This window comes from Microtus oregoni, unplaced genomic scaffold (assembly GCF_018167655.1).
Source record: "Microtus oregoni isolate MIOR12 unplaced genomic scaffold, Mior012 000031F_ref0000149, whole genome shotgun sequence".
NCBI lineage: Eukaryota > Metazoa > Chordata > Mammalia > Rodentia > Cricetidae > Microtus > Microtus oregoni.
Window position 1 is genome coordinate 11,734,990 of NW_024543090.1, and position 72,089 is coordinate 11,807,078.

Sequence of the window (72,089 nt, forward strand, 5' to 3'; positions counted from 1 at the left end):
ACTATATAGGTATGAACAAGGGGAATAGTCACAATGTAAGTTAAAAAATGAAGTCTGCCTTTTGTATTATGGATATTTTAATATGTGCAAGTGAATGTATGTTAAATAATAAACAAGAATAAAATTAAAACACAACCAAAGGTAAGAAAAGATTATACATTATGTTGCAATTCTGAATTTTAGCATGGGTTATGAAAAAAGTCATTGTAGTCCTTAAATCTTTCGAACTTATATCTAGTTGATATGTAATACTTAATGAATTACACTTAATTAACTATAAGCACCAAGGAGACACTCAGAGGTTTTTGAGAAAAATACATTTAAATTACATTGAAAGTATACTTTGATTACTAAGTAACCTGAATAATCTATTATTGAATAAGTGGTAGTTAACATATTTTGAAGGGGAATAAGTAATACATTTTGAAATGTCTTCCAGAAATGGAATTTCTTTCTCTCTATTTTATGATACTATCTCTTTTAATTCATTCATTTATCTCATGTATTCAAAGTATTCTGAAAAAATGAAAGAATATTAGTATCAATATTAATTAGTTCATGTAGAACATCTGTATGTTGAATACATCTTATGTTTATATATTAACATGAATTGTGAGTTTTATAATATATACAAAAGATGAATCAACAATCTCTGGAATAATTTGTCTGAACCATGGTATTATTTAGTTTTTTCTGAATTTTGTTTTTTTCTTAATTTTGTTTTGAGAGCCTTTTTTGTTTCTACTGTGCTGTTTGTTCTCTAAGGAGAAGCAGACCTACAACATACTGTCATAATTTTTTTAAAAAGTTGAACAAATGCTTTCTACTATAGCAGGTCTACCATGTGAGGTTTAAAATTTCTACGCATGAGCTGAACTCTCCAGGAAGTAATTCTCATCTATGCATCTTATTTTATAGCAAACACTTAGGTAGAATATGAAATTTGACACTGAACTGTCATTTTCTATACTGAAGGGCATCACTGTAATCCAAATAATCCACATAGTACAGAGCACTGCATGACTGCCACCAGCATCACTGTATGGTCTCTGTTTCAAAACTCTATGGGCAGAATAGGTAAATTTTCCATAACGGGTTTTATATAGGCACATTTAACAGAATTGTATACTGAATATTTCGGTATAAAACATTTGTTTGCATATGTGGTATATGAAGTTATTATATATTTGTTATTATTATATATTTATATATTAGGCTAAAATGCATCAAATTACATTTCATGTCATATAATACATATATTACATAATAATACATAGTACATATTTTAAGTTATATATATGTAAAACATATATCTTACACTAACTAAAATGTTTACCTTACATACTTGTCTTTGTGAGAACATTGATAATTGGCTATCAGCAATTTTCAAGAGTGCCACACACAATTATCATTGTCTGTAATCACCATGCTTCTTTGGATCTCTAGGAAGTAAATATTATGTCGATGGAACTTTTGTATTTTTAACATCATCATTATCTTGCTCCCACTTCTGACCCTTTTTTTTGCCTGGTCCACCATCATATTCTTTGCTTCTATGAGTATGACTTTCTTCAGATTTTATATGTACATAAGATATTTCAGCATTTATCTTCTTGTGGCTGTAGTTTCACTCATGAAAATGGCATCCAGTTTCATTAACGTTAATATGAAACCCAAATTTTCCTTATTTTTAAGGGCTATGGAATAGTCCACTATATCCGTACTATGTATATATGTGAGTGTGTGTGTGTCTGCATTTATGTTTTTTTCCCACTCATCTGTAATGGAGCATATGGGATGTCTATATTGGTTACTATAAATAATGTTTCAATGATCATGGACCATTTCCTCTGGATGATTAATTCCAAAATTCATAAAGGTTAATAATTCTCTTTCAGTTTTCTGTCTGTCTCTGTCCCTATCTTTTCTGTCTTTCTCTCTCCCAGTCCATTTATACTGTTTTTTCTTGTATTTTATCTATCTGTCTCCATCTCCATCTCTCCAGTTTTCTGCTTTTCCTTTCTCCTTCCTCCCTCCCTTCATTCCTTCTTTCTTTTCTTCTAGCTTTCTTCCTTCTTTCATTTTTTCTTCCTTCCATTCTCTCTCTCTCTCTCTCTCTCTCTTTCTTCCTTCTTTCTTCCCTTTCTTTCTTTAATGGGGATAAAATTCAGAACCCTACACACTGGATGGCATGAGTATTATACTGATAAATACCAAGACCCTATTTTAAAATTGTTATGGAAATGGCTATATACTCCTTTTTCTATTTTTGGAGCAGAGGACCAAATCCAGGGCCTTGTACTTGCTAGGCAAGCACTCTATCCCTGAGCTAAATTTCCAACTCCACTGTACGTTCTCTTAAATAAATGCATACACTAATTTATTATCCCAATAACTCTTGCACAGGTTCATTTTGAACACCAAATCAAAACTTGATTTTTTTGAACCTTTGATAAAAATGCTTTTAACAAGTATGAAAGGGAACTTAAGAGTGTTTGTAACTTTCTGTCACCTGATAAGTAGCCATGTAAGCATTTTCACATACATCTGTTCATCTTTGGATTGGATTTAATTGCTAAATGAAAAATAGGTTTTCAAAATCTTGATTTCTACCCTATTAAAGTATTAATACAATTATCATAGTTTTCAGTTTCTTCTACTGCTGTCCTTCAGGTAGTGCTGCAAAGAACATCAATGGAAGGAACAAATCACTCTATGGTGTCAGAATTTCTGTTCGTGGGACTCACCAACTCCTGGAAGTTGCAAGTACTTCTGTTTGTGTTTGCTTCAGTGTTTTATATGGCAAGCATGATGGGAAACTCCCTCATCATTTTCACAGTGGTTTCTGATCCTCACTTACATTCTCCCATGTACTTTCTGTTGGCCAATCTCTCCTTCATTGATTTAGGTGTTTCGTGTGTCACTTGTCCCAAGATGATTTATGACCTGTTCAGAAAGCATAAAGTCATCTCCTTTAGAGGTTGCATCACTCAAATCTTCTTCATCCATGTGATTGGTGGTGTAGAGGTGGTGCTGCTTATAGGCATGGCTTATGATAGATATGTAGCCATATGTAAGCCTCTCCATTATTTGACCATTATGAATGCCAAAATGTGCATTTTCATCTTAGTGTCTGCCTGGGTGGTTGGCCTTATGCATTCCCTGGTTCAATTTGTTTATGTAGTTAATTTGCCTTTCTGTGGACCAAATATTTTGGACACTTTTTACTGTGACCTTCCTCGGTTTATGAGACTTGCTTGCATAGATACCAACGAATTAGAATTAATGGTATCAGCCAACAGTGGATTCATCTCTGTAGGCTCCTTCTTCATACTGGCCATATCTTATATTGTCATAATAGTCACTGTTCAGAAACATTCCTCAAGTGGTTTCTCTAAGGCCATGTCTACACTCTCTGCTCACATCTCTGTTGTCGTCCTAACCTTTGGTCCCTTGATATTCATTTATTCATGGCCTTCTCCCTCCACACACCTGGATAAGTATCTGGCCATATTTGATGCAGTTGGTACACCTTTTCTGAACCCTGTGATCTACACACTGAGGAATCAAGAAATGAAGACATCAATGAAGAGAATATGCAGACAGTTACTGAAATACGGGAAGATCTCCTAAATGATTGCAGTGTGGACATTCATCATTGAACAATTTTTTTGTTGTCAAAATTCAGTGAAAAATTACTTTCTTTGCTCGTATATACTGATATTTGGGTAAATTTTGTCTGCTGCTAGGAGAGATTTGCAGTGTTTTCTAGCAACAGAGAAGCAATTATATATTTATAAAACAAAGATTATAATAGGACAGAGCTCAATTCCCAAAGAGGAAACTTTATGTGAAGCAAACTTTTAGTTGTACAGAAGATACAAGATTGCTTTAAGGCTTACAAAGGAAATGTAAACACACACACAAGCAGACACACACACACATACATACAGATACACACACACACACACACACACACACACACACACACACTCTGTCTCTTCCCTTCTGAACATAAATTTTCTCACATGCAGGGCTTTCAGGTAGTGCTCCATGTGTAATTTGCAAATTGACATTGATATGAGTCAATTTTTCATCTTCTGAACCTTGGATGCACTCTAGCCTCTCATTTGCCTGTCTGTTTAGAATCTGCAAGCATACACACTCAATTCCCAGAAATATCAGCTGTCCAGTTAACATTATGATGTTCACATATAGTCAAGTTCCCTTCATATTTCCTTTCTATTTCACATGCTCTTTTTTTCTTAGTATATATCCAAGTCAGACTTCAGCAAAAATGTTTATGTGATATTTTCTAGATGCAAATGAAGCTATAATGTTTTTAAATCAGTTGTTACATTGTAGGTACCTATGCATCTATAGACACTCTATAGCATGCTAACTCATTAAGAGACTCTGGAACAGAAGCAGTGTTGTAGTTCTACTTCCTATTCAATATACCCTTTTAATTCTTTCATGTTTTAAGCTAGTTGTCAGTATGTCACTATGATTATTGTCACCAGGCTATCCATCAACTACACCATTGAAATTGGAGGCAGAGTATTAACTATCCTTGGTCTCTGTCTCATGCCCATTTTCCCTTGTGGGATTCTAGCACCTTTAACTTTGCCTCTAAACTGAGATTATAATCTCCATGGGCAGCTTTGAGTATTGACTATTAGATAAATCTAGCTCCTGTAAGTAATTCTTTATTGTAAATCATCCATACCTTTTCTTGTTCACTGATTAAAGTATGAGTGGGCTAGATCCTACATATATGGTAGTTTAATCAGTTTTGGGTTTATAGAATGCTTTGTCTAAGCCATCTTGTACTTACACAAGGAATTGCTTGATCAGGGGACATATTTTAAACCAAATGAAAAATAACACAAAATTCACTAGTCTACAATGTGTCCCATGACAAGCAACTGAGTTTTCAGGTTTAGTGACATAATTTGCTAAAGGGGAGTTACAGTGTTAATTTTAGCACCACACCCCAGGATTCTCCAACAGAACATAAGGCCCAGAATAAACTACAGAAATATCTGTGGTACTCTCGTATTTACATTTCCTATTGTCTCACTCTGTTCTGGAACTATAGATTTAATTTATTCTCCTAGAAATCCCTAGAGTTCTGTAGCTGGAGGAATTCCCCTGCTGATCCTGAGGTTCTTTACGATCTTCTTGTGTTTGTATAAATTTTCTCAAATTTTAAAGAATTTCTTTTCTTGATATAATCAAATCTCATTTTATTCATTAGATTAGGGTTAAAAAAGAATAAAAATTCAAAAATATTTAATAATATTTTAAATAAATAAATTAAATGGAATAGAATCGTAATGCATTGTTTATATTTTAGAAACTATGTTTATGCTTTTGAAACTAAATATGTCACTGGGGGATCATTGTTGTTATCAAGTCATGCTGTGATGATTTATGGAAGAAAAATTGCCTTGAGTAATTTCTCATAAACCCTGTAAACTAATGAAAAGACTAGAGTCCATACACTTTTATAAAGGCAGATACATACAATATAAATGAAGCTCCCAAGAAAGACCTAGAAGATATATTCTACATGATGCCATCTGAAGAAATACAGGAAGAGACCTTGAACTAAGGGCCACCATGAAAGGGTGTTTTCCCTTATTTGGGATGTGGTTTTAAAATGAGAATAATAGAACACCAATGAAGCCAAGTCTTCTAAACACAGCAGGACTGATACACACATAAACTCACAAAGACTGTGGCAGCATGCCCAGGACCCACAAATGTCTGTGAAAGATGGGGCCTCAGCCGTGAGAGGGGAAACCGACACAAGCACTCATTTCTAACCCAGAAGCTATCTCCAACTGATAACCACTCACAAACGAAAAATTAGTTGTCTCTGAGTCTCACTGTATCTCAAGCACAGCAGGAAGTGGCAAACATGAAATGATTTTTTTGGCATTTTGGAGGTTCTTTATCTCTCAATGATATGCTGGGTCTTTTTTTTTTTGCTTGCTTGTTTATTTTATTTTTTAAAAACATAAGTCTTTTGCATAGATAGTATTGGTTTTTATGGGATTCTTATGGTTTTATAGGAATTCTGTGTGAGTGAGTGAGTGTGTCTTTGTGTCTATTTGTGCTTTGTCTTTGGCTCTTTTCTTCTGCTTGTTTTTTGTTTCTCTTATTTTTATTATATTATTATTATTATCATTGTGTTATGCCTGTTTGTTTTCTAAAGAGGAAGGGAAAAGATGTGTATTTGAGTGTGTGGGGAGGTTCTGAGAGTAGTTGGCAGAAGAAAAATCTCAATTTGAATATATTGTATGAAAAAAACTATTTTCATAAAATTAAAAAAGAATAAAATCATAATGCATTGTTTATATTTTAGAATATGCCTTTGAAACTAAAAAATGTTACTGAACGATCATCATTGTTATCAAGTCATGCTGTGATGATTTATGTAAGATTATGAGTTTTCAGTGTATCATTGACCAGTATTAAAACCAGAATTTTATTTACTATAATATATTAGACACATCCTAGTGGTGTGTTGAAACTTTTGAAAGCAAGTATGTAGGACACAGAGAGCAGTGTCTTTAGAGGAGTCTGTGGGAGGAGACTGATGTTCTTGCCCTGCATTGTTGCTGTGTGCACAATCTATTGTGAAGCTCTTATGACTTTAAAGGCAGTATTATAAATTAATGTACTCTTTTTGAAACTAAGATATATGGACAATTGTATCATGAGCTATTGTTTTCTTATTTTTATAATCCTAGTTTAAGCTATTTTGATTATTTCTTTTTACATGACCTCAGGATTAATTTTTCAGTATTTATGCAGTTTTGTTTTGTTAAACAGGTATTCATTGAATGTTTAAATCTTGAAAGAAACTTGTAGATGTATAGTTATATAAGGCAATGTTCCTTCCCTGGAAAATTTTCTATTCTTTAGAGCAATGGAGTGAGAAACAGAGTTCCAATGTCAGTAGTTTAGTGTGGTGAAGTATATACAAAAAGTCAAGAGACCACAGAGTGGAAGACAGTAGAACACACCTGTGTATCACATTACCTGAGGGACTTTCAAAAATACCGACAAAACCTTTAACATTTTTCAAGAAAATAAAATGTTCAGTATGTGAGAGTTTTAATTTCCAGAGACAAAAGAAATGAGTTAGCTTAAACAATCCTGAAAACTAAATGACAAATTCTCAAGTAGATCACAGAATTTATCAACTACAGGAAACTACAAAGGAAAACAGAATAAGAGAGTAGGAAGGGATATGACATTGAAGATGAGAGACTTTTGTGCAGTTTCCTCCTCCTAGCATTTTCAAGTGGTCAAAATTCTACTTCTAATTCATATCCATCTCAGATTCTTTTATAAACAGCTAATTTCATTTTTAGATATGATATGGATAATTTCAAAACAAAATAATATCTAAAGCTACCTGGATTTGTATTTAGTTTTTGATTTTCTTCTACCATTGATAGGTAATGTTTGTACTCATTTTATTTCTGAACAACAATTAAAATCATCAGAGCAATGGACTGAGCTCATAAGGTCCAGTTGAAGAGCAGAAGGAGGGAGAAGATGAGCAAGGAAGTCTGGACCGCGAGGGGTTGGTCCACCCACTGAGACAGTGTGCCTGTTCTAATGGGAGCTCACCAAATCCAGCTGGACCAGGACTGAATGAACATGCGATCAAACCGAACTCTCTGAATGTGGCTGACAATGGGGACTGACTGAGAAGTCAATGATAAAGGCACTGGGACTTGTTTCTACTGCATGTAATGGCTTTTTGGGACCCTAGTCTATTTGGATGCAAAGCTTCCTAGTCCTGGATGTGGGGGGGGGGGGCTTGGACTTCCCTCAGGGCAGGGTACCCTGCCCTCTCTTAAGGAGGAAGGGGGAAGGAGGAGGGTGAGTGAGGGAGCAGGAGAGGAATGGGAGGAGGGGAGGAAGTGTAAATTTTTGAATGGAAAAAATAAAAATAAAATAAGTTTGAAAAATAGTAATTTTTAACGTGTGGTATAAATTAAGAAAGAAAATCAGAAATATAAAAAGGATTGTTAAAGGTATATTGGACATATTTTTGCACAGCTTACTTGACAGAGGCAGGAGGATTGTCATGAGGCCAACCTGGGATAAACAAAAGGACATTGTATCAAAAGAACAACTAAACATTTAGTTTATTGAGTTCAGTAAATTTGAAGCTACAAAGTCATTTTCTTTTATGTATGTATGTATGTATGTATGTATGTATGTGTGTATGTTTGTATTTGAAAAAGAGGCAATCATTTAAATCTTCTAAATAATAATTCAAAATAGAGATGTCCCAACCAATTTGAGAAGTTTCAAATTTGAAATGTTTCAGTTGAGTGTGTGAGTAAGCTTGCAATATTTCTAGATTGAAAATGAAATACACATGGATGATGGTTTACATGAGCACTGCTCAATAGAGATATTGAACTTGATGACTCTGTATTAGGAACCTCAATACCAAACACCTTGTCCATCAATAAGGGCTGAATGTCTTGGAATATGTTTTCTTTGATTCATTAGTTTTGTATAGGCCAAGGAAAAGCATTAATTACTACACCAGGCAAAGATATATGGTGGTTTCATTAGTTATGAATGTAAAGAATGCATTTATGAAACAGCTCTTTCATCTAGGGCTAATATGTAAGTGAAGACAATTCCAAACACTATCTCTTATAGGAGTTTTCTCCGTGGGTAAGTATGGATTCCAAGTAAGTGAATCCTTGTGTATGCTCTAGAAACTTTATTAATGTTTGTATTTCATATATGTATTTATTTATTGAAAAGATTCCTTTCTCATATGATAGATCACAACTACATACCTCTTCTTTCCTCCTCTCTCTGTTTCTCTTTGTAAAAGGGCATGTCTCCCAGAGATGACAGCCAAAACAGGACAAATCAAGATACAATAAAACAAGGCAAAACCCCTCATATCAAACCTTGATAAGGCAACCAAATAGAAGGAAAATAGTTTAAAGAGCAGACAAAAGAGGTCAGAGACACACCCACTCACAGTTAGGAGTTCACAAAACACCAAGTAATGCAGAGAGTACTCAGTTTCTGAGGTATAGAAAGATCGATGTCTTTGCATCATGAACTTGGGAGTGCATTTTGACCCATCTCTGTGAAAAAATTTCTTTCTAACTTTGTTTATATGCATCAATGGAATCAAGTGAAAGACCCTGATATATCCACATACCAATCGACACCTGGTTTTGACAAAGAAGTCATAATTATACAAAGGAAAAAAGAAAACATCTTCAACAAATGGTGATGTCATAACAGGATGTTGGCATGTAGAAGAATATAGTTAGATTCTTGTCCATCACCATACACAAAACTCAAGTCCAAGTGGATCAAAGACCTCAGCATAAATCTAGTCACACTGAATCTGCTAAAGATAAAGTGGGAACTAGCCTTGAATGCACTGGCACAGGAGACTACTTCCTGAATATAACACCAGTAGCACAGATACTGCAATCAACAATTAGTAATTTGGGACCTCCTGAAACTGAAAAGCTTCTGTAAGGCTAAGAACACTCTCAATAAGACAAAAGAGCAGCTTACAGAATGGGAAAAGATCTTTACCACCCCCACATGTAACAGAGGGCTGATCTCCATAATATATAAAGAGCTAAACATATCAGACATCAAATACCAAATAATCCAATTAAAAAATTGGGTACAGATTTAAACAGAATTCTCAACAGAAGAATCTTTTTTTTTAATTGGGAAAAGGAGAAAACAAAAACAAAAACAAAAACAAAAAACAAGTTTCCACCTCCTCCCAGCCTCCCATTTCCCTCCCCCTCCTCCCACCCTTCTCCCCCTCCTCCCACCCTTCTCCCCCTCCCCCACTCCTCTCCTCCTCCCTCTCCAGTCCACAGAGCAGTCCGGGTTCACTGCCCTGTGGTAAGTCCTAGGTCCTCACCCCTCTGTCCATATCTAGGAAGGTGAACATCCAAACTGGCTAGGCTCCCACAAAGCCAGCACATTAAGCAGGATCAAAACCCCGTGCCATTGTCCTTGGCTTCTCATCAGCCCTCATTGTTCGCCATGTTCAGAGAGTCCGGTTTTATCCCATGCTTTTTCGGTCACAGTCCAGCTGGCCTTGGTGGGCTCCCAGTAGATCAGCTCCACTGTCTCAGTGGGTGGGTGCAACCCTCGTGGTCCCGACTTCTTTGCTCATGTTCTCCCTCCTTCTGCTCCTCATTGGGACCTTGGGAGCTCAGTCCAGTGCTCCAGTGTGGGTCTCTGTCTCTATCTCCATCCATCACCAGATGAAGGTTCTATGATGATATGCAAGATATTTGTCAGTATTGCTCTGGGATAGGGTCATTTCAGGTTCCCTATCCTCAGCTGCCCAAGGAACTAACTGGGAACCTCATCTTGGGCACCTGGGAGCCACTCTAGGGTCAAGTCTCTTGCCCACCCTAAAGTGGCTCCCTTAACTAAGAATTGTGGTTCCGTGCTCCCCTATCCACCCTTCCTTTATCCCAATCCTCCTGTTTCCCCAAGTCCCCCCTCCTTCCCTTCTACCTTTTCTCTCCCCATCTCCCCTTACCCCCATCCCACACCACCCCCGAGATCCCAATTTTCTCCCTGGCAATTTTGTCTACTTCCCTTAGCCAAGAGGATAACTATATGTTTTTCCTTGGGTTCACCTTCTTACTTAGCTTCTTTAGGTTCACCTATTGTAGACTCCGTGACCCTTATTTATGGCTAAAAACCAATTATGAGCGAGTACATCCCATGTTCATCTTTTTGGGTCTGGGACACCTCACTCAGGATAGTGTTTTCTATTTCCATCCATTTGCATGCAAAATTCTAGAAGTCATTGTTTTTTACCGCAGCGTAGTACTCTAGTGTGTATATATTCCGTACTTTCTTCATCCATTCTTCCATTGAAGGGCATCTAGGTTGTTTCCAGGTTCTGGCTATTACAAATAATACTGCTATGAACATAGTTGAATGAATGCTTTTGTCATATGATAGAGCATCTCTTGGGTATATTCCCAGGAGTGGTATTGCTGGGTCCAGGGGTAGGTTGATCCCGAATTTCCTGAGAAACCGAAACACTGACTTCCACAGTGGTTGCACAAGATTGCATTCCCACCAGCAATGGATGAGGGTACCCGTTCCTCCACAGCCTCTCCAGCAAAGGCTATCCTTGGTGTTTTTGACTTTAGCCATTCTGACAGGTGTAAGATGATTTCTCAAAGTTGTTTTGATTTGCATTTCCCTGATTGCTAAGGAAGTTGAGCATGACCTTAAGTGTCTTTTGGCCATTTGAACTTCTTCTCAACAGAAGAATCTTAAATGGACAAACAACACATAAAGAATTGTTCAACATCCTTAGTCATCAAAAGACTCTGAGATACCATTTAACACCTGTCAGAAAGACTAAAATAAAAAAAAACCGATGATTGTTTATGTTGGAGAGGATATGGAGTAAGGGGAATACTTCTCCACTGCTGGTGTGAGTGCAAGCCCGTATAACCATTCTGGAAATCATTATGGTGGTTTCTCAGAAAAATATGAATCAATCTACCTCAAGACCCAGTTACATCAATCTTCAGTATATACCCAAAAGATGCTCAATCATACTACAAGGACATTTGCTGAACTATGTTCATAGTAACATTATTCATAATATCCAGATCATAGAAACAACCTAGATGTCCCTGAACTGAAGAATGAATAAGAAAATTGTGGTACTTTTATTCAATGGAGTACTTTAATAAGCTGTAAAGAACCAATGACATCTTGAAATTTTCAGGCAAATGAATGGAACTACAAAAAATAATTCTTAGTTAGGTAACCCAGACCCATAAAGACAAACATGGTATGTACTCATAAGTGGATATTAGGAGTAAAGAAGAGGATAACCAACTTACAATGTTCAGCCGCAGAGAGAATAGAGAACAAAAAGGCTCAAAGAGGGATGCATGGATTTCCCTGGGATGGGGAAATAGAAGAAATCTTCTGCACAAACTGGGGGCAGGAATGGGGGAGGTGGAGGATGCGAATTTGAGGGGGCAGGATGGCCTGGCTGGGTACAAGAGGCAGTTTGGGGTGGGACAGAGGTCTAATGAGAAACCTGGCCCCAGGGAATCTCCCAGGAATCCACAAGGATGATCCCAGCTAAGTGAAATGATCCTAGCAATAGTGGAAAAGGTGCCTGAACTGGCCATCTATTGTAATCAGATTGATGACTACCCTAATTGTCATCAGAGAGTCTTCATTCAGTAGCTGATGGAAGCAGATACAAAGATCCACAGCCAAGCAATGGTACAAGCTCTGGGAGTCCTCCCGAAGAAAGAGATGACAGATTGTACGAGTGAGAGGGGTGAAGGTCATGATGAGGGAATCCACAGAAACAGCTGACATGGACAGGTGGAAGCAATAGATTCTGGATTAACAGTTAGTGAGCTTTCATGGGACCAACCTAGGCCCTCTGCATGTGTGTGACAATTATGTAGCTTGGTCTGTTTGGAAGACTCCTCACAGGACATGATTCTTTAGGCCCATCTTTTCTCTTCCCTTCAACTTTATCCAGACCACAGCAGCATGCACTCACAGACAAATACTAACATCCTTAGTTTAGTCAAACAGACACACATAAAATTAACCCATAGGTAACCATTGTGTGACTTGTCTAACATGTCCCTTTTCAATATGTTGTCATTTCAATGTAGCATAGCTGTTTTGCTTTTGGATCTAAGGTTTATTTAACTTTCTGAGTTTCATCCTGAATATTATCTCCTTAATTCTACCTCAATGAGTCCTTTATTCTTCATGAATTATTGGATTGTGAACTCTTCTAGCTAACATTTAAAAGATTATTAAACGTTTTAGGAATTTTGTCATATTCCTTTACACTGTGAAGAGAAAGAGTCAGATTCTTTTTGCCCTCATTCTTTCTCATGCTTTGAATTTCATGTTTAAAAGTGATGAATAAAAAATATAGACAAAAATGTGTAAAGAAAAAGTATGATGCTATCTGTATTGAAGATAAATATCAAGAAAGACACATAGTTTAGCAAGAGTTTAGAAGTCTTTTTATTAGAGTTGTGAAGAGGAACAATTGTTAACAAATTGTTACCCAAATCCAGTAGACCATACTGCCTAGAAGTCCCAGTTGTTTCTCTGGTTTCCTTACTTTTTATAACTCAGTAGCTGTCTGAATGCTCTCAGCATGAGTGGAGGAGTTCTCTCTCTCTCTCTCTCTCTCTCTCTCTCTCTCTCTCTCTCTCTTCTCTGTCTCTCTCTCTCTCACACACACACACACACAGATATTCATGGGGATGAGAAATATAACAGTGTCTCATGATATTTGAGAGAACTGGTTAACGGGAGCTTCAGTTTTGAAGAAAGGTAAGATGTAAGGCTCGAGAGGTGGGCAGGAAAGAGAAAAATGAAAGGTGTAATGGAGATTTAGATAGAGGGTGAAAGGAAAAAAGGAATATAAAAACTATACTCTAAGTGCAATAATTAGTTCTTCATGACATGTATAATAGGGAAATGGAAACAGAAGGACAGAATTTTGAAGGGGATTGCAATCTTCTTAAAAGATCACATTTCAGGGAACTAGGAGCTGGCTCAGTGGGTAAAGGCTTTATCACTTGAGTACCTGAGCTCAATTCAGCATGGTAGAAGGAGAGTGCTAACTGACTCCAGCAGATTGTCCTTGGACTTCCACATGCATGCTCATACAGTTACACACACACGTGCACACACTAAAAATTCATTCATTTATTTATATATTTATTAAAGATTTCTGTCTCCTCCCCGCCACCGCCTCCCACTTCCCTCCCCCTCCCTCAATCAACTCCCACTCTCTCATCAGCCCAAATAGCAGTCAGGGTTCCCTGCCCTGTGGGGAGTTCAAAAACCTCCCACCTCCTTCCAGGTCTAGTAAGGTGAACAACCAAACAGCCTGGGCTCCCACAAAGCCAGTATGTGTAGTAGGGTCAAAACCCAGTGCCATTGTTCTTGACTACTCAGTAGTCCTCATTGTCTGCTATGTTCAGCGAGTCCGGATTTATCCCAGGCTTTTTCAGACCCAGGACAGCTGGCCTTGGTGAGTTCCCGATAGAACATCCCCATTCTCTCAGTGTGTGGGTGCACCCCTCGCGGTCCTGAGTTCCTTGCTCGTGCTCTCTCTCCTTCTGCTCCTGATTTGGACCTTGGGGTTTCAGTCCAGTGCTCCAATGTGGGTCTCTGTCTCTATCTCCTTTCATCGCCTGATGAAGGTTAATATCCAGGAGGATGACTATATGTTTTTCTTTGGGTTCACCTTCTTATTTAGCTTCTCTAGGATCACGAATTATAGGCTCAATGTCCTTTATTTATGACTAGAAACCAATTATGAGTGAGTACATCCCATGTTCCTCTTTTTGGGTCTGTCTTACCTCACTCAGGATAGTGTTTTCTATTTCCGTCCATGTGTCTGTTATTTTATGTGTACTTCCTGCTTTTTCTACTAGTAATTACAGGGCATCAGGTCTTACATTGATGTCCTTTTTTCACCTGGAGCTGAATTATGTTCAGGGAGAGAAATAAGTCTTTAGTTTGATTTTCTACATGATGAGATTGAAATTTTCCAACAACATTTGTTGAAGATGCTGTCTTTTTTCCAATGCATATTTTTGGTGTCTTTGTGAAATGTCAGGTTCTGCGGCTATGCAGAGTTATGTTTGGGTCTTCTATTCTATGTCACTGATCTATGTGTCTCTTTTGTGCTAGTACCATGGTTATTTTTATTACTGGGGCCCTATTTGTGATTTGAAATCAGTATGGTGACATCCTCTGTAGTATTTTTGTTCAGGATTTCTTTGGCTATCCTTGGTCTTTTTAATCTCCATATGAATTTTGAAATTGGTTTTTCATGTCTGTGAAGATGATTTCAGTATTTACTGAGGATATTTCATAAATCCTCTAGATTTATGTTGGTAGGATATCAATTTTCTCATTGATTCTTCTGATCAATGAGCACAAGAGCTCTTTCTATCTTCTTATATAGTCCTCAGTTTCTTTCTTCGATGTTCTAAAGTTTTTATTGTAAAAGGTCTTCATTTTCTTGATTAGATTTTTTTCTCCAGGTTTCTTCTTTTCTTTTTTTTCCCTTTTTGCTACCATATCATTTCTTAGATTTCTGTTTTGTATGTTTGTCATTGGCTTCTGATTTTTGCATGTTTATTTTGTATACTGAATCTTTGTTGAAACTGTAAGCTTTAAGAGATTTTTAGTGGTCTTTAAAGTGTCTTACGTAGTGAATCATGTTATTGGCAACAAGGGCTACCTTGATACATTGACTCCTTTTGCTGTTTGTCCTCCCTCCCTCCCTCCCTCCCTCCCTCCCTTCCTTCCTTCTTTCCTTCCTATCTTCCTTTTCTGACCTTACTTCCTCACTCTTTTCCTTCCTCCTTCCTTTCTTTTGTATTAGTGAACTAGTTAAGACTTTAGGAACTACATTGTATATGAGTGAAGACAATGGTTACTCTTGGCTTTTTCCTGCTCTTAGCCCCCTGTTGTATTGATTGGTAGTTAATTATTTCATTCATTTTTATGTTTCATATCTTCTGTGAACGTCTACACATCTAAATTTATATACAAATTCACAATTACATGATACATAAAAGTGAAAGCTTCATACTTTTTTTCTTAAGATATACTAAAATTATTAAATGTGTATAGTCAGGATTTGAACTAATTTTATACTTTTAGAGATTAATTATAATGGCTGGTCATCAATATTTACAACAAAATAGTACAATGATATAAACATTTCCATTTTGTTTTCTTTTTTTCTCTTTAGTGTTGTTTTATGAGGTATGAAATCCTTCAGTTGCACTGGACAAATCAAACAGTCCCCTGGGTGAGAGTCTAAACTATGAACACATTCAAAGCTATCTAGTGTTTTTAGATTCTTTGGCTCAATGATCTCTTGAGGTTAGAATAATTGGCTTCATATATTTTATGTTAGGTTATTATTTGGTACTTTAGGCTAGAGAAATCAGGGAAGCCTGTCTGTGAAGATGCTGTACATTTTATACAGGTAAAATTCACAAAGATATTTAAACAATGAAAAGTGTGTCTTTATTTGTTGATACAATTTTAGTTTTGAAATTGCTATGAGCATGGATCATATTTGTGTTTGTTTAAAGCAAAGTAGATAGCAAACTGGAAAAGAAATTGAATAGCATGGGAAAATAACTATGAAAAACTCTCTGATGTGTAGAAAAATGTTCATTGTATTTGACTTTGAGCTAAAATAACATTGTACATGAAGAAATGTAAAAGACACTAGACAACATCATAAAGCTTTGTAGTACTTTTAATTTACTCAAGGTGCAATTTTCTAATACTTACTCATCTCTCCATGTGTTGTTGAGAATTTGAAAACAGAATAAAACTTCCAGATCATGAATTAGATTTATTTTTCACATTTTCTCCTCTTTTAAATGTTTATTTTTTGTGCTTATGTTTATTTATTTTTTTTTTGCTTCCATGAATGTACGTGCACTTCTTGTAAGCAGTACTCGAGGAAGCCAGAAGGATGAGTTGGGTTCTCTGGAACTGGAATTACAGACAGATATGAGCTGTCATGTGGGTACTGATAAGCTAAACCCATTTCTTCTGCAAGATCAGTGAGTACTCTCAACCACTGAGCCATCCCTTCAGCTCCATCTCCCATGGTTCATAACAAGTTTTTATATTAATTTTATTTCTAAACTGTAAGTAAGACAGTTAAAGAGTTTTACAAGTGAAAATTTTAATTTTTCTTGGGTGAAAGTGAGAATGAGAGTCATAGTAATTAAAATGCAAAAAGCACTGAGTTGATTGAATTTCAAAATTAGAAAGCTAAGGGTGTCCTTTGTTTCATTTAAATAACTCAGTAGTTATTTGAAAATGATAGACAGTTACTTATATTTTCATTGGAAGAAAGGGAGGAGAGATTGTACCTTTCTAGGGGGGATTGTGATGGGGAGCCCACAGAGACAGTTGACCTGAGCTTCAGGGAGCTCATGGACGTTGGACCAACAGTAGGGAGACTGCATGAGACCTACGAAGGCCCTCTGCATGTGTGTGACAATTGTGTAGCTTGGTCTCTTAGTAAGGCTTCTAAGAGTGATAGCAGGACCTCTCCCTGGCACTTAGTTGGCTGTTGGTAATATGTCCTCATGCTGTACTAGCAGGTCTTGCCTCATCATAAGAGGAGATTGATCCTGCCTCAGCTCGTCATGTCTTGCTTTGTGCAAGCCCATAGGAGGCATGTCCCTTTACTGAATGGAGATGAAGGAGGAGTAGATGAGGACGGGATGTAGATGGGAAAAGGGAGGGGATGGGAGGAGAGCAGGGAGGGGGAACTGGTTGGTACATAAAATAAATGAGAAAAGAAATAATACTTAAATTAAAAAACCTCTATGGGCATAATAGGTCATTTTTCTCTTTCTGGTTTATATAGGTGCAAATAACAAATAAATATTGTATATCTGTGATATATATATACAGAATTTGTTTACATATAAGATTAATTTTAATATTTATATATAAATTTAAAAAAGTATAAGTATATTGAATTATATATATCTTAAAATAATGAACATATTTACCTGATTACTTACCTGTTGTGAGAACATTGATGATTGACTCTCAGCAATTCTCAAGAGTGCCACACACAATTATCATTGTCTATAATCGCCATGCTACATTGGATCTCCAGGAAGTAACTATTATGTCAATGGAGCTTTGTATTTTTACCATCACCATCATCATCATCATCGTGCTTCACACCCACTTCTGATGCCATTTTTGCCTTGTTCACCATCATATTCTTTGCTTCTATGAGTACGACTTCCTTCAGATTTTATATGCACATAAGATATTTTAGGATTTATCTTCTTTTTTTTTTTTTTTTTGGTTTTTCGAGACAGGGTCTCTCTGTGGCTTTGGAGCCTGTCCTGGAACTAGCTCTGTAGACCAGGCTGGTCTCGAACTCACAGAGATCCGCCTGCCTCTGCCTCCCGAGTGCTGGGATTAAAGGCATGCACCACCACTGCCCGGCAGGATTTATCTTCTTGTGTCTATAGTTGCACTCAACAAAATGGCATCCAGGTTCATAAATGTTATTATGAGACACAGAATTCCCTGATTTTTAAAAACTGTAGAATAGTTCAAATATCTATACTATGTATATATGTGTATGGGTTTATGTATGCATGCGTATGTCTGTATTTATGTTTATTGTCCACTCATCTGTAAAGGAGCACTTGGGATGTTTCTATATTGGTTATTATAAATAATGTTTCAATGATCATGGGCCAAACAGTATCATTTCCTCTGGGTGATTCATTCTAAAATTCATAATTTTTAATAACTCCCTCTCTCAACTGTCTGTATGTCTCCCTCTCTCTCCCAGTCCATTTGTCCTATTTTCTATTGTATTTTCTCTGTTTCCATCTCCATCTAACCATTTTTCCGTTTTTTCCTCTCCTCTTTCTCCTTCCTTCCTTCCTTCCTTCTTTCCTTCTTCCCTTTCTTTAATGGGAATGAAATCTCAGGCCCCACAACTGGAAGGCATGTGCTTTATACCATTTAAATATGAAGGCCCTATTTTACAATTTTTATAGAAAAGGATATATGCTTTATTTTCTTTCTTCGGAACTGAAGACTGCACCCAGAGCCTTGTACTTGCTAGGCAAGCACTCTACCACTGAGCTAAATCCCCAAGTCCACTGTACACTTTCTTAAATGAATACATACGCTAATTTATGTATGTATTCATTCATAACTCAGTACAAGGTTCCTTTTTTTTCATTTTTTTTATTGAGAAAAGGAAAAAAAAAGTTTCTGCCTCCTCCCATCCTCCCATTTCCCTCCCCCTCCTCCCACCCTTCTCCCCCTCCTCCCACTCTTCTCCCCCTCCCCCTACTCCTCTCCCCCTCCCTCTCCAGTCCAAAGAGCAGTCAGGGTTCCCTGCCCTGTAGTAAGTCCAAGGTCCTCCCTACTCCGTCCATATCTAGGAAGGTGATCATCCAAACTGGCTAGGCTCCCACAAAGCCAGCACATTAAGTAGGATAAAAACCCCGTGCCATTGTCCTTGGTGTTTCATCAGCCCTCATTGTTTGCCATGTTCAGAGAGTCCAGTTTTATCCCATGATTTTTCGGTCACAGTCTAGCTGGCCTTGGTGAGCTCCCAATAGATCAGCTCCACTCTAGAGTGGCTCCCAGGAGCCCAAGGTGATGTCCCCAGTTAGTTCCTTGGGCAGCTGAGGATAGGGAACCTGAAATGACCCTATCCTATAGCAATACTGACAACTATCTTGCATATCACCATAGAACCTTCATCTGGTGATGGATGGAGATAGAGACAGAGACCCACACTGGAGCACTGGACTGAGCTCCCAAGGTCCCAATGAGGAACAGAAGGAGGGAGAACATGAGCAAAGAAGTCGGGACCACGAGGGGTGCACCCCCTCCCCAACAAGGTTCCTTTTTTAACACCTAACCAAGACTTGTTATTTTAGAACCTTTGATGAAAGTTCTTTTAACAAGTGTGGAAGACTATTTAAGAGTGTTTGTAATTTTCTGTCACCTGATAAGTAGCCATGTAAGCATTTACTCATATATACATTCATCTTTGGATTGGATTTAGATGCTAAATGAAAAATAGGTTTTCATAAACTCGAGTTCTACCCTTTTAAAGTATTAATACAATTATCATAATTTTCAGTTTCTTCTACTGCTGTCCTTCAGGTAGTGCTGCAAAGAACATCAATGGAAGGAAAAAATCACTCTATGGTGTCAGAATTTCTGTTCGTGGGACTCACCAACTCCTGGAAGTTGCAAGTACTTCTGTTTGTGTTTGCTTCAGTGTTTTATATGGCAAGCATGATGGGAAACTCCCTCATCATTTTCACAGTGGTTTCTGATCCTCACTTACATTCTCCCATGTACTTTCTGTTGGCCAATCTCTCCTTCATTGATTTAGGTGCATCATGTGTCACTTGTCTCAAGATGATTTATGACCTGTTCAGAAAGCATAAAGTCATCTCCTTTAGAGGTTGCATCACTCAAATCTTCTTCATCCATGTGATTGGTGGTGTAGAGGTGGTGCTGCTTATAGGCATGGCTTATGATAGATATGTAGCCATATGTAAGCCTCTCCATTATTTGACCATTATGAATGTCAAAATGTGCATTTTCATTTTAGTGTCTGCCTGGGTGGTTGGCCTTATGCATTCCCTGGTTCAATTTGTTTATATTTTTGAATTTGCCTTTCTGTGGACCAAATATTTTGGACAGTTTTTACTGTGACTTTCCTCGGTTCGTCAGACTTGCTTGCATAGATACCAACGAATTAGAATTAATGGTATCAGCCAACAGTGGATTCATCTCTGTAGGCTCCTTCTTCATACTGGCCATGTCTTATATTGTCATAATAGTCACTGTTCAGAAACATTCCTCAAGTGGTTTCTCTAAGGCTCTGACTACACTTTCTGCTCACATCTCTGTTGTGGTTTTGTTTTTTGGTCCCTTGATATTCATTTATTCATGGCCTTCTCCCTCCACACATCTGGATAAGTATCTGGCCATATTTGATGCAGTTGGTACTCCTTTTCTGAACCCCGTGATCTACACTCTGAGGAATCAAGAAATGAAGACATCAATGAAGAGAATATGCAGACAGTTACTGAAATACGGAAAGATTTCCTAAATTATGGCAGTGCGAACTTTTCTCATTGAAAACAGTTCATTGTTGACCAAATTCAGTGAAAAATTACTTTCTACGGTCATATTTGTTTACCTATACTGATATTTGGGTGATTTTTCTTCTGTTAGGAGAGATTTGCAATGTGTTCTATCAACAGAGACGCAATTATACATTTATGAAACAAAGAATATAATAATACAGAGCCTATTCCCAAAGAAGAATTTTTATGTGAAATAAACTTTTAGTGTGCTGAACATAGAAGGTGCTTTAAGACTGACAAAGGAAATGTCAACCTTTCTCTCTCTCTCTCTCTCTCTCTCTCTCTCTCTCTCTCTCTCTCTTTCTCTGAACATCAATTTTCTCACATGCAGGACTTTCTGGCATCACTCCATGTGGAATTTACAAATTGACATTCATCTGAGTTAATTTTTCATCTGCTACGCCTTGTAGACGGTCTAACCACTTGTTCGTCTTTTTAGAATCTGCAAGCATACATGATTGTCAGTAATATAAGCTCTCCAATTAACATTATCATATTTAATTTTAAAGTTTTCTTTGTTTTTTTTTTTTTTTGTTTTGTTTTGTTTTTCGAGATAGGGTTTCTCTGTGGCTTTGGTGCCTGTCCTGGAACTAGCTCTATAGACCAGGCTGGTCTCGAACTCACAGAGATCCGCCTACCTCTGCCTCCCGAGTGCTGGGATTAAAGGCGTGCGCCACCATCGCCGGGCTTAAGTTTTCTTTGTATTTCCTTTGTAGTTCCCATGTTTGTTTTTCAGTATATGTCTAAGTTAGAGTTTAGAAAAAGTTTGTGTGATATTTTAGAGATGCAAATGGAACTATAACTTTTTTATCAGCTGGTACAATGTAGGCACGTAGGCCTCTCATAGACACTCTACAGTCTGCTAAGTCATCATAAATCTTTTTAACACAAGTTGTCTTGTGGCTCTGCTTCCCTTTCTATATCCTATTTTAATTACTCCACATTTTAAGGTAGTTGCAAGTGTATCATTATGATTATAGTAACCGGGCTAGCCATAAACTACTGCCTTAAAATTGGAGACATTTAGACACACAGTATTAATTATCCTTAGTCTCCACCTCATGTTTATTTTTCCTTGTGGGATTGTAGCACCTCTAACTTTGCATCCATATTGAGACTGCAACCTTCCTGGGCAGCTTTGTGGGTTGACCATTCAATAAATCCTGTAAGTAATCCTTTATTGTATATCATTCATTTCTTTTCTACTTCACTGTTTAAATTGTGATTGAGATAGAACCTACATATCTGCTAGGTTAATCATTTGTAGGCTCATAGAACGATTTATCCAACCTGCCTTGTACTTAAACAGGTATTGTTTTACCAAGGACATATTTCATATCAAATGAAACATAACACAGAATTCACTAGTCTACATATGTGCTTCATGACAAGCCACTGAGTTTTCAAATTTCGTGACATAATTTACTAAATGGCAGTTACAATGGTAATTGCAACACCACACCCCAGGTTGATGTGTCCCCAACAAAACATAAATAAAGCTCATGGTAAAATGAAGAAATAGCTGTCTCACTCTCCTATTTACGCTTCCTTTTATCTCACCCTGTTCTGGAACTATAGATTTGAATTATGACCCTAGAAATCCCTAGAGCTCTGTAACTGTAGGAATGTCCTTGCTGTTTCCAAATTTCTTTACAATTTCTTGTGTTTTTATAAATCTTTCCAAACTATTACATAATTCTTTCACTTGATTGTCTTACCTTATTCATAAGAACAGGGTATGTCTTCTTGTCTGGACCTTGGGTAATTTCTAAGAACATCTGCAGAACAATGAAAATAAATAAGTCGAAAGACAAATGCTAATAATATAAATGCAGAGCCAAAGAAAGACATAGAAGATTGTATTCTACATGATGCTATCTGAAGAAATATAGGCAGAGACCCTAACTAAGGGCCACAATAAAAAGTTGCTGACCTTTATTTCTGATGTAGTTTCATGTTGAGAATAGAATCCCATGGAAAACAAAGCCTTCTAAACACAGTGGGACCAGCACACATATGAATTCCTGTGTCAGCATGTGCAGGGCCTGCACAGGTCTGTGCAAGATCGAGGTCCCAGCATTGAGAGAGGAAATGGTCACAAGCCCTCATTACTCACCCAGGAGCTATAAACACTCACAAAGGAAAAAATTAGTCTTCTCTAATTGACTCTCACTGGATATAGAAACCACTCCTAAGGCCAGATCTCATGTCCAACAGTAGGTGGCCAATGCAAAATCAATCTTTGGCATTTGGAGGTACTTTGTCTCATAATACTTTACCAGGCCTTTATGCACGCCTGTGTTTTTAGAAATATCTTACAGCTTCTTTGCATTTAGAATATGGTTTCTGCTTTTTTGTTTTTATGGGATTTCTGTGTCAGTGAATGTGTGTGTCTCTGTGTCTATATGTATTTCTTGTGCTGTTTTTGGCTCTTTTTCTTCTGCTTGTTTTTATATTTCATTTTTACTGTATTATTATTATCATTATCATATGTCTGTTTCTATTCTAACGAGGGATAGAAAAGTGGATTTGTGTAGGTGGAGTAAGATACAGAGAGCAATGGCTTTAGAGGAGCCTTTAGAATTCCGAAGCTCTTGTCCTGATTTGTTGCTATGTAATCAATCTCTTGTGATCCATTTGCAACCTTAATGGCAGTGTTATGAATTAACATACTATTTTTAAACTAAAATTCATGTTTGAACAATTGTATCATGATTTATTGTTCTCTTATTTTTATTACCCTAGTTTAGAATATTTTAATTATTTCTTTATACATGAGTTTAGGGTTAAGTTTCAGCAGTTCTACAGTTTTGTTTTGTCAAACAGGTATGCTTAAATCTTGACAGAAACTTGTAGATGTAGAGTCATATAAGGCAGTGTTTCTTCCCTGTATAATTTTCTATTCTGTAGAGCCATAGAATTAGAAACAGAGTTCCAATGCCACTCGTTTAGTGTGGTAGAGAAATGTATACAAGAAGTCAAAAGACCACAGACTAGAACACACTAGAGTATACCTGTGTAACATGTTACTTAAGGCACTTCCAAAAAATATAGACAAAACATTTTTCAAGAAAATAAGAAGATTCAGTTGTGTGAGAGTTTTTATTTCCAGAGACAAAAGATATGAATTAGCTTCAACAATCCTGAAAATAAAATGACAAAGTCAAATAGATCTCAGAATTTATCAACCACAGAAAACTAAGAAGGAAAACAGAATAAGAGAATAGGAAGGCATATGGCATTGAAGACATGAGGTTATTGTACAGTTTCCTCCTCCTAACATTTTCATGTTGTCAAAATTCTACCCTACTTTCAATATGCATCCCAGTTTCTTTTATAAACAGCTCTCTCAGCACCAGGAACAAAAGTCACAGCTGCTGTGGAATATTTCTTTACATTGTGTGAATATATGTTGTTGTGACTGGTTTAATAAACAAGCTAGCTGGCCAATAGCTGAACAGGATACAACTAGGCAGGGAAGGCAATCTAAGAATGATGGGAAGGAGGGAGAGTCAGGAGAGATGCCAGCCAGCTGTCTAGGAAGCAAGACATAGTAGAGGACAGATAAAGCCATAAGCCATGTGACAATACATAAATTAATATAAATGGATTAAAGTTGACTAGTAACAGGACTGAGCTATTGACTGAGCATTTATGATTAATATAATTAGCCTCTGAAGGGGTGTTTGGGAACAGATGGTCAGGGGCAGGAAAATTCCATCTACATATGACACCCAAACATTTGGCAAATATTTCTACATAAAACCCGAGAAAACTTAAAAAAAAAAGGATTCTAAACACACAAAAGAATAGAGTCAAGCATGGCTTCTTGTTGGCTGCATTTTATTGGGTAGGCTCTGTTTGTTGGTGGTTAGCAGAGTTGGCTCCTTTAACACACAGCTGTCTTACTCAGCATTATTGAATAAAAACAGAAGTCTCTTTTAAGAGGTCCTTCTAGCAAACACTTACCTAGGGTTTATGAGCAGCCTGTGGCATGGGACTTGGTGGTGGCATCGACTTATAAACTTCCCAGAGTTGAGGTGGTACACATGGGTCATGTTGGTACCTCTGCCTTGAAGCTAAACTATCACAGACCAATGAGGCGGGTGGAGCCAGCTGCTCAAATTGCAGTTTAGCAATTTAAAGAATCATGTGGTCAGAAAAAGATAGAAATATGCAGTGAAGACAGATTCAGACAAAGCAAAACAAAATGAAAAACCCTTTTAAATGGGTTACACTGTGTTTAAAAGTATACATAGACTTGAGAGAGAAAAGAAAAAGTGTAAAGTCCCTAAAAAAGAAATAAAATAAAATCTGTACATAATAAGCCATGTAAAGATGAGAAATAAGCAGAGTCTTGATTATGGATATTATTGTTCTGTCTTTAAAATTTTCAGTCGCTAAAAGACCTTGGGTTATGAAAGCTGCTAGATTAAAACAACCTATATATTTTAAAAATAGCTTGACTTCAAAATTTAAGAGATATGTTACTTTGGGAAAGAGGTTCTGCTTTTATTTCCACAGGATATGAGAGGCTCTGGGTTCATTCTGAGTAAGGAAAAATCAGGTTTGATTGAGAAAGACCCCCTGAAAAATCTCTATGGTAACACATAACCCAGATAGATGATCCAACTTTTCAGAACACCTGTTAAGAGTTTCCTCAGAGTCCAATACCCAAAACAGATTCAAGACTACTGGCTGTGATAATTTATCCTCACAAAATACTCCAGTCAGGACTTGACTATAATCCTAAATTTTCTCAAAGTTTCTCCAAAGATTACCCATACCCATAGTCAGATGGAAAGTAGGAAGCAGGTGGCAAAACAGGAAGTAGTAGTCTAAAAAACTATGCCCACATTTCCAAAACATTGTTTATAAATGTTTGTTTTCATTTAAGGGGGATTTGGGTAAAATTTGTTATTGGTCATAGTAAAAATAGGCTAAAGAAAAAAATAAAATTCACAGATCTCTTTCTAAAAGAAGGATAAGGTATAGAAATTATAGGACATAAGGTATATTATCCGATCTACTTTAATCTCAAAAACAACTATTAATTTTACATATTTTACTTTGGTATGGATTTTGGTTCATTGATACAAATTTAAAGTTAATTTTGTTATATGGTATGCATATTTTTACTATTGTTTAAGGTATCATGCTTATGTAGCTCATTTAAATATGTAATGTATAATTAAGAAATATATATAGTCAGACTTATAGTCATGTTAGGTATGTTTTTAAGGTCATAAACTTATATTTAGATAGATGGTCTTAAAACTTCAAAAACCTGCAGTTTATTGCATTTAATGTGTTTAATAACCTAAGGCTTTTCTTTTTAAATTAATTATTATTAATTTTTTATTTTGCATACCAATCCCAGGTTCTGCTCCCTCCACTTTCCCTTCACCCTATCACCCCCATCCACTTTTCAGAGAGGGAAAGGCTTCCCATGGGGAGTCAACAAAGTCTAGCACATCACTTTGAGTCAGGATCAAGGATCTCCCCACCCTGTGTTGGCTGAATAAGGTATCTCTGTAAAGAGAACTTGTTTTTTGGAGCCCATTCTCTTTGGAGAGAAATCTTGCAATTAACTTCCATTGCTAAAGAGTGTCTTGAACTGTGGTCTTGCTTTCTTATTAAAGAACATTTGAGTTCATCATGACACTAAAACGTATATTTAGAAACTTTTCTTTATACAACCATCTTACTTGGAGCTTTGTTGAGTGCACCCAACTCACTGAACAGCTGTGAAAACAGTTGACTGTTTAAAGTGCTCACCTCTCCAAAACTGACAGAACTTGTGATACTTTTTTTTTATTTCTTATAACTCTCATTGTAGGGTCTTTGCTGCTAATATTTGCTGATGAGATGAATCATACAGTGAGTTTGGTTGACTTTTGGTAACTCATTCAATAACAAACACAGATCAAGTCAACATTATAGCATAGCTGGAACACCGTCTGTGCAAACTCCATAAATCTTTCCCCAGGAGATCTAGTATATTAGGTCCACAGAAGGGCAAGGGTACAATAAAAGCTAATTGGAACATTGTGTGGATAAGTCCAAGGATCCAGGCTACTGACCAAATTAAAATGCACTTTTGTGAACTCATGATAACATATTGAGTACTATTTAGTCTTTCATTTTAGCACAAACAATGTAAATAATAGTAAAAATGTACCTTATACGATTTCCAAGCTAGTTATGTGTCCATATAACTCTTTTGAAGTAGAAACTATACCTCTGAGTCAGTCTGATGAGGGTGGTGGTCTGGAGGAAATCAGAACCCGTGCTGCAGATCCAGAGACAGCTCTTGTGTTCTTTTTCAATATACAATTCATATCTGAGCTTATAGATCTACTGACACAGCCAATGAATCTCTGCAGCAGTCCATGATCGATGGGCTTCCTATGACAGTAATAACCCAGTCCACACAAAACCAACATCAGCTATGTGCATGGCACCATACTTTTTTACACACACTATCTTGTCTGATACTTGTAACTACTGTAGGAGTTCATCTTTTCAGGTTAAAGACAGTCTATACTGAAGCTGAGATTCAGTGGGGTGTTTGAGCAAGATGCCAGTAACAGATACTGCTTGACGCTCTCTGCATTGTCTTTCTGCTTTTTTTTTCTCTTTGTTTCTTACAAGGAATGGTGTAGATCATTTGGAGGACTCAAGTGTAGCAGGTCAGTTCCATATCAGTTGTTTAACCCAATCTTGAGAAATAGTATATTTAGGTGACACTTGAATTGATTCACCTGGCAGCACAAGTTGTGTGGAACTCTCCCTAAAGTTTTTATTAATTATAAAGATCATATTTAAATAATATATTATATAAAAGTTATTCTTCTTCATTTTTATATTTCTACTTACTAGTAGTTTGTCTTGTTTTTCTAATTTCTTTTTTCTTTTAATATGGTTATAAACAATGCTTCCAATAATATTGTTATTTTGTATTTCACTGTAAAAAATCAGAATTTTTCTTTTTAGGTTCAAAATATTCCAAATAACCTGTCAACGACACAGATTTCTTTGCCAAAAACAATAACTAGAAAAAGAGGGGTGAAATAGTTTTTACATACATAAGTGAAATAGAAATTTACAACTTCTAGTCTCAAAAATATGTATTGACTAACATTATTAAAATTTTCTCTTACTCGCTAATTGACTCTATAGCTTACTTTTCAATTATAACTATAAATAAGTAAAATTGTTATCATCTGAATTTGTTCACCTAAATGCCAATTTCACTATTTCTAACAGTTTTACATGGAGTTAGAATTGAAAAGTAAGCTATGAGCATTTAGGTGAACAAATTCAGATGATAACAGCCTTGAACTCTTAAATGTATCTAGCTAAGATCTTATTTTCTTTTATTAATTATTTTTTCATTTATTCTACATGCTGACCATAGTTTCCCCTACCTCCTCTCTTCCTGTTCTCCCCAACCCCTACTTCCCATTTATCCCCTCCCCATCCACTCCTGCTCTATCTCCATTCAGGTACAGGCCTCCCATAGGGAGTAAAAAAGCATGATACATCAAGTTGAGGCAGGACCAAGGTCCTCCCTCTGCACCAAGGCTGGACAAGGCAACTTAACATGGGGAATAGGTTCTCAAAACCCAGCTCAAGCACCAGGTATCACTCCCGATTCCATTGCTATGTGCCCCACAAATGGACCAAGCTACCCAACTGTCACACACATGCAGAGGGCCTAGCTCAGTGTTGGCTCTGAGTCCAGAGCTCAGGTCAGCTGTCTCTGGGGGCTCCCACTTCACGACCTTGAACACCTCCTCACCCCCCTGCTTGTACAATCTCTCCTCCCTTTCTTCAACAAGATTCTCAGAGTTCGATCCAGTGCTTGGCTGTGAATCTCTGTATCTGCTTCCATTAGTTACTGGCTGAAGGCTCTCTGATGACAATTAGGGTAGTCACCAATCTGATTACAGGAGCTGACCAGTTCAGAAACCCTTTCCACTATTGCTAGGAGTCTTAGCTGGGGTCATCTAAGTGGATTCCTGGGAGTTTTCCCGGCATCAGGTTTCTCCCTAACCCCCAAATGCCACCCCACACAAGACATATCTTTTATTACTCTCTCCTTCTGTCCCACTCCAACCCACCCAATCTGCTTACTCATGCCCGCCCCCTCCCCACTCCCATCCATTTGCTCAGGAGATCTCTTCTATTTCCCCTTCCCAAGGAAATCCACGTGTCTCTCTTTGGGTCCTCCTTGTTTCCTAGCCTTTCTGGGGCTATGAATTGTATAGCCTGGTTATCCTTTATTTACACCTAATATCCACTTATGAGTGAGCACATACCATGTTTGTCTTTCTGGGTCTAGATTATCTCACTCAGGGTGACTTTTTCTAGTTCCAATGTATTTCTAGCTAGAGATCTTTATTTTGTGTATTCCTGCTGCTGTACAGACATTGAACAATCCACAAGACCCAAATCTAGGCAGCTGGTAGATTAGAAGCGTTCTGTTTTTGAGAACCAGAATCAAAAGGATGTTTGTAATATTTGAGATGATAACAAAGTATGCTGACTGTGTGAGGTTCCAGAAGTCACCGTTAATTTCATGAGACACAGCATCTGACATAAACAACATTTACACTGAATTTATTGCTTTTCAGTATCTTTAGTATCTAACAATTATTTAGCAAAATAGATCAGATCTGCAGAGAATACAGTAGATATTTAAAACACTAAATTGAAGAGACTTTTGAAATTGTTTATCAGAACAAAAATTTTAAATTATTTTATTAAAATATAATTAAACAATCTCTCTCTTCCCTTTTCTTTCTCACACCACCCTCATGTCTTACAATCCTTCCCCACCAAATTCAAGACTTCATCCTTTACCAGTGTTACATACACATATCAATTATATACATACATACACATGTAATACATGTATTTGATTATATAATATTAAACACATAATTACAACTCGCTGCGACCATTTAATGCTGTTTACATGTATTTGTTTCAGGGAAGACCACTTAATACAGGATAAAAGAGGATTTATCCTCAATAATGTTTTATTTTAATATGAAGCTTTTGAACTGTCAATGAAAGAATTTTTTGAAACTTAAAGACGTAACAAAGAGTCTTCTCATTGCAACTTTCATCTCCTTATTTCTAAGTGTATAGATGACAGGATTCATGAAAGGAGTGATGATGACATCAAAAATTGCTAAAAATTTATCTATGGGCAAAGTAGGGAAAGGCCACACATAGATAACAATGCAAGGACCAAAGAAGAAAAGCACCACAGTGATGTGAGCTGAGAGAGTGGAGAGGGCCTTGGAGGAGGCGCCTGAGGAATGTTTGTGAACTGTGACCAGGATGAAGATGTAAGACACAACCAGGATGAAGAAGGTGGCCATGGAGATGAAACCACTGTTGGCAGTAACCATGAACTCCAGTCTGTATGTGTCTGTACATGCAAGTTTGATGAACCGAGGAAAATCACAATAAAAGCTATCCATTTTATTAGCTCCACAGAAGGGTAAATTGACAACAAAAGCCAACTGGGCCACAGAATGGATAAGGCCAATGGTCCAAGCCAGAGTCAAGAGAAAAATGCACATCCTTAGACTCATGATGGTGAGGTAGTGGAGGGGCTTACAGATGGCGATGTACCGGTCATAGGCCATGACTATGAGCAGCACCATCTCTGTTCCTCCCACAGTGTGAATGAAGAACATCTGAGTGATGCACCCACTCATGGAAATGACCTTGTGCTTTCTGAAGAGGTCATAAATCATTTTTGGGGTAGCAATGCTGGACACACCTGTATCTATAAAGGAGAGGTTGGCCAGCAGGAAGTACATTGGGGAGTGCAGGTGATGGTCTGAGACGATTGTGAGCACAATGAGGAGGTTACCTAGCATGATTGCTACATAAAATACTGTGAAGAACAGGAAAAGGAGAATCTGAATTCCCCATGAATTGGTGAGACCCAGCAACAGAAATTCTGATACCATGGAGTGATTTCCTCCATCCATCAAGTTGTGCAGGTCTGACCATGAGGTGATTACTATCTGAAGGGTACAGAGGGAGAAAATATTGTATCTAAGCAAAAGGGGTGTCCTGGTTCTGGAGCAATGACTCAAGTATAAAACATCAAAGATATCCCTGTTGTTTTACAGGGAGATTTTACAGATCGATCACAGGACTAGGTACAGAACATTTCCTATGCTTACATATTTAGGGGCACTGGATCCTATGTTTAGTTTGAAGTGTATAGTGAAGGGGGAAAAATCGAGGCAAAGGTACTTGAGAATCTAAGGAAAGTCAAACAAGCTATACAGACGCTGTGCTCACGAGTTTCCACGTGGGAAATTAGCATCATGAAATGGTAGCATGCTAACAGAAATTCGGGCTTTTAGCCTTTGTGCATCACTTCCTTCCTTTGTTCTGAAATTTTGTGTGTTTAAATAGCTGACACATCTTGGTTTTGTAGGCTTGCAGTAGTGTCATCAATGAAAAAGGCACTTTAAAAAAATATTAAATCATTTCTTGCTGAAAATAGTGCTTTTTTAATTAATTAAATTTGTTCTCAGAAAGTCTCATACATGCACACAGAGTATGTTGACCCAACTCATCCCCCATCCTTCACCATCTTCCATCTATGTACTAACCCTTCCTCACCCCCTGACAAATACCTTTTCTGGTCCATATCTATTCATTTCATTTTGTTATCAGTTAGTCTAATCAGGCCCTCTGTGTAATTATGTGTCACGTGCTCTCTGTTGTGGGCTGGTGAGCTCAGCAGTGTGTCCACAACAGGAGACAATGATTCTCTATATTTCCCAGAATATATCAGTAGCCGGTAAAGGGTAGTGGTCCATGAGCCTCTTACCCTTCCAAGTAAATTGCATGCATGATCAGTTTGAAGCACTCTGAAGGTAGCTAAATGATTACCAAAATATATGAAGAACAATGGATGACTCTACTTTCAGCTCTAGCATTGACTGATACTGAAAAATGGAAATGACAGTCTTGTTTGGAATGAAAGGTAATGAAACTCTTACCTGAGTTAATCCAACAGAATATGTCTTCAGGTGGGAATCACACTCTTAAAGAACTAAGAGATAATGAGAAGCTCCAATCATATGAAAGCTGTAATTCTCAAAGAGAAAAGCTGAAACTTACTTTGGGTTATGCTGAGAAGTGACACAAATCAAGAGTATATTGAATACAAAAGCTGAACATATGTTAAAAATTCATTGCTATGAAAAACTAAATGGATAAGAAAAATAAGGAAGGAATATCGAATAGGAAGCATGAACATATTATGCACTGTTCTTTTGTAATTTTTATGTGATAAGCATTCTATTTTTATCTTATCCTAGAGCTTTTTGTAAAAAAGTTTCTCCAAGAACATGAGCAAAACTTACACATGCTCAGCTGATTCTATTTTCTGCTTCTTCTAGAACACACGAAGCAAACGTTCCAAAAACAAAACTGCAGCTTAAATTGAGGGCAAATGATTTATGGCCAATAGTTGTAGACAGATCCTCTGTGCATAGTTAGATTGGATTGACATTTCTCTCCTGTGAATTATCTGTTCACATGTGTGTTTTACCTACATGGTAATTCTCTAAGTGAGAGAATTTATCTTGGTTGAGAGGAGGATAATTTTACCTTCTGACAGAATGCCTTTTCCAAAACAAAGAGCCTTAAGATTTTTTTTCCCCAGCAAAAACAATGCTTCTAATTAGTGTGGTCCACTGAGTCTGTATTGTCACCCAGGGAATAAAAAGGACAAAAGAAATGAAGAACAATAGTACCTCTCACATAAATGATCATAAATATTTTTTTTTGCCTCAGAATGAGTGTTAAAGTAATTGATGAGAAAGTCAGAACCTCAGAAATCCGAGAGGCAGAGATGCTAGATGAAAGCGTTAGCTACCTATCGTAGAATTAGCAATGAAGTTTCAGCAAACGAGAAACCAGCACACACTGAGCTATCACCCACTTTGGAAATTTGTGTCTTTCAATTCTATAAAGTCCCAAGCCCCCAGACCTTAGACTTTGGAGATTTTTCAACAGAAGTATAGTTAAATAATTGAGTGATCATTACTAAGTTGAAAAGGCAATGTTATGTCAAAGTTTTCAAACAACTTTCTATGATTATATTTAATAAGACTTTCCTTATATTTTATAATTTTCCTTCACAGAGTTTCCTCTATTAATATAATGTCCATCATTCTTCAAATATTAGCATATAAAGATAATTTCTATGGAAAAGCACATTTGCCAAAATTCAAGATCACTGCCATGTTCTCCTACAACCCAATGTATGAAAAAAAAGAAACAGTAGTACCTAATGTGGAATATATACTCAATATTACTTAATAAATACTTTCTTTCTATTACTATCAAATATATTTGTTTATCATCCCAAAGACATAAGATGACAAATGTTCATGAGATGTGGAGCAAAGGGAAATCATACAGTGTTGGTGGGTAAGAAGGTTAGCTCTCTGAGAAATTGCCACACTGACATCCAAAGGGGTTGCATCAGCTTGCACTCCCACCAGCAACGCAGGAGTGTTCCCTTTACCCCACAACCTCTCCAGAATAAGTTGTCATCACTGTTTTTGATCCTGGACATTCTTACAGGTATAAGATGGAATCTCAGAGCTGTTTTGGTTTGAATTTCTCTGATGACTAAGGATATTGAGCATTTCCTCAAGTGTCTTTCAGTCATTTTAGATTCCTCTGTTGAGAGTTCTATGTTTAGATCTGTACTCCATTTTAAAGAGTTCTTTGTATATTTTGTAGATCAGTCCTTTGTCTGATGTGGGATTGGTGAAGATCTTTTCCCATTTAGTAGGCTGCCTTTTTGTCTTATTAGCTGTGTCCTTTGCTTTACAGAAGCTTCTCAGTTTCAGGAGGTCCCATTTATTTATTGTTGTTCTCAGTGTCTGTACTACTGGGGTTATATGTAGTAAGTGGTCTTCTGTGCCCATACATGGAAGACTACTTCCCACTCTCTCTTCTATTAGGTTCAGATTTATATTGAGGTCTGTAAACCATTTGGAATTGAGTTTTGTGCGTGGGGATAGACATGGGTGTATTTGCATTCTTCTATGTGTTGACATCCAGTTATGCCAGCACAATTAGTTGATGTTGCTTTCATTTTTTTCCCACTGTGTAATTTTAGCTTATTTGCCAAAAATCACATGTTCATAGGTATGGATTAAAATTCTTGTCTTTGATTCGATTCCATTTGTCAACCTGTTTGTTTTTATGCCAATACCATGCTGTATGGAGTTTGATGTCAGGGAGAGTGATGCCTCTGGAAGTTCCTTTATTGTACAGGATTGTTTTGGCTGTCATAAAGGGATGTTGAATTTTGTCAAATGCTTTTCAGCATCTAATGAGATGATCATATGGTTTTTTCTTTCAATTTATTTATATGGCAGATTACATTGATAGATTTTTGTTGAACCATCCCTGCATCTCTGGGATGAAGCTGACTTGATTATGTTGGATGATTTCTTTTGACGTGTTCTTGGATTCAGTTTGTCAGTATTTTATTGAGTTTTTTATATCTATTATCATGAGTGAGATTGGTTTGTAATTCTCTTTCTTGGTTGAGTCTTTTGTTGTTTTGGTATTAGGGTAACTGTAGCTTAATAAAAAGAGTGTCAAGTTATGTAAAGTTCTTACGAAAATATAGACAAAAGCCATCAACATTTTTTGAGTAACTAACAGTGCCACAAATAGTCTTGAACATACATAATTATTTCTTGCATATTCTTTTCCCCTCATTTTGTGTGTGCATAGTGTATGCATGTGTGTGTGTGTGTGTGTGTGTGTGTGTGTGTAAATGTACAGGAAGGTGCACTATCCATGAGTGTGCATAAAGAGCACAGGTCTGCGTTAAGTGTCCTCCATTATTCTCTAATGCCTTTTTTGAGACAGAGTTTCTCACTGAATGTAAGCTCACCTATTGGCTACACTGGATAGTTTGTGAGCCATGGGATCCATCTGCCTCCCCCATCCCCCAGCATTTGAATGCTTGTGACCCTTTAATACAGTTCCTCATGTTGTGGTATTCTCTAACCATAGAATTATTTTTGTTGTTACTTGATAAATATAATTTTGGAGCTGGAGAGATGGCTCAGTGGTTAAGAGCATTGCCTCCTCTTCCAAAGGTCCTGAGTTCAATTCCCAGCAACCACATGGTGGCTCACAACCATCTGTAAAGAGGTCTGGCGCCCTCTTCTGGCCTTTAGGCATACAGACAGAATATTGTATACATAATAAATAAAAAAAAAGAATCATAATTAAATTATCCAGCAAGCAGGGTGCATTTTCATTGCTAAATATTGAAGTAAAATGTAGCCTGGATAATAATCTTTATATAATAATAGCTAATTACATTGCTAGGTTTTGTGATACTATGTGTAAAAAACCAATTTTAATGAAGGTTGAGATTGCTTCTTTCTCATCATATTAGAAAATTTCCAGCTGTATTTGCAAGAACACACTGAAGATAATCTTTCCCAAATCTATTTCTATATTTACTACCCTACCAACAATCTGTAAGCCCTGTCTCACAAAGATATGCTATTGGAAATAAAGCAAGGCACAACACAGTTTCAGACAGAACAGAATATGACTACAAGTAAATGATCCAGAATTTTGCAACTGGCATTGTAGAAAAAGCTGTTTTTGTTGGATTACTTTTAAGAAAATATATTTAAGTAAAACAAATTAATCAAGATTATTTTTCAATTCTTAGTATCTTTGCCCCAAACACAAGGGCAGCCAGGTGTAAATGAAACATAGTAATTCTTAAATCACACATCAACCCTTGCATGCTGATAGTGGGAGACTTCAATACCCAACTCTCACCAAAGACATGTCATCCAGACAAAAATTAAACAGAGCTAACAGACTGGAGCTAACAGATGCTATGACTCAAATGGACCTAACATATATAGAGAACTTTTTACTGAAACAAAAAAGAATACAGTTTCTTCTCAGCACTTCGTAGAACACTCTCCAAAATGAACACATGCTTGGTCACAAAGCAAGTCTCAACATATACATGAAAATTTAAATACTCCTGCATCCTATTAGACTACCATGAGTTAAAGCTGGACTTCAACAAGAACAGAAACAAAGAAAGCCTCCAAGCTCATGCAAATGGAATAATACTGTACTGAGTAACAACGATGTTAAAGAATAAATGACAGAAAAATGAAAGACTTCCTAGAATTCCATGAAAATGAATGTACAACATATCCAGACTTATGGGGCACAATGAAAAATGGTGTTCCAAGCCCAGCCTAGCATCTTGCAGAAATTAGCAAAAGAACTCACCCATTCTGATCCATTCACACATCTGCCAAGTGCAGGCAGTCTCCAGAACAGAGTCCTGGCACTACAATAAAGCCAGCCATATGTTTACCCACTATAGCAGGAATATACTGCGAGCCATTTGTCAACAGTGGAAGGAAAAAGAAAACCCTTATCGACCTCAAACTAAAAAGATAAAAAACTTGTTTTGTAAAACTGTTGAAAAGCAATTCCCAAGAAAGTATAACTCAAAAGCAAATGACCAGAAGGAAAATTGATCACAAGTATGCAAAAGTGGATTGATCTAATGGATTAAATCACAAGATTTGGAATGATGGTAAGACTCTTGTAGTAAATTGAGGGCTTAATAAATATCTGATTGCAAACTTGAAAGTAAGCAAATAAGTAAATATGATACATGTCCGTTTGGTTTTGTGTTCATTTGAGTAATTTAAAACTCGGGTTCCTTAGCTGGGCGGTGGTGGCGCACGCCTTTAATCCCAGCACTCGGGAGGCAGAGGCAGGCGGATCTCTGTGAGTTCAAGTCCAGCCTGGTCTACAAGAGCTAGTTCCAGGACAGGAACCAAAAGCTACGGAGAAACCCTGTCTCGAAAAATAAAAAACAAAAAAAAGAAAAATGGTGTTAAGAGAAAAGTTAATGGCCTTCATAAAACAGAGAGTCATGGGTGGTGGTGGCTCACAACTTTAATTATAGTTCTTGTAGGTAGAGGTAGGCAGAGCTCAGTGAGTTTGATGCCAACCTGTTCTACAAAGTGAGTTCCATGACAATCAGGACTATTACACAGAGAAAACCTGTCTCAAAAACAGAAAGGAAAGAGAAGAGTGAGATCTCATACTAGCAACCAATAGCACATTTGAGAGCTCTAAAACAAAAAGAAGCAAACACACCCAAGATGAGTAGAAAGCAGGAAATAGACAACTGAGTGCTGAAACCAATAAAATAGAAACAAAGAGAACAATAAAAAATATCAATGAAATAAAGAGTTGATTCTTTGAGAAAATCAACAAGGAGTCCGGTTTTATCTCTCTGAATATGGCGGATAATGAGGGCTGCCGAGAAGCCAAGGACAATGGCACTGGGCTTTGATCCTACTACATGTTCTGGCTTTGTGGGAGCCTAGCCAGTTTGGATGTTCACCTTCCTAGACCAGGACGGAGGGGGGAGGACTTTGGACTTTCCACAGGGTAGGGAACCCTGACTGCTCTTCAGACTTGAGAGGGAGGGGGAGAGGAGTGGGAGGAGGGGGAGAGGAGTGGGAGGAGGGGGAGAGGAGTGGAAGGAGGGGGAGAGGAGTGGGAGGCTGGGAGGAGGCGGAAATTTTTTTTTCTCAATAAAAAAAAATGACATCTTGAAATTTTCAGGCAAATGGAGCTAGGAAACATCATATTGAGTGAGGTAACCCAGACTCAGAAAGACGAATATCATATATACTCTCTCGTAAGTGGTTTTTTAAACATAAAGGAAAAAATCAGCCTACAATTCACAATCCCAGAGAACGTACACAACAAAGAGGACCCTAAGAGAGACATACATGGATCTAATCAACATGGGAAGTAGAAAAAGATAAGATCTCCTGAGTAAACTGGGAGCATGGGGATCGTGGGAGAGGGATGAAGGGGAAGGTAGCAGAGAAAAATATATAGCTCAATAAAATCAATTAAAACAAAATCTAAAATAAAAGAAAAAAAAAGAAAAAAAAAAGAGAAAATCAACAAGGAAGAAAAATTTTATCCAAACTAACTAAAGGCAGAAAGAGAGAATCCAAATTAACAAAATCATCTATCAGGTTCAGTGTGTTCAGATTGATATTGAGGTCTTTGATCCATTTGGACTTGAGTTTTGTGCATGGTGATAGATATGGGTCTATTTTCATTCTTCTACAGGTTGACATCCAGTTGTGCCAGCACCATTTATTGAAGATGCTTTCCTTCTTCCATTGTATACTTTTAGCTCCTTTATAGAAAATGAAGTGTTCATAGGTTAACATGTGGGTTAAAATCCGGGTCTTCTATTCGATTCCATTGGTCGACTTCTCTGTTTTTGTGCCAATACCACGCTGTTTTCATTACTGTAGCTCTGTAATAGAGTTTGAAGTCAGGGATGGTAATGCCTCCAGAAGTTCCTTTATTGTATAAGATTGTTTTAGCTATCTTGTATATTTTGTTTTTCCATATAAAGTTGATTATTGTCCTCTCAAAATCTGTGAAGGATTTTGATGGGACCTTGATGTGGATTGCATTGAATCTATAAATTGCCTTTGGTAGAATTGCCATTTTTACTATGTTGATCCTCCCAATCCAAGAGCAAAGGAGATCCTTCCATTTTCTGGTATCCTCTTCAATTTCTTTCTTCAATGCCTTAAAGTTCTTGTCAAATAGATCTTTCACTTCCTTGGTTAGAGTTACCCAAAGATATTTTATGCTGTTTGTGGTTATCGTGAAAGGTGATGCTTCTCTGATTTCCCTCTCTGCTTCCTTATCCTTTGTGTGTAGGAGGACAACTGATTTTTGGAGTACAAAATCAAAAATGAAAAAGGAAACATAACAACAGACACTGAGAAAAATCTAAAGAATCTTTAAGTCATAGATCGAAACTGTGTACTCTATAAAATTGGAAAAATAAACAATCTAAATAGACCTATAACCCCCAAGGAAATAGAAGTAATCAATAAAAGTCTTACAACAACAAAAAGAAATTCCATGGCCAGACAGTTTTAGAACAGAATTCTACGAGACTCTCAAAGGAGAGATATTATTAATATTTCTCAAATTATCTTACCAAATAGAAACAGAAGGAAAATTGCTGAATTAACTTTGTGAGGTCACAGTCACCCTGATACCCAAACCATGCAAATAGTCAACAAAGAAAGCTAATTACAGAATAATTTCCCTTATGAACATGGATGTTTGTCATCAATACCACTGCAAAATATTTTTTTTGACCTTTTCAGGCAGTGGGAGCATGGTTTCTGGTGCCAGCACAGACCGACGTCATCCATAAGGTCTCAGGTGGCAGAACTCCCATCAACAAGGTCCTGAGCAATTGCACAGCCAATGAACATCAGCTTGGTTTTAGGTGACAGCACAGACCATGAACATCTGCATGGCCTTTTTCAGTAAAATGGGCCATGCACATAAACAGAATCTCTGTCCACAGTAGGACCATGGACAAATACATGGCTCTCTGTGGCAGTATGACTCACAGACATCAACATGGCTTCAGGCAACAGCTCAGACCCTAGACCTAAGCATGGCCTTCAGTGGTAACAAGGGCCATAGACATCCACACTCCCCTCCTCTAATGTAGCAGGACCAAGGACACTGAAATGAACCTCAGGCTTCAATACAGCCTGGAACAGAGGACCACGGGTAACAATGTGGTTTCCAACTGAGGCACGAGCCATAGAGGTTCTTGAAGGAGGTCCAATCCAGAAAATGAACTGTTCTTTATCTTGGATGCCTGTTGTTATTCAGAACCAGGTTGATCCTGTGTCTGGGTAGCATGTTCAGGGGCTTAGTATGTGCAAGCTCCAGGTTGCTGCTCAGCACCCTGTTAGTCCCACTTGGCAATTATGTGCTTCTAGGTCCACTGCAACCTGCTCTCAAGCTTGTCATTGCTGTTGCATCTCCACTGTGCACTTGCTGTTCCATTCCTCCATGTTTCCCTCTTCCTCATCACTTATTCGTTCATTGTAAGAGCACTGGAAGCTGCAATGTGTCCCACAGTGCAAATACACACACACACACACACACACACACACACACACACACACACACACACGTATATATATTTCCCAAACAGCTTTGCATGCAAATATTGATTGCTAAGAGTCTTTGGTCTGGTTCACAGTTTCTTATTTCTGAAGTATCAAAAATACTGGCCAATTGCTGCAACTTAAAGGTCAGAGACTGATGTTAGGGTTCAACCTGAAGATCCAAAAAACAAATCAGTCAGCCACTGGCTCTTACCTCGACTTCAGTCCAAAAATGATGATCATTCTCCAGGAATCGTGGAGTGCGACTGAAATTGAGAGCTTCCACCTCCCATTTTATAATCCTCCCTAGGACTGGGATTAAAAGCATACATCACCTGGTTTCTATGGTAACCAGTGTGGTTCCTGGGATTAAAGGTGTGTGTTACCAATGTTTGGTCTGGAAGGCTGACAGTGAGGCTAGTTTACTCTCTGATCTTCAGGAAAGCTTTATACAAATGAAATATCACCACAGCAACTTGTTGGGTAGCCTGCTGTTGCCCAGAGTCTGGCTGATGTTGCTCCTAGGTAAGGCATTTGGATCAGTGTCTGTGCAGTTTCTGGCTGCTCTCAGTAACTGCTACCCAAAGGCTCATTCCAGGGCTTTACCTTTGTGCTTGTAGCCTGCTGAACAGCACCACTATCCTGCAATCTCCATCTCCCAGCAGGATGGGCTGCCACTGTAATGATTCCATGTTGGTGGCCACCTAGCCAGCAAGCCTAGGGATGACCCTATTCAGTAAAGACATGTTTCTGCAGAAGCTCCATGCCAGTGCACACCACCCTGTCCTTGGTGCCAACAGCTCCATGTCTCATCCTGCATGACCTTTGTGACAGCTGGTTGAGAAACAATAGCTGAAGCTATAGAGTCAGCGTTCTCCACCACAGCTGTCCTTCACGATCTTTCTTTCCAATTTCATGGGTTCAGTTTTAAAAGCATCTTCCCATAAGAGTTGCCTTTGTTTCTTCTCTTTTGATGTTGTTCTAGTACTATTAATGGCTCTGCAGGCTCTTTTTCCACTGCCTTGTCAACCCTGGGAGCTTCCATGTGTCTCTCAGCCTCCTTGGAGTTCTGCAGCAGGTGCTGGTGGCTGCCACCATCTTTGTTTTCTCTAGAGTACAGGTTTTTAAGATTCTTCAGATATCCTCACTGTCTGTTGTTATGTCCTCCTTTTCATTTCTGATATTATTAGTTTGGTTCTTCTTTCTCTGCCTATTAGTTAATTTGCATAAGGTATTTTCTATCTTGTTGTCTTTCACAAAGAGCTAATGTAACATGAGGGCCAGCTTGTTGGGGTTTATGTCCTTCCCAGTTTCCACAGCCGGTAAGCCCCAAAGAAACCACACAGAGAGTCTACATGTTATAAACTTATTGGCCCCTTAGCTCAGGCTTCGTATTAGCTCTTATAACTTATATTAGCCCATTATCCTTATCTATATTAGCCACATGGCTCAGTACCTTTTTCAGCGGGGTAGGTCACATCCTGCTTCTTCTGTGGTCTGGGCAGGACTGTGGAGGAACTTCCTTCTTACCTGAATACTCCTGTTCTCATTGCCCCACCTCTACTTTCTGTCTGGTTCTCCCGACTATACTTCCTGCATGGCTAATGGGCCAATCAGTGTTAATTTAAAATATAATTGACAGAATATAGAATTGTCCCACACCAAGCTAACTCTTTATTTCATTGATTCTTTGTATTTTGGGTTGTTTCTATTTTGTTGGTTTCAGATTACTTATTGCCATCTATTCCTTTTGGGTATGATTACTTCTTTTTGTTCTAGAGCTTTCAGATATGTTGTTAAATTGCTAGTATGAGATCTCTCCAATTTCTAAAAAAATTTATTGATTCTTTGTGCATTTCATATCATACATTCTGATCCCACTTAACTCCTTGTCCCTTTGCATCCACCCCCATTCTTGCATCCACCAATATAAAATTTAAAAGCAAAACAAAAAAATCAAAACAAAGAAACAAAAGCAAAGAAAAAACCAAAACAGCAGCAACAACAAAAAGAATCTTCTTTTGGAAGCTGTAGTGTGGCCCACTGAGACACAGTTTGCTCTTTATTCTACCCATCTTTACTTGTAAATTTTCATTGCAATGAGTCATTGGCCTGGCTCAGGAGCTCTGGCTTCTGCTATGCCACCTATGATGGGTTCACACTGGAATCTTCTTGGATATCCTGTTGTTGATCCTGCTATTTTGGATCTGGAGGATCATCCCCTTCACAGGCTCAAACAATTAATAGATGAGGTGTATGTTGAGGTGAGACAACTCATAACCCTGGTTCTGGGCCTGGGAGATAGCTGGATTGGTCAGGTCACCAGCTTTTCTTCATGGTCACTCCCTGGGAGAGCTCTCCAGTACTGCCTCAGCTAGTTCGCCCAATGTAGATTGCAGCAAGGAGTGGGGTCAGTTATCCTGCTCTCAGGTCCTCAAATCTGGGCCACTCAAACTCATACCACCAGGGCCAGGTGACGTGCAGGGCCCTCTCTCCTGATTGCTAGAAGGGGAATATTGTAAAAATCCAAGAACTTAATGCTATGAACTTGCCTATTAGATTAGCCTGTGTGTCATAAGTTTGGTTATCTTGTCTATTCATCTAGTTTTAGAAAGTTCTTGATTTCTTTCTTGTTTCCTGTCTTGATCCATTTTCCTAAAATATTATTCTGATGAGTAAGTACTGAGGTATCCATTTGTCCAGATTTGTTTATTTTTATATGCATCGCTGCTTGATGTGTATTGTTGTGCTGCCAACTTTATGTTAGCAGCATTCTATGGTTGTCTTTCTAGAGTTTGAAATTTCTTGTTAGTGACTTCAAGTTTAAATGTATAAGCATTATATAACTTCTTAATTTTAATTAAAAACATTTATTTTATGTGGACGGGTGATTTGCTCACATATATATATATATATATCTGTGTACCATGAGTGTGTCTGGTATCCATGGAGCTTAGAAGAGGGTGTCAGATCTACTGGAACTAAAGTTATGGAAGATTATGCACATCCATGTGGGATATCTTCAAGAACAAGTGCTCTTTACCATTGAGCTATCTCTTCAGCTCCATTCAAAAATTGATAGGTATTTTAGTGACTCCATTCTTGTTATTCACTGTATTGAACTCTGTAAGTAAATTTATGTCCGTAACTATAGAGATTGTTCTTTTACTTAAAATGAATATTTAATGAGTAGACCTTGTCTCTCAAATTATATTATTACTTTAGTGTACATTTTAGAGTTTCCTGATTGTTTACTATTAATTTGTGAATTAATATTTACTTATAGTCAGAGTTTAGTAACAATAAAGGATCAATTATTTTACTCATTAGCATAGCAATGCTACAATAATTCCATTTCTGTTTCATTCTTTCTCCTTAGCATCATAATATGAATTTGAAAATCTTTCAGTTTTACTAGTCAAAACAAATGGTTCTCTAGAGAAAATGTCCCTGAGCCACAAGCTCCCTCTAAACTATATGTTTGCAGTATTTCTTGTTCATCAGCCTATTGAGATATGCATAACTAGTTTCATATTATTAGGATATTATTAGACACTTTATATTAGGGGAGCATTGGATTTCTGAGTCTGTAAAGATGCTGTTCTTTTCATGCAGGTAAAAATGGGTTTATATAGAAAACTTTAAATAGAATAGAGTGTTTTTTTATTTATACACACAATAGTATTACTGGAATTGCTCTGAATGTGGTCATATCATAAAGTTCATAGGGAGCCAAACCAGAGCAGATAGCATCCAAGAAAAAGAACTGAACATGATGTTAGAATCATTTTAAAATTAGTTAATGTCATATTGGGAAAAAATTACAGAGTTTTTGAGATAGAACACTTTATCTGGGGATCTAGAAAACAATGCAAACAACTTTATAATATTTTGGATTAATCATAAGTTATAGCTAATTATTTTGTTCTCTGATGATTATATAAACAATTTTATCCTTTACCACATGTTAAATAAGCAAAATTTAATGATATATAAAAATAAAAGCCACAAAGATTATATGATTTTTATTAGCTTTCAAAAGCGATTGATACAGACTGGTTGCCTTATAAAATGCGATTAAATTTCCTCGGAACTTGTCAAATGTGCTCAAGGGAGACATCATATAAATCTGGGCAGAAATAAGATTTGTCATGGAAATAAAAAGAATCAACACTGTAAAAGTACCTCTTAATGCAATTTCACTTTGAAATGAGATATGGACAATTTCAAAACCGTATATAAATCTGCCAAGTTAGAATTACATTTTTTGTTTTATTCATAATTACTATCTATTTAGTTTTATTTTCGAATTGTTAGTTGGTTAAGGAGGAGTTGATTTGACAGATCATCATGTTTCTAGTTATGATAGAGGATGGGAAGTAGAATAGGAATAATAAAGAAGGTATTGGTAAAAGAATTGAGTTTCTTTAATCTTTTAGGTAACTTTCTTTCATGCATATACCTAAATATTTTAAGATATATACAGTTATTTATATTTATCAAAATAAAGGTGTTTTTGAATTAAAAAGGCGTGACCCTGGTTTTGCTTATATTTAAAGACGGTTTGCAACCATTTGGAAGCTAAAAATACAAAATGTTTGGACTAGAAAGATAACAAACTTTCAGTGCTTATAGATAGATGAGAGAAATGAGGATGGTGATCATTCACATGAGCACTAACAAACCTTGTTGGTGTCTATTCAATTAATTCAATTCTTTATTTGGAAATAAACATCAAATTTGTCTTATGATAATTAAATGTCTGGATATCTGTGTAGGAAGATCCCTGAAATCGGTGTAAATCAAGGAAAGCAAACCTACAGCACAAGGAAAGGCAACACTGTACCCTGACATTGGAATCTAGAAATCTCTTAAAGACTTGTCCTCTTGACTGTGATTTAGACTTTGCCTTTGCCTAGTGGTTTTAAATATTTAACATCAAATTTGATTAGTTTCTATCTTTTTGGATATTTGAATATGTTTCAGACTTGCATCATATTCTAACTTCGAACTCATTTTTTTTTAATTCTTAATTCTTGTTTAGATGATGGGAATTGGCAATATGAAAAACAGATCAATTCTCAACTGACAAATACTCAGAACTAATTCCAAGAACATTAGCAATTGAGAAATACATAGTTTTTCATTTCTGAAGATGTGGACAAAAAGCAATGCAAGTCATGTTTCATAAATTATTGTATTTAGTGTAAATGCAATAATTTTCCTTTTGTTCTCATTGTTATATACATTTCAAGCTATGTAGCTCTTTTCAAATTTTAATTTCTTTACCTTTTTTCCTTATCCACTTCTCTTCTTTTCTCCAGTGTTCCTTCCATTTTTCATCTCATATTTTCTGTCACTTCTGAACTCTGCCCAGTCTCTTTACCTCGATTCCTTATATTTTCATGTGGCACTTAATAATTCAAATGCATCTTCTTCTGTTCTTTAGCAAATGTCTGTTTGTTCTTATTTTATATCGGTTGCAACACTGTGCTTTGAGATTCTCTGAAAACAGTGCATTCTCAGTCCTTCCCTTTATGGAGTTGGTGTTTATTATATGAGAACTTTATTAATGAATTAAATCAGTAGTAAGCACTATTATTATTATTAAATGAAACAGTGTTCCACGAGTGTAAATAAATTAAATTTACAATTGAAGTTTTATATTTTTACCAGCAAAATAATTTGAAGAGTATAACATATCATTGGATAAAAGTCTGAAATACATTTTGAAGTATGTTTATTTGATTTTTAGCTTTGATGTCCTATTTCTACTGCTAATATTTCTTTTTCATTCATTATTTTTTCAAATGTGCTGAGTACTAACAAAGGTAAATGAAAGAAATATTAAGGTTATTTAATATTTAGTATAAAATATATACACAAAGAGTTCTTTTTTATTGATTTTTATTGAGCTAAACATTTTTTCTCTGCTCCCCTCCCTTACTTTCCCCTCTCCTTCAACCCTCTCCTATGGTCCCCATGCTCCCAATTTATTGAGGAGATATTGTCCTTTTCTACTTCCAATGTAGATTAGCTCCATGTATGTCTCTCTTAGGGGTCTCATTGTTGTCTAGGTTTTCTGGGATTGTGATTTGTAGGTTGGTTTTCTTTGCTTTATGTCTCAAAACCACTAATGAATGAGTACTTGCGATAATTGTCTTTCTGGGTCTGGGTTACCTCGCTCAATATGATGTTTTCTAGTTCCATCCATTTACTGGAAAATTTCAAAATGTCACTATTTTTTCTGCTGTGTAATACTCCATTGTGCAAATGTACCACATTTTCCTTATCTATTCTTCGGTCAAGGGGCATTTAGGTTGTTTCCAGGTTCTGGCAATGACAAACAATGCTGCTTTGAATATAGTTTAGCACATGTCCTTGTGGCACGATTGGCCACCCTTTGGACACATATCCAAAAGTGGTATTGTTGGATGTTGAGGAAGGCTGTTTTCTAATTTTCTGAGAAGTCACCACACTGATACCCAAAGGGGCTGTACCAGCTTGCACTCCCACCCGCAATGCGAGTGTTCCCTTTTCCCCACAACCTCTCTAGCATAAGTTGTCATCAGTGTTTCTGATCTTGGCCATTCTTACAGGTGTAAGATGGAATCTCAGAGTTGTTTTGACTTGCATTTCTCTGATGACTAAAGATGTTGATCATCTCCTTAAGTGTCTTTCAGCCATTTTAAATTCCTCTGTTGAGAATTCTCTGTTTTGGTCTGTACTCCATATTTTTTATTGAGTTATTTGTTCTTTTGATGACAAATTTCTTGAGTTCTTTATGTACTTTGGAGATCAGACCTCTATCTGACTTGGGATTGGTGAAGATCTTTTCCCATTCTGTACGCTGCTGTTATGTCTTGTTGACCATTTTCTTTGCTTTATAGAAGCTTTTCAATTTCAGGAGGTCCCATTAATTAATTGTTTCTCTCTATGTCTGTGCTACTGGGGTTATACACTCTTAGTAATGTAGCAGGATACAAGATTAACTCAAAGAATTCTTTATTATGTTTTAGTTGTTTCACCCTAAATCTTAAGAGAAAATTCAGCTACTTTAAATGTATTTGACAGGTAATCTGAGGCTCAAGGGTCAGTCAATGTTGGTAATTTGGACCCAAGGACCATATTTTTTTTATTTGTCACATTGCTTAACTGAATACAAGTAGATCCACAACATAGTGTAATAAACCCTTGTATTAAAGGTTGAATGAAATACTTTCTATGACATCATGTTACTTTTCAGACTTTTGAGTTTGCAGTTATGGACTGCATAATTTAGGGCAGTGATTATTGCCAACTCCTAGGACTTTATTAGAATGCAAATCCAGATATTTAAATTTGCCCTAGTGTCAAATTCATGGATTAATTTCTAAACACCTGCCATTTCTGTGTCTAACATGATAAAAGCTGAAAACTGACAGTTCACTCATTTATGCTGTTCTGTGGCTCATGTTCTACTTCATAAGGAGCATTGCTGTACCACTTATGGAAAGAGGTGTGCTATTAAATTCAGAAGCATTACATAGAACAAAACAATCAGACACAAGAACCACTTCCTTCTCTTTGTGGTCACCTTTTCAAAATCTATTGGCATATCGTTTTTTCCTCTTTCCATTTTAGTAAGTTTTAATTAACAAATATTATATATATACATATATGTGACATTTCAATTAAGTATTTACAAAACAAAATAAATAAATAAGGATAATTAGCATATGCATCACCTCATATGCTTGTTTATTGGGGATAAAATAATTTGGAATTCTATTCTTAGTTTTTCTCTCCCACAAGAAACAAGCTTTTATTAACTATAGTTAGCATGATGCATAACTAATCTTCCCAAACTAATGATCCCGTCTCATTGTTTGTATCTTTTGATCAACATATTCTTTTTCTATCTCCACAATCCATCTTGTTTACTGTATCTCTCATAATTGTATTTTCTGCTTCTATGACTATGACTTCAGATTTCATGTTTCAGTGAGACCTTGAATATTTTTTTCTTCTTATTTCCCTTAGCATAACTTCTTCCAAGTTCATTAACATTATTACTAAACACAGAATTTTCTTTTTAGATATTGAGGAATATTCCTCCAAACAGGTTATTTTATATACTGGTTTCTTGTAAGTTATATTGAAATGAAAATTGAAATTCATTATGCTTATTTAATTTTCTCTATATATATACCAAAAGTAATGTGCTAGATCCTGTTGGATGCCAAATTCTGCTCCTTTTCCCTCTTGTTTTTGTCTATTATTTTCTTCTTTCCAGCTCCCAGAAGCTATCAATTGCTAATAGTTCCTCAGCTGGGCACAGGACTTCATGACCACTTCCTTTTTTTTTTCTTTGTTGAAGTTTTTTATGGCTTGAGCTTGTGCAGGTCTTGTGTATGGTGTCACAACCTTTGTGAATGTGAGCACATACTCATTTTCAATGCTTCTATTTCATCAAAACATGGCTTTCTTGTTCGCCACTTCTAGATTTTAAAATTGTCCTGCCTTGTCTTCTGTACTAATTCTTGAGCCTTCGGAGGAGGCGTATAACACAGTCACCTTTTGTAAAGCTGAGAATTCTCCAATATCTTATTCTCTTTACCTTGGTCAGATGTGGATCTCTTTGTTAATTGTCATTTACTGTAAAACTTAGCTGAGAGATACATTAATCTATGAGCACAACAATAAGTTATTATGTTGATTTGACAATTAATTGTAGTAGTTTACCTGCTCAAACTTGTGGCCTTTCTAGTCACTAGTTCTTAGCCCTGTTTCAACTTGGGAAAATCAACCTATTATTCACATGGAAACTTCACCCTCACTGGTAGCTTTTATAGTGCTGGAAGGGGCTATGCCTACTACTGGAGGAGGAAGGTAGTCATCAAGCTTGTTACATTTAGACATTTTGATAATACCACTTTTAAGAAGTGTGAAGTGATGTTTTAGTGTGGTTGAAATTTATACCTCTCTGTTAATTAGTCATGTTAATATTCTTCAGATATCTGTTGGTTTTTACGTTGACCATGACATTAAACTACAAATAGGGTTTCACACATTTCAGATTTTTCCTTCTAGTCTATCTATTAATATAATTATACTAATTTACAGCTTCTCCCAATTTCCCTTTAGGTAGTACTGACAACAAAGCCAATGGAAAGAGTGAATTGCTCTGCCTCATCAGAGTTTGTGTTCCTGGGACTCACCAAATCCTGGGATGTCCAACTGCTGCTCTTTGTGTTCTCCTCAGTGTTGTATATGGCAAACATGATGGGAAACTGCCTCATAGTTTTCACTGTGGCCTCTGTCCATCACTTACATTCCCCTATGTACTTTCTTTTGTCCATCCTCTCTTTTAGTTGATGTAGGTATTTCTTCTGCCACTTCACCCAAGATGATTTATGATTTATTAAAAAAACACAAAGTCATCTCCTTTAGAGGCTGTGTCACTCAAATCTTCTTCATTCATGCTATTGGTGGTGTAGAGATGGTGCTGCTCATAGCCATGGCCTTTGATAGATATGTGGCCATATGTAAGCCTCTCCACTATTTGACCTTGATGAGCCCCAAGATGTGCATCTCCTTTTTGATTACTGCCTTGGTAGTTGGCCCTATGCACTCTGTGATACAACTGGCTTTCATAGTAAATTTACCTCTCTGTGGTCCTAATATATTGGACAGCTTCTACTGTGACCTTCCTCAATTCATCAAACTTGCTAGCATGGACACATACAGACTGGAATTACTGGCCTCAGTCAATAGTAGATTCCTGTCTGTGTGTTCCTTCATCATTCTGATCATTTCCTATATTGTCATCATATTTACTGTTCTGAAACACTCTTCAAGTGGTTCCTCCAAGGCCCTGTCTATGCTCTCAGCCCATTTGACTGTGGTGGTCTTATTCTTTGGTCCTACCATAGTTTTCTATACGTGGTCTTCTTCCTCTGCACACCTGGATAAGTTTCTGGCCCTGTTTGATGCAGTTGTCACTCCCTTTTTAAACCCTGTGATCTACACATTGAGAAATCAAGAAATGAAAATGGCAATAAGGAGAATATTCAGACAGCTAATGGGATATAGACAAATCTCCTGAATAACTGCATTGTAAACAGTCTTAACTGAGCATGGAAATTCATTACTGGCCAACCTCTGAAGATAGCCTTTGCATATGTGGATAGGTTTAAGTATACATACATGTATGCCATTTTATCTGTTTCTTATAAGGAAAAGACAAATTTATTCTGTACATTGACACCAAATTACATATATTTATAGATAATGATTTTATAAATAAAGATCCTTAATTCTTAAGGATTAGCATTTGTTTGAAACAAACTCTCAGACATACAAAAGTGGAAATGTTTCTTTAAACCTTTCAGAACAGGAAAAATTTTATTTTGAATCAATAATACTCTCATGAACTGTAATTTCTGGCTATAATCCATGGAATATATATATAGGGACATTGAATTGAGTAATTTTCTTTATCTGTACCTTGCACACATTCTTCTCCAATATTTTGGACTTTCATATATTGGATGCAGGTTATAAATTTCCGAGCACCTGTGGGAGTCTAAACTGTGCAGACTTGTAAGCTGCGTGGAATAGCAGGCAGAAGCCAAGGAATATTGTTGACTTTTTTTGCCTGAGGAAAAGTTATTCAAATTCATTCAACTTCTATTCACCTTTCCTCCATATGTTTCATCCTTTTCTTCTAAACATCATAATTCGGTTTCTGAGGATGACATGCACGAGTACAGCATTTATATCATTTTCACCTTGTCTTTGTAGCTCCTCCTAGGTCCTTTTCAAATCTTTCCCAAATTCATGACTGTTTCTTTTAGTATTGTTGTGTGTACACATACAGACATATAAATTTCCGAGCCCATTTAGATTTTCAAATATGCACTTGTATTCATGGCTAACAACATGGGATTTGATGCCCTATCACTGATGTCACTCATGGTGAATACTGATTCATATTCTCTCAGAATCCATTAATCACCGAAAGCAGAATGGCAGTATGAGGTTCTCTCCTAGAGTCTATGATGTCTACAGCTATCAATATCTGGCTAGGTTTACTGTACCAAGCATGGATTCCTTCATATTGAGTCCAGTTAGAGAACCTTTGGTTCTATTCCAGGTAGAAGTGCCATTCTTGCACTACTGGGGTTATCTTGCCAGGCTGGTCATGGTTATGGTGACTAGGCTTTACAGCTGGGTAGCACTATTGACTGTTTTTCTCTTTGCAGCTTGAATAGTGCCCCCAGGTATTATGAAATAACTGAATCATGATAAAGAAGAGATCACACTACTTAAAGCAACAGAGAATAAGGAGTAGTGCTACCTCTGCTCCTTGCCATAGTGATGAAGTCATTATGAGTGCCACATTTTCAACATGTAGCTGCCAAGTTTGAATCTTAACCTTCGGGGGTATTCCTACTTTGGCATCACCAAAATTCAATTTATATTCTTTAGATAAATAGAATAGATCAATAATAAAATTTATACAGAAATACAAATGAAGACAAGAAGAAGGTTTAGTGGACAATGTGCTTTATGCATAAACTTGAGGACTTGAGATAGGATCCCCAGAAGCTGGGCAGCCATAATAGACACCTGTAACCCAAGTTCTCAGGAAGCAAATACAAGCGATCCCAGTGTGTGTGGACTGCTAGACGACTAGCTGATTGCTAAGCTCTGGAGTCAATTGAGAGACCTTGTTACAATAAGTGAAGTGGAAAGTGATGAAGAGAAATACTTGACATTAAATTCAGGACTCTTTCTGTCTGTTGACAGCATGCAGAAACACACTGAAGAAGGAAAGAAAAAAACCACTTGACTACAAAGAGCCAAATCAATACCAAGCCTATAGAGTAATAATTGTTGTATCATAATAGGCTACTTTAAACTAAAGTACAGGATACAGTAACAAAACAGCAGGTGATTTTTTTTTTCTTATGGCTTATATACCTCAGTAGATTTTTTTTTTTTGTTTTTTGAGACAGGGTTTCTCTGTAGCTTTGGTGCCTGTCCCAGAACTAGCTCTTGTAGACCAGGCTGGCCTCGAACTCCCATAGATCTGCCTGCCTCTGCCTCCTGAGTGCTGGGATTAAAGGTGTGTGCCACCACCGCCCGGCTAGAATCTTTCAAAGAATATAAAGATAACAGTTTTCAAGTGAATGATTACAATGAATACACGTAAAAAAAAAACAACATTTTTTCCATATCCCTCACATGATTAAACATTTTATGAATAACAGGTGAAAAACAAGTTGTCCCAAGTACTCACATACATTCTTGTCCAAGCAACTTGTTATATATTAACAGAGTATAAGCAAGCACGGTGTTTTTCTCAGCTAGTCCTTTTACTCACAGGATGCATATTACGGTTATAAAGAATGAATCAGCGAGTTTATTACTTATTTTGAAATGTAATCTTTTAAGAATCAGAAACTTAAACTTTCATCTATGAAAAAGAATCAGTCAGTTCTATTTTAAATCCTCAGGGTAAATACCGACTCATCTATAGCTTTTTTTATATCAGGAAGCTGAGGGTAGAAATGGTCACAAGTAATTAATCATTACCTTTGGCCACCAGTCCATCCTAGCAAGAAAGGCTCATCAGCTAATGCTAAGTGGGATGCGTTGTTTTTGTTCCCTAACCTTAATGAATCTATCACTCAGCTATGTGTCCTTTTGAACTTTAGATTGTTTTCTAAAGTTTTTCACCTCAAAACTATTTGACACAAACACCTTAATCTAACCTTACATTATTTTTAAAGCTTTGTTTCAGCTATGATGAACTCCAAAACCTGTGAACACATCTCCCAACCTTAAGATTAAAAGAATTTAAGATAGCCGGGCTACTTGGGACTCAATTGTTTTTCTTAATCATGAACCTAAGCCACAGTATATATGCCTCCTCAATAGAAACTCAAGTGTTTAGCTATGTGACAGGTCTGTCTTTTTCTTTTTCTTTTTTAAAATTTAATTTTTTAAATTCTCTGCAGCCTTTGCTTTATCAGAGGCAGGGAAATGTTTCATCCTACCTTCACTTATGTTAATTTTCCACTAAACTAGGCTCTATTATAACCCCTTACTATATTCATTAAAAACAAAACATCATCAAAATCCTATTTCAACTATTACCATATAAAATCATTGCTTCAGTTTAACAGTACAGCTTAGGAGGACATCATCTTTATAATAATCACAGGCAAAAAAAAGTCCAGTAGAAAGAGATATTTCCAAAAGATGATTGTTCTTCATTAAGGGCAGTGAGGATATCTCCACACCCACTCATACTAAGACAGATACAAGAGAAAAATGGCCGTAATAAGCATGCAAAAGACATAGCACTAGCAAGACATTTTCTGTTGCTGATGCTCTCGGGGTCTTCCCTATCCAAGAGTCACCCATCAGGGTTTTGTTTCTGGTAGGCCAATCTCCTGAAGTCAATTGTCATCTGTTGTTCCTTTGACATCGCCCCAGGCAGATCTCCAGGCTCATTAATGTTATTATGAGACACAAAATTCCCTTCTTTTTAACGACTGTGCTATAATCCACTGTATGTGTACTTATGTATATATGTGTGTGTTTGTGTGTGTGTGTGTGTGTGTGTGTGTGAGAGAGAGAGAGAGAGAGAGAGAGAGAGAGAGAGAGAGAGACTGTTATCTGTGTATATATGCTTATTGTTCACTCATCTGTCACCTGTAAAGGAGCAGTTCGGTTGTTTCTATATTGGTTACTATAAATAATATTTCAATATTCATGGGCCAACACAGGGTCATTTTCTCTGATGATTAATTCCAATGATGATAATGGTTAATAATTCTCTTTCTTAGTTCTCTGTGTCTGTCTCTATCTTTTCTGTCTCCCCTCCCTTCCATTCGATTTTTCCTGTTTTCTCTTGTTTTTTTCCCTCTGTCTCCACCCCTATTTCTCCATTATTCTGTTCTTCAACTATATGGCCTTCTTTCTTTCCTCCCTCCCTTCCTCCCTCCTTCCCTCCATCCCTTCCTCTCTCCTTTCTTCCTTACTTTCTTCCTTCCATATTCCTTTTCTTTCTTTGAAGGAGATGGAATCCAGGGCTCTACAAACTGGAAACTATGAGCTTTACACTGGTTGTACACTGAGGACCTATTTTAATACTGTTATAGAAATGGTTATATGCTTTCTTAAATGAAAACGTACATTAATTTATGTTCCCAATAACTCTGTGCAAGTTTCCTTTCTAAACACCTAACCAAAACTTGTTATTTTTGAGCCTTTATTAAAAGCCATTTTAACAAGCGTGAAATGGTATTTCAGAATGTTTGCAATTTGTAGTCCCCTGGTAAGCAGCCATGTAAGCATTTGCTTATATATCTGTTCATCTTTGGATTGTCTTTAAATGTTAAATCCAAGATAGATTTTCATAACCTCGAGTTCTAACTTTCTGGACTATTAATATAATTATAACAATTTTCAGTTTCTTCTTCTGTCTTTCGGGTAGTGATGCAAAGAGCATAAATGATAGGAACAAATCACTCTGTGGTGTTAGAATTTATATCCATGGGATTCACCAACTCCCGGAAGAAGCAAGTACTTCTGTTTGTGTTTGCTTCAGTGTTTTATATGGCAAGCATGATGGGAAACTCCCTCATCATTTTCACAGTGGCTTCTGATTCTCCCATGTACTTTCTGTTGGCCAATCTCTGCTTCATTGATTTATGTGTTTCGTGTGTCACTTGTTCCAAGATGATTTATGACCTGTTCAGAAAGCACAAGGTCATCTCCTTTAGAGGTTGCATCACTCAAATCTTCTTCATCCATGTTTGGTGGTGTAGAGGTGGTGCTGCTTATAGGCATGACTTATGATAGATATGTAGCCATATGTAAGCCTCTCCATTATTTGACCATTATGAATGCCAAAATGTGCATTTTCATCTTAGTGTCTGCCTGGGTGGCTGGTCTTATGCATTCCCTGGTTTAATTTGTTTATGTAGTTAATTTGCCTTTCTGTGGACCAAATATTTTGGGCAGCATATACTGTGCAAGTCTAATTTGGTTCATTAGACTTGCTTGCATAGATACCAACCATAGAATTAAAGGTATCAGCTAACAGTGGATTCATCTCTATAGGCCCCTTCTTCATACTGGCCATATCTTATATTGTCATAATAGTCACTGTTCAGAAACATTCCTCACATGGTTGCTCCAAAGCCATGTCTACACATTCTGCTTACATCTTTGCTGTGGTCTCGTTCGTTGACTCCCCTGACATTTGTTTATACATGATCTCCCCACTTCTCACACCTAGATAAGTATCTTGCTATTTTTGATGCATTTGGTCCTCCTTTTCTGAACCCTGTTATCTACATGTTGAGGAATCAGGAAATGAAGATGGTGATGAGACAGCTAATGATATAGGGGTACTGTGAACTTTTCTCATTGAACACAGTTCATTTTGACCAAATTTAGTGAAAAATTACTTTCCAAGACAGATTTGTTTACATATACTGATATTTGAGTGATTTTTCTTTTCTGCTACTAGAGTTTTGCAATGTGTTCTAACAACAGAGAAGCAATTATATAGGGGGAGGAGGAGGAGAAGGGTGGGAGGAGGGGGAGGGAAATGGGAGGCTGGGAGGAGGAGGAAACTTGGTTTTTTTTTCTCCTTTTCTCAAAAAAAAAAGTTAAAAAAAAAACAAAATTTATAAGGCAGAGCTCAATTCTCAGTGAAGTAAGCTTTTAGTTGTCCAGAAGACAGAAGGATGCTTTAAGACTAATAAAGGAAATATAAACCTTTCTCTCTCTCTCTCTCTCTGTCTCTGTCTCTGTCTCTGTCTCTGTCTCTCTCTCTCTCTGTCTCTCTCTCTCTCTCTCTCTCTGTGTATCTCTGATTCTCTTTCTAAGATAAATTTTCTTACATGAAGAATTTTCTGATAGTACTCCATGTGGAATTTACAAGTTGACATTGATCTGTGTAAATTTTTTCCTTTTCTGGACGTTGGATACACTCCAGCCACTCTTCTGATTGTCTGGTTATTCAAAAAGTTTAGAATCTGCAAGCATACACACTCAATTGTAAGGAATATAAAGTGTCAGGTTAAGATTATGATATTCAAATTTATTCAAGTTTCCTTCCTACTTCCTTTCTATTTCACATTTTCTTAGTATATATCTGTGATAGAGTTAGCAAGAATGTTTTGTGATATTTTTGATGTGCAAATGAGGTTATAACTTTTTAAAATCAGTTGATACATTGTAGGAACCTAGACACCTCATAGACACACATAGAATGCTAACTCCTTAAGAAACTATAGAACAGCAGTAGTATTGTAGTTCTGCCTCCCTCTCTATATCCTCAATTTCTCCATGTTTCAAGCTAGTTTCAAGTGTGTCATTATGCTTTTAGTCACCAGGCTAACTATCAATGACACCATTGAAATTGGAGGCATTGAGAGATATAGTATTAACTCTCTTTGGTCTCCACCTCATATCCATTCTTCCTCGTGGGATTATAGCACCTCTAATTTTGTGTCTAGATTGAGGTTAAAACCTTCCTGGGCAGCTTTGTGAGTTGACCATTTGATAAATCTAGTTCATGTAAGTAATTCTTTATTGTGTATCATTCATACTTTTTCTACTTCCCTGGTTAAAGTGTGAGTGGTTGAGATCCTACATATCTGGTAGCTTCATCATTTGTGAGTTCATAAAATGCTTCATCCAAGCTGTCTTGTACTTCAACAAGGCATTGTTTGACCAGGGGACATATTTTATATCAAATGAAACCTAATACAAAATTCACTAGTTTCAACAACAATAGAAACAACAAAAGCCTGCAAGTTCATGGAAATGGAACAGTTCTCTACTGAATAACTACTGTTTCAAGGAATGAAAAACAGAGGAATTAAAGATTTCCTTGAATTCAATTAAAATGAATGTATAACATACCTAAACTTATGGGACACAATAAAAAATGGCATTGAGAGAAAATTTATAGCACCAAATGCTTTCATAAAGAAAACAAATAGAACCAAGTGGTGGTAGCACATGCCTTTAATCCCAGGGCATGGGAATCAGGCAGAGCTCAGTGAGTTTGAGGTCAACCTGGCCTACAAAGTGTTTTCCTTCTTGATTCCTGTCTTGATCCATTTTTCTAAAATCTTATTATGATGAGTATGTACTGAAATACCTGTTTGTCTAGATTTGCATATATTCATACACACTGCAGCTTGCTGTGTGCTGTTGTGCTGCCAACTTCACGCGAGCAGCATTCTGTGGTTGTCTTTCGAGAGTTTGTACTTTCTTTTAGTGTCTTCGAGGAGTATGAGCATTTTCTAATTTTAAATAAAGACATTTATTTATGTGTACAGGTGTTTTGCTCACACACATCCATGTGCACCATGTGTGAATCTGGTGCCCATGGAGGTTATCAGAGGGTGTCAGATTTACTGGAACTGCTGTTATAGAAGACCATGAATATCCATGTAGAGTATCTGAAAGAACAAGTGCTCTTTACCATTTTTCTCTCCAGCTCCCATATAAAAAATTGATAGAAGTTTTAGTAACTTCAGTCATGTTATTCACTGTATTGACCTTTGTGAGTAAATTTACGACCATAATTATAGAGATTGTTCTTTTACTTAAAATAAATATTTAATGAGTAGACTTTTTGCTTCTCAAATTTAGTGTACATTTTTGAGTTGCCTAATTGTTTACTATTAGTTTATGAATTAATATTTACTTATATTCAGATTTAGTCACAATAATCAATTATTTTATTTAAGTAGCATAGAAATGCTGCAATAATCCCATTTATTTTTCTCTCTTTCTCCTTAGTATTATAATAAGAATTTCAAAATCTTTCAGTTACACTGGTCAAAACAAATGGTTCTCTAGAGAAAATGTCCCTGAGTCACAAGCTCCTTTTAAACTATATGTTTGCAGTATTTCTTGGTCATCGGCCTCTTGAGATATGCATAACTAGTTTCATATTTTCCTATGGTGGATATTATTAGACACTATGTAAGGCAAGCATAGGATTTCTGAGTCTGTAAAGATGCTGTCCTTTGCATGCAGGTAAAAATGGATTTATATAGAGAACTTTAAAGAGAAAAAGTAATTTTTGTTTATACACACAATGGTTTTGTTGGAATTCCTCTGATCGTGGTCATCTGATAAAGTTCATGAGGGAGCCAAACCAGAGCATATAGCTTCCACGAAAAGGAACTGAGCGGCCGGGCGATGGTGGCGCACGCCTTTAATCCCAGCACTCGGGAGGCAGAGGCAGGCGGATCTCTGTGAGTTCGAGACCAGCCTGGTCTACAGAGCTAGTTCCAGGACAGGCTCCAAAGCCACAGAGAAACCCTGTCTCGAAAAACCAAAAAAAAAAAAAAAAAAAAAAAAAGGAACTGAGCATGATGTTAGAATCATTGTAAAAATAGTTAATGTCATATTGGTAAAGGATAACAGAGTTTTTTGAAATAGAGAGAGACACTTAATCGGGGGATCCAGAAAACATTAGAAACTTTATAATATTTTGGATTAATCACAGGTTACAGTTAAATATGCTCTTCTCTGATGATTACATAAAGAATCTTAGCTTTTACTACTTGATAAATAAGTAAACATTTAATGATACATATAATAAAAGTCACCAAGTTTATATGTTTTTTTATTCATTAACTTTCAAAAGAGATTGGTACAAACTGGTTTTCTTAAGAAATATAATTGGGGCTGGAGAGATGGCTCAGAGGTTAAGAGCACTGACTGCTCTTCCAGAACTCTTCCTGAGTTCAATTCCCAGCAACCACATGGTGGCTCACAACCATCTGTAATGAGGTCTGCTGCCCTCTTCTGGCTTGCAGGCATACACACAGAGTATTGTATACATAATAAATACACAAATATTTAAAAAAAAAAAAGAAATATAATCAAATTTCTTAGTAACTTGTCAAGTGTGCTCAAGGAAAATATTCTATACATCTGGGAAGAAATAAATTTTTTTTTATTGCGAAGAGAAGAAAAAAAAACATAAACAAAAAACAAGTTTCCACCTCCTCCCAGCCTCCCATTTCCCTTCCCCTCCTCCCACCCTTCTCCCCCTCCTCCCACCCTTCTCCCCCTCCCCCACTCCTCTCCTCCTCCCTCTCCAGTCCACAGAGCAGTCCGGGTTCACTGCCCTGTGGTAAGTCCTAGGTCCTCACCCCTCTGTCCATATCTAGGAAGGTGAACATCCAAACTGGCTAGGCTCCCACAAAGCCAGCACATTAAGTAGGATCAAAACCCCCTGCCATTGTCCTTGGTGTCTCATCAGCCCTCATTGTTCGCCATGTTCAGAGAGTCCGGTTTTATCCCATGCTTTTTCGGTCACAGTCCAGCTGGCCTTGGTGAGCTCCCCGTAGATCAGCTCCACTGTCTCAGTGGGTGGATGCACGCCTCGTGGTCCCGACTTCTTTGCTCATGTTCTCCCTCCTTCTGCTCCTCCTTGGGACCTTGGGAGCTCAGTCCAGTGCTCCTGTGTGGGTCTCTGTCTCTATCTCTATCCATCACCAGATGAAGATTCTATGATGATATGCAAGATATTCGTCAGTATTGCTCTAGGATAGGGTCATTTCAGGTTCCTAATCCTCAGCTGCCCAAGGAACTAACTGGGAACCTCATCTTGGGCACTAGGGAGCCCCTCTAGGGTCAAGTCGCTTGCCCACCCTAAAGTGGCTCCCTTAACTAAGAATTGTGGTTCCGTGCTCCCCTATCCACCTTTCCGTTATCCCAATTCTCCTGTTTCCCAGGTCCCCCCTCCTTCCCTTCTACCTTTTCTCTCCCCATCTCCCCTTACCCCCATCCCACCCCCCCCCCCCAAGATCCCATTTTCTCCCCGGAAATTTGGTCTACTTCCCTTAGCCAAGAGGACAACTATATGTTTTTCCTTGGGTTCACCTTCTTCCTTAGCTTCTTTAGGTTCACCTATTGTAGACTCCTTGGTCCTTATTTATGGCTAGAAACCAATTATGACTGAGTACATCCCATATTCATCTTTTTGGGTCTGGGACACCTCACTCAGGATAGTGTTTTCTATTTCCATCCATTTGCATGCAAAATTAGAGAAGTCATTGTTTTTTACCGCAGCGTAGTACTCTAGCGTGTATATATTCCATACTTTCTTCATCCATTCTTCCATTGAAGGGCATCTAGGTTGTTTCCAGGTTCTGGCTATTACAAATAATACTGCTATGAACATAGTTGAACAAATGCTTTTGTCATTTGATAGAGCATCTCTTGGGTATATTCCCAAGAGTGGTATTGCTGGGTCCAGGGGTAAGTTGATCCCGAATTTCCTGAGAAACCGAAACACTGACTTCCACAGTGGTTGCACAAGATTGCATTCCCACCAGCAATGGATGAGGGTACCCGTTCTTCCACAGCCTCTCCAGCAAAGGTTATCCTTGGTGTTTTTGACTTTAGCCATTCTGACAGGTGTAAGATGATATCTCAAAGTTGTTTTGATTTGCATTTCCCTGATTGCTAAGGAAGTTAAAAAACAAACAAACAAACAAACAAAAAAAATAATATTCTGAAAAGCTGTCATCAATAGATATTATAACCTCTAATGAAAAACAGAGTTTTATTTTCTCTGGCCATTTAAAAATCTTTAATACCATGCCTTCAATTCTTTTTCATATTTTGCTTTATTAGTACACAAATTTGCTTTTGTCTTTACAAGGTAATAAAATTATATGAATATCAAAAAAAATTTATTATGGAAATAAAAAGAATCCACACTGAAAAAGTACTTCTTAATGTAATTTCACTTTGAAATGAGATATGGACAATTTCAAAACCATATATAAATCTGACAAGAGTTAGAATTATGTTTCTTGTTTTATTTATAATTACTATCTATATAAATTTTATTGTTTAATTGTTAATAATATAAGGAGAAATTGAAGTTTTGATAGATCAGCATTTTTCTAGTTATGTTAGAGGATGAAAAAGGGAATTGGAGTAATAAAGATGGTATTGTTAAAAGGACTGAGTTTCTTTAAGCATTGAGACCCTTTCCTTTATGTATATACCTAAATAGTTTAAGCAACATACAATTATTTATGTTTATAATATGTAAAAAATAAAGGTATTTTTCATTAAAAAGGAGTAACCCTGGTTTTGCTTGTATTTAAAGAAGGTTTGTGACCACTTGGAAGTTAAGAACACAAATGTTTGGACTAGGAAGATAATGCATTTGCAGTGCTTGAAGACAGAGGAAGAAAATAAAGAGGATGGGTCATTGTATACATGACCATTAACAAAACTTTACTTGGAAATAATTTACCTTTATTTGGAAATAATGATCAAATTTGCCTTTCACAATGATTAATTGTCTGGAGATTTGTTTAGAAAGATCCATGAACTTGGTGTCAATCAAGGAAAGCAAACCCAGAACCCAAGGAAAAGGTTAGGTTACTGTGCACTGATTTCTGCATCTAGAAACCATTTCAAAGACTTTCCTCTTGCTTGCTATTTTTAATTAGACTTTGTCTAGTCATTATAGATATTTAATGTCAAACTTGAACAGTTTTTTTACTTTTAGATATTTGAATATGTTCCATACTTACATATCATTCTAACTTCAAACTCATTTTTTAAAAAAAATCCCCTTCTTGTTTAGCCAATTGGGACTGGCAATGTGAAAGAAAGATCAAGTTTTAACTGACAAATACTCAGTCAGAAATAAATCCAAGAACTTTTGAAATTGAGAAATACTCGGGTATATAGTATAGTTATGTATTTCTAAATTTGTGAACCAAAAGCATTGCAAATTATGTTCCATAAATTATAATTTTTTAGAGTAAATGCAATATCTTTTATTTTTTCTCACCATTGTATACATTTTAAGCAATGTAGCTCTTTTCAAATTTTAGCTTATTTACCTTTTTTCCTTTCCACATCTTTTCTTTTCCCCAATGTTTCTTTCATTTTTCATCTCATATTTTCTGTCGCTTCTGAACTCTACCCAGTCTCTTTGCTTCTTTAGTTTTACATTCATGTATATTTTCATCCGGCATTTAATAATTCAAATGCATCTTCTTCTGTTCTTCAGTAAATGTCTCTTTGTTCCTATTTTATATCTGTTGTAAATCTGTGCTTTGAGATTCTCTGAAAAGAGTGCATTCTCAGTCCATTCCTTTATGGAGTTGGTGTCTAGTTTATGGGAACTTTATTCCATGAATTAAATCAGTAGTAAGCACTATTGTTATTATAATATAAAATAGTGTTCCATGAGTATAAATAAATTAAATATATAATTGAATATTTATATTTTTACCAACAAAGCAATTTGAATAGTATAACATATCATTGGATAAAAGATTGAAATACATTTTGAAGTATGTTTATTTGATTTTTAGCTTTGGTGTCCTATTTCTACTGATAACATTTCTTTTTTATTCATTAAGTTTTCAAATGTGCTGGGTGTTATCAAAGGTAATTGAAAGGAATATCAATGTTATTTAAAATATTTAGTATGAAATATATCCACAATGAATACATTATTATGCTTTAGTTGTTTCAACCTAAATCTTAAGAGAAAATTCAACTACTGTGAATGTATTTGACTGGTAATCAGAGGCTGAAGAATCAGTCATATTTGTAATTTGGACCCAATGACCATATTCTATTTATCTGTCACCTTGCTTCACTGAATACAAATTGATCTGCTATATAGTGTGATTTATTTTGAAGCAAACCTTCATTTCAAAGGTTGAACAAAATACTTTCTATGACATCATGGTGCTCTTCAGATCTGTGAACTTGCAGTTATGGACTGAATAATCCAGGTCAGTGATTATCATCAAATCCTAGTGGTTTATGGACCATCATTTTGTTTGAATGCAAATCCAGATATTTGAATTTGCTATAGTGTCAAATTGCTGGATACATTTCTAAACATCTGCCATTTATGTGTCTAACATAATAAAAACTGGAAAATGACAGTTCACTGACTTATACTGTCCTGTGGCTTATGTTCTCTCTCAAAAGGAGCATTGCTGTACTACTTGTGGAAAGATATGTGATATTAAATTCAGAAGCATTGCCCAGAATAGAACAATCAAATATAACAACCACTTACTTATCTGTGTGGTCACCTTTGAAAGTCTACATGAATGTTGTTTTTTTCTCTTTCCTTTTTAGGAAGCTTTAATTAGCATATTATATATATTATGTGACATTTTAATCAGCACATACAAAACTAATCGAATAAGGCTAGTTAACATATGCATCACTTCACATGCTTATTGGGGGTAAGGTAATTTGAAGTTTTACTCTTAGTTTTCTTTCTCTGCATGAAACAAGCTGCTATTAAGTATAGATATCATGATACATAATTAATCCTCCCCAGCTAATGGTCCCATCTCACTGTAACTTTTGATCAAAACATTCTTATTCTATCTCCATAATCCTTCTTCTTGTTTGCATGGCCCACCATTGTGTTCTATGCTCCCATGACTGTGACTTCAGATTCCACATCTCAGTGAGACCTTGAGTAGTTTTCTTCCTTTCTTCTTATTTTCCTTAGCATAACTACTTCTAAGTTCATTAACATTACTACAAAACACAGAATTCTCTTTGTAAATGTTGGGGAATATTCCTCCAAGGAGATAATTTACATACTGGTTTACTTAAATTATGTTGCAATGAAAATTTAAAGATAATTATTTGTTGTTTATTTAATTTCCTCTATATACATCTACCCAAAAGTAATGTTGCTAGGTTCTGCTAGATGCCAACTTCTATTTCTTTCCTGCTTTATTTTTGTCTATTATTTTCTTCTTTCCTTCTCCCAATTGCCAATAGCGCCTCAGCCAGTCACTGGACTTCATGACCACTTCTTTTTTCTAAGTTGAGGTTTTGTATGGCTTGATCTTTTGCAAGTCTTGTGCATGATGTCACAATCTTTGTGAGTGAGTGCCTATGTGCAAATGCCCTTCTATGTCAGGAAAATATGGTTTCCTTGCTCACTGCTTCTAGATTTTAAAACTGTTCTGCTCTCTCTTCTGCAATAATTCTTGAGTCTTAGGAGGAGGGGTATAATTCAGATACCCCTTTTATGTCTGAGAATTCTCTAATCTCTTATTCTCTTTATCTTGGTCAGCTGTGGATCTCTTTGTTAATTGTCACTTACTGTAAAACTTAGCTTGTCTGAAGAGGGTTGAGAGATGCATTAGTCTATGAGTACAACAATAAGTCATTACGAGTCCGTATAATACTATGTCAGTTTGACAGAGTAATTCTGCTCAAACATGTGACCTTTCTAATCACTACTTCTTAGCCCTGTTTCAACTTGGGAAATTCAACCCATTATTCACATGGAAACTTCACCCTTACTAGTAGCTTTCATAGACTGGAAGGGGCTATGCATAATACTGGAGGAGGAAAGTATTCATTAAACTTGTATTCAGGCTTTTTTGATGATACTATTTTCAAGAAGTGTGAAGTGATGTTTTAGTGTGGTTGAAATAATTCACACTTCTTTGTTAATAAGTCATGTTCAGTACTTGTTAAGATGTCTGTTGGTCTTTAGCTTGATAATTAAATTAAGTGCAAATTTCACACATGTTAGATTTTTCCTTCTAGTCTATCTATTAATGTAATTATCCTAATTTACAGCTTCTCCCAATTCCCCTTTAGGTAGTTCTAACAACAAAGCCAATGGAAAGAGTGAATTGTTCCCTGTCATCAGAGTTTGTGTTCCTGGGACTCACCAACTCCTAGGATGTCCAACTGCTGCTCTTTGTGTTCTCCTCAGTGTTGTATATGGCAAACATGATGGGAAATTGCCTTATTATGACCATCACTTACATTCCCCTATGTACTTTCTTTTGTCCATACTTTCTTTCACTGATGTAGGTATTTCTTCTGCCACTTCTCCCAAGATGATTTATGACTTATTTAAAAAACTGAAAGTTTGGAGGCTGTGTCACTCAAATCTTCTTCATTCATGCCATCGGTGGTGTGGAGTTGGTGCTGCTCATAGGCATGGCCTTTGATAGATATGTGGCCATATGTAAGCCTCTCCACTATCTGACCTTGATGAGTCCCAAGATGTGCGTCTCCTTTTTGATTACTGCCTTGGTAGTTGGCCCTATACACTCTGTGATACAACTGGCTTTCATAGTAAATTTACCTCTCTGTGGTCCTAATATATTGGACAGCTTCTACTGTGACCTTCCTCAATTCATCAAACTTGCTAGCATGGACACATACAGACTGGAATTACTGGCCTCAGTCAATAGTGGATTCATGTCTGTGTGTTCCTTCATCATTATGATCATATCCTATATTTTTGTTATATTTACTGTTCTGAAACACTCTTCAGGTGGTTCTGCCAAGGCACTGTCTATGCTTTCAGCTCACGTGACTGTGGTGGTCTTATTCTTTGGTCCTGCCATACTTTTATATACATGGCCTTCTTCCTCTGCACACCTGGATAAGTTTATGGCCCTGTTTGATGCAGTTGTCACTCCCTTTTTGAACCCTGTGATCTACACACTGAGAAATCAAGAAATGAAGATGGCAATAAGGAGAATATTCAGACAGCTAATGGGCTATAGACAAATCTCCTGAATAACTACATTGTAAATAGTCTTAATTGAGCATGGAAATTCATTATCGGCCAGCCTCTGAGGAAAACATCCTTTGAATATGCTTCTATGTTTATGCACATATGTATATATTTTGTCTGCTACGTATAAGGAAAGGGCAATTTCTTCCAAATACAAACACATATATTTATAGTGAAATGATTAGATTAATCAGAAGCCATAATTCTTAAGGATTAGCATTTGTTTGAAATAAATATTTATTCATATAGAAGAAGAAACCCTTCTTTAAGACTTTTAAAGCAAGGTAAATCTTTTTAGATTTGAAAGTACTCTCATAAGCTGCAATTTATTGCTATATTCCATGTAATATTTATATAGGCTCATTGGATCATGTGATTTTCTATATTTTTACCTTCCGCACACTCTTTTACAGTTTTTGGAACTTTCCAGGTATTGAATGGAAGTTAAAAATTCCAGAGGACCCAGGTGAGTCGAAAATGTGCAGTAGAGGCCATGTATGTTGTGTGGAATAGCAGGAACAAGCCAAGGAATACTGCTGACTTTTTCTGCCTGAGGAACAGTTATTCAAAGTCATTTAATTTCTATTCCCCTTCCATATTCCTCCCTTTTCTTCTAAACATCATAATTTGCTTTCTGAGGATTGCAAGCATATGTACAGAGTTTATATCATTTTCACCTTTCCCTCTTTTCTTAGTAGCTCCTCCCATGTCCTTCTCCCATCTGTCCCAAATTCATGACTGTTTCTTTTAGTGTTGCTGTGTGTACACATACAGACATATAATTATCTGAGCCCTCTTAGATTTGCAAATATGCACTTGTGTTCATGGCTAACAACATGGGATTGGATACTCTATCAGGATGTCATCCCTGGTGAATATTTATCCATTCTTTCTCAGGATCCATTCATTGCCTATAGCAGAATGGCAGTACTAGTTTATTCTCTAGATTCTATGCTGTCTAGAGCTGTGGATAACTGCCTAAGTTTACAGTGCCAATCAGGATGTCCTTTGTATTCAGTTCAATTAGGTAGCCATTGGTTATTTTCCAGGAGAAAGTGCCATTTGCACTATTGGGGTTATCTTGCCAGGCTGGTCATTCTTGTGGTTCATAGGCTTTACAGCTGGGTAGTGCTATTGATTGCTTTTCTCTTTTGCAGCTTGGATAGCATCTTTAGATATTATAAAATTACTGAGACATAGTAGAGAAGAGATCACATTACAAAAGGCAACAGAGATGGAGGAGTAATGCTACCTCTGCTCCTTGACATAGTGATGTTGTCATCATGAGTGCCACAAGCCTGACATGTAGCTGCCAAGGTTGTATTTTAACCTTCTGGCAATGTTCCTACTTTGGTATCACCAAAATTCAATTTATATTCTTTATATAAATAAAAGCGATCAACATTAAAAGTCATGAATGAGGGCTGGAGAGATGGCTCAGAGGTTAACAGCACTGACTGTTCCTCCAAAGGTCCTGAGTTCAATTCCTAGCAACCATATGGTGGCTCACAACCATCTGTAATGGGGTCTGGTGCCCTTTTCTGGCTTGCAGATGTACATGGAAGGAATGCTGTATACATGATAAATAAATAAATATTTTAAAAAATTCATATGAATGAGGATAGGGAGATAGCTTAGTAGACAGTGTGATTATTGCCTAAACTTGAGGACTTGAGTTATGATCCACAGAAGCTGGGCAGGCATAGCAGATGCATGTAACCCAAGTAAGTATTCGGCAAGCAAAGACAGAAGATCCCAGGGTATGTGGGCTAACTAGATTAGCTGATGTGTTGAAATTTTGTTTGTCTTTTAACAAATAAAGTTTCCCTGATTATCAGAGTGCAGAGCTAATTTGCTGTAGAGGCCAGACAGTTTAATGCCAATACTAGGAGGTGAAGACAGGAAGGGATATGGATGCATAAAGAGAGGAATGTAAGGTGGGAGGAGACAGGACCTTGTAGTAATAGGGGCAGCGGGGCTGCATCCCCAGCACCCCGGCTGCCTGCTCGGCTAGCTTATGCCCCGAAATAATTACACAGACACTGTATTCTTTTAAACACTGCTTGGCCCTTTAGCTCTAGCACTTACAGGCTAATTCTCACATCCCGATCAACCCATCTCTAATAATCTGTGAGAAACAGTCTTACCGGGAAGATTCTAGCCTAGTCCATCCTGGGTCGGAGCTTCATGGCGTGTCTGCCCGGGAGTGGGACATGGCGTCTCTCTCAGGCGTCTGCTCCCGAGAGGAGAGCTGTGGAGTCTGAGCTCACTTCCTCTTCCTCCCAGCGTTCTGTTCTGTTTACTCCTCCCACCTATCTTCTAACCAATAAAATGGGCCAAGGCAGTTCCTTTATTAGCCAATGACCTTCCTCCATCATTTCCCCTTTTTAGGTTTAAACAAAAAAAAAAGGCTTTAACTTTAACATAGCAAAATTACATATAACAAAACAGTTATCAAGTAAAAGTTACAATAATCTTTATCATAACTAAGGAAAACTATAACTATAACTAACTATTCTTAACTCCATCAAAGACTCCAGAAAGATACAATACTACCTAAGCAAACAAGAAAAAAGCAACTTTTAAAACTCTAGAAATGACAGAGACATCTCGCTGCCTGGACAGTCACCCAAAGTTCCTCTGTACCGTTGAGGCATCCATCTTCAGCCTTCAGGCCCATGGTATCCAGCAGACATTTCCATAAAGCAGGAAAATTCAAAGTCAGTTCAGTCACTATCTGTTGTGTCCTGCAGAATGTCTCACAGACTCTTTCATGAATCAGGAACCCCAAAAGATCATCTCACCTTAGGCAAGTTCAGTAGTCCTCTCTCTGCAGTTTCTCTCTGTCCAGTTTATGCAATAGTCCAGGCAAGAGCAGTTTCTTGCCCAAATGGCTATCAAACTCCATAAGGTGCCTCTTCGATGCCCATCTTCCTCTTGAAGTATATTGGTGCTGCCAGGAGCAGAGTGTCTCATTGTCATGAAAAGTCCTAAGTTATTAAAACATTTAAAATGCCATATTCTATAATCTTTGAAAGATATGAAGAATGCCTATCTAAAATATATCTATGTACATCTAGAAAATCTTAACTAACATGACTACAAACTTGACTATTATGATTATCTATTAACAATCTATATTTCTAATTATACATTACATTTTTAAATGAACTACACAATCACAGTTCCTTAATCAAGATCAGAAACACATATACATATAACAAAATTGACCGTAAATCTCTATCAATAAAGCAAAATCTATACTAATGCAAATTATTCATACCTATATCATATCCCCCTTTAAATGTAAAAGAACGTTTATAAACCATATTTGCGAACATGGGCATAGTTTTTTCTCTCCAAACTGCTTCCTGCTGAATGGGGGCGTCGTTAATTAGGTCTTTCACGGTATAACCTGTGTGCTAGTTTCATCTCAGTTGGCAGTTGAGCAAAGCAATTTTCTGAAGGTGTTCACACCAACCCTTCAGGAGGGTGTGGTCCATCATACCAAATTGGAATAGAAGAAATGAACAGCGTCTCATCCTCTGTGAAAACAAAATAAGAAACTCCTTTTCAAAGCATCATGTCCTTAGATCCAAATTTCAAAGTCAAGGCATCAAAATATCTATGTTGGATTAGTTCAGCAGCATTTATAAATAAATATCTTTTGGCATCTGTTGCTCCTTCCTCAGCATTTAAATAATTTAAAGAGAGCATAATAGCATACAGTATCAAAATTCTCTGTGTATTTTCCATCTTTGTGCAGCTTTGTTTTAACCTCTATTTTGTTTATTTTTACTTTTAACCTTTTGCTTTTTGAGATAGGTTCTCTGTATCTTTGACCTGAAGTAACTCTGTAGACCAGGCTGTCCTTGAACTCTTAGAGATCTGCCTGTCTCTGCCTCCCAGGCATTGGGATTAAAGGCGTGTGCTACCACACCTTGAAGTCACAGAGGTCTATCTCCCTCTGCCTACCAAGTGTTGGGATTAAAGGTGTGTACCACACACAACAACTCTCTTCCTTTTTTTGTTACTTTAAGAACTTTAAATTTTAGTCTGCATATATTTTAGCACACTTCAAACCATTTAGAAATTTTCTTTGTCTTTGAATCTCTCTTTACTGTATGTCTCTCTTTTTCTGACCACACAAGCCTTTAAATTACTGAGCAATATGGATAGGATTAAAGGCATGGCTTTGCCAGCTAGATCCAGTCCATTCCTTAGCTTTCCAGCCTCATGGATGAGGTACCGGCTGTAGGCATGTTTACTGCCACAACTCTATGGCATTTCAAGGTCCCTGCCGGCAAGCGAGATTCAGCAGCCTGTGCTTGCAAACCACACCAACAGCCTGCGTAAAAGAGTCAGAGTTTGCCCTGGCATAACAGCCCAGAAAGCCGGCATTTTTAAACGGTGCAGCTTTTTTCCTGCTATGGCTGAAAACCGAAAAGCATGTGTTCAGCTTTTCGTCAACACCATTTGAGTGTTTCGTGGCAGGACCTCTTAATGAGCTGCAGGGTTTTGCAACTAAAGCTGACTCAGGAAGCTTCTCTTAGATGAGAGTGCTTTCTTGCCTCTAGCAAGCAGAATGCACCCGAGAAATAGTTGCTATCCAGAAAACATGCTTTACTCTTTCCCAAGCCTTTTCAGGCTTTCTGTGGATTCAGTTGTCCACGTGGGCGCCATTTGTAGTAATACGGGGGGTGGGGCTGCGTTCCCAGCACCCCGGCCGCCTGCTCGGCTTATGCTCGAAATAACAACACACAAACTGTATTCATTTAAACACTACTTGGCCCTTTCTCTTCTAGGCTAATTCTCACATATTAATTTAGCCCATTTCTAATCATCTGTGTGTAGCACCCCAAGGTGCGCTTACCGGGGAGATTCTAGCCTATGTCCATCCTGGGTCGGAGCTTCATCCTGGGAGCAGGGCATGGCATCTCTCTGAGGTGTCTGCTCCCGAGAGGAGAGCTGTGGAGTCTGAGCTCACTTCCTCTTCCTCCCCGCGTTCTGTTCTGTTTACTCCTCCCACCTATCTTCTAACCAATAAAATGGGCCAAGGCAGTTCCTTTATTAGCCAATGACCTTCCTCCATCAGGAGCTCAAGGTATTCAGTATGAGGATTCACAGAGACAGGATCTTGCCCACTCCTGAGTCTTTGGGAGAGGCAAAAAGAACTCTAGTGGCTGGCTGCTCTGCTTTTCTGATCTTTTGCCCTTCACCTGCTAATATCTGACTCCAGGTTTTTATTATTAAGGCCATTTAGAACCCTCACAACAAGCTAATTGTTGAGTCCTGGATTTAATTGAGAGACCTTGTTACCCTAAGTAAAATGGAAAACAATGGAGGAAAACACCTGACATTAAATACTCGACTCTTATCTGCCAGTGGATCTCATATGTATACATACTGAAGATAGTAAGAAAAAATTACACATGACTACAAAGACCTAAATCAATACTAAGCATATAGAGCAACGATGGATATATCATAATAGGACACTTCAAATTAAACTACAAACTTATAGTAACAAAACAGCAGGTGATGAGCAGAAAAACCGAAACAAAAATTTAAGCAAGACTGCTACAGTCTCTGAATTCCTGTTTCCTTGCTTGCTCTGTTCCTTCCTCTTCTGATATGGATAACAGCTAGCCAATCTGGGGCAAGTTATAAATCCAAGATGAGTCTGTGTGTTTCAAGGTCTCTCACTATCCATGTATTTTCTGGCTACGCCCTGTATTTGTCCCCTGCAGGGGGAAGCTTCTCTTGTCACAGTCATCAGATTCTTAACTAAGATGCTAATACTAATACACCGGAAAAAATGGCAGTTTGAGGAGGTTCTGAGGAGTCCCTTAAACAACCAAGACTTGTGATAGGACTGAGGGTCACTCTGAAAGCTGGTAGCCGGACCCCATTGCTGAGGACAGCTTCCATACAACTCATTCAAGATAGAGAGGTTGAGCTGGTGTAGGCTTGGTGCCTCAATCCTATGTTCTAGTCTCTTTGGCATGAGAAGGTACTCACAGGCTACAGAAAGTGAAACTTGGACACCAATCAATCCACAAAATCATTTGACCTATAATCTTTTCTGCAAAAAAGATGTGATGGGACAATGGTGGTACAGAACTTGTGGGAGTTGTCAACTCCCATTTGGCTTCACTTGAGGCCCACAGCATGAGAGGTAGCCCATGGCTTACTCTTCCTGGATAACCTGGAGCTGGAGACTGGGAAGCCCAGAGGCCTAGAATAGAACCAAACAAGACTGTCAAAAAATCAATGAAATAATTCCTAATGATTTTCTGTTATACTCATGGATTTCTGCCTTGTCCAGTTGTCAGCAGACAGGCTTCTTCCAGCAGTAGATGAGAGCTAATGCAGAGACTCATAGGCAGAGAGTCTAAATTGGAGGTCTCCTTTGGGTTCTTCCTCTTGGAGATTTGAGACGTCCATGATATAGAGGGAAGAATGACTGCTGGAGTCAGAGGTGTGTTGGAAAACACCAGAAAATCACTCATTGAACCAATTAAGCAGGACTCACATGGGCTCACAGAGACCAAAATAGCAAGCAAGGGCATGGGTGGGTCTACACCAGGTCCTCTC

At 37.2% G+C, this 72,089-nt stretch overlaps 2 protein-coding genes and 4 pseudogenes across 2 annotated transcripts; 5 read left to right on the plus strand and 1 right to left on the minus strand.

The window, feature by feature from the left end:
- Positions 1–2,694: 2,694 nt before the first annotated feature.
- On the plus strand, positions 2,695–3,633 carry LOC121465772 (olfactory receptor 4F15-like). The gene has a single exon (XM_041679158.1). It carries the CDS (start codon positions 2,695–2,697, stop codon positions 3,631–3,633), a length of 939 nt encoding a protein of 312 aa, XP_041535092.1.
- A 16,173-nt stretch (positions 3,634–19,806) lies between these two features.
- On the plus strand, positions 19,807–20,746 carry LOC121465839 (annotated as a pseudogene).
- Positions 20,747–29,857: 9,111 nt separating this feature from the next.
- On the minus strand, positions 29,858–30,799 carry LOC121465489 (olfactory receptor 4F3/4F16/4F29-like). Its single transcript, XM_041678714.1, has one exon. It carries the CDS (start codon positions 30,797–30,799, stop codon positions 29,858–29,860), a length of 942 nt encoding a protein of 313 aa, XP_041534648.1.
- An 18,237-nt stretch (positions 30,800–49,036) lies between these two features.
- Positions 49,037–49,976, plus strand: LOC121465459 (annotated as a pseudogene).
- A 4,421-nt stretch (positions 49,977–54,397) lies between these two features.
- Positions 54,398–55,191, plus strand: LOC121465490 (annotated as a pseudogene).
- Positions 55,192–61,275: 6,084 nt separating this feature from the next.
- Positions 61,276–65,494, plus strand: LOC121465491 (annotated as a pseudogene).
- The last annotated feature ends 6,595 nt before the right edge of the window (positions 65,495–72,089 follow it).

Excerpts from the sequence above, each read along its gene's own strand:
- LOC121465772 (XM_041679158.1), top strand. The coding sequence starts at position 2,695 with ATGGAAGGAACAAATCACTCTATGGTGTCAGAATTTCTGTTCGTGGGA.
- LOC121465489 (XM_041678714.1), bottom strand. The coding sequence starts at position 30,799 with ATGGATGGAGGAAATCACTCCATGGTATCAGAATTTCTGTTGCTGGGT.